Source organism: Suricata suricatta, chromosome 10 (assembly GCF_006229205.1).
Source record: "Suricata suricatta isolate VVHF042 chromosome 10, meerkat_22Aug2017_6uvM2_HiC, whole genome shotgun sequence".
Classification (NCBI taxonomy): domain Eukaryota; kingdom Metazoa; phylum Chordata; class Mammalia; order Carnivora; family Herpestidae; genus Suricata; species Suricata suricatta.
The window spans coordinates 96309732-96381301 of NC_043709.1; the positions used below are offsets into that span (position 1 = coordinate 96309732).

General features: G+C 42.0%; 1 protein-coding gene, 2 long non-coding RNA genes and 1 other non-coding gene across 7 annotated transcripts; 1 reads left to right on the plus strand and 3 right to left on the minus strand.

The window, feature by feature from the left end:
- The first annotated feature begins 5293 nt into the window (after positions 1-5293).
- Positions 5294-8551, plus strand: LOC115305578 (developmental pluripotency-associated protein 3-like). Its single transcript, XM_029955827.1, has 3 exons — positions 5294-5409; positions 7341-7603; positions 8441-8551. Exons 1-3 carry the CDS (start codon positions 5325-5327, stop codon positions 8549-8551), a joined length of 459 nt encoding a protein of 152 aa, XP_029811687.1. The 5' UTR covers positions 5294-5324.
- Positions 8552-24943: 16392 nt separating this feature from the next.
- LOC115304972 lies at positions 24944-31299 on the minus strand. The gene is made up of 2 exons (XR_003914698.1): positions 30965-31299; positions 24944-25093 (listed from the first exon to the last, which is right to left on the minus strand). It is a non-coding gene; the product is annotated as an uncharacterized LOC115304972 (long non-coding RNA).
- A 1205-nt stretch (positions 31300-32504) lies between these two features.
- LOC115304971 lies at positions 32505-48370 on the minus strand. 4 transcript variants are annotated; one of them, XR_003914695.1, is made up of 4 exons: positions 48155-48370; positions 43253-43339; positions 42090-42325; positions 32505-33323 (listed from the first exon to the last, which is right to left on the minus strand). It is a non-coding gene; the product is annotated as an uncharacterized LOC115304971 (long non-coding RNA). The 4 variants fall into 4 exon arrangements; XR_003914697.1 differs by lacking the exon at positions 32505-33323 and adding an exon at positions 39751-40026 and having other exon boundaries at positions 42090-42226; XR_003914694.1 differs by lacking the exon at positions 32505-33323 and adding an exon at positions 39751-40026.
- LOC115305804 lies at positions 34058-34162 on the minus strand. Its single transcript, XR_003915002.1, has one exon. It is a non-coding gene; the product is annotated as a U6 spliceosomal RNA (small nuclear RNA).
- Positions 48371-71570: the final 23200 nt, after the last annotated feature.

Below are 71570 nucleotides of genomic sequence, written 5' to 3' on the forward strand. Positions count from 1 at the left end.
CTCACATGCCATCGCCTACTATGTGGCAAAAATGTAAAACACTGGAGACAGAAGGGAAAGACGATGATGACTGGCTCTGTGTGGACTTTGGCAGCATGGTGATTCACTGGATGCCTCCAGAAAACGGAAACCTGTGAATTAGAGAAATTACAGGCCCTCCGTTCTTAGGATGACCACTTAGCTCGGAGAGCACTTGAGATGTTACCTGAAGGCTTCATTCTTGGGATGAAAGATGATGCTTCATCCCTGGCTCCAGTGGAATTCCAAAGTGAATAAAATCATATGAACTGCTTTAGTAAACAGACAAACAACCCCATGAATTTATGCCTGGGTCTATCAGATTATCTAACTAGCTGATCAGGTGATCCCTGAGTGACTGGGTTAAGATTCCATTTCTAGGAGAGCCAAACTGTAATTAATTCTTGGTTTGGTGATGTGGGGCTTAGCAAAGGGATTCCATCTGGGGACTGTTACTTAGTTTTTAACAATGCAATGTTGACATAGTTTAACAATGTGGCTCCCCCTTACAGATTTTTCCTTTGCCTTCCTGTTTTGCCCCCACAGGGACCCATTAGATTTACTTAATTAGATTTTTCCTTCGAGGCACCTGGGTGGTTCAGTTGGTTAAACCTTCCGCTGTCAGCACAGAGCCTGCTTCAGATCCTCTGTCCCCTCCCTTACCCCCCAACCTATCCCCAGCTTGCACCCTTTCTCTCAAAAGTAAATAAACATTTAAAAAATTATATTCCCCCTTCAAGGGGTGGAAATTAATACATAGAATCTGAAATTTCCTCTTATCAAAGGGGAGTAAAGGGGGTTACTTGGCCAGGCTGTCTTCCTGTTAGTTTTCTTCCCTGATCTTGCATGAATACTCTAGTTCAAGGGAAACTATTACGGTGAGTCCATGGAGCTCTAGCCACAGCTTGAAGTTTCCTTCTAGATCTGAGTCTGAAAAGAAAGGTGACATTCAGGGCTTCCAAATGGCCTTAAGTGGATCTGAATTTCTTTTCATTAGAGCCAGTAAAATGGTAGGTGGAACTGACCTGGAAGGTCAATGCTTACCTCCTTTCAACCTATCAACTAAACCTATCTAGCAGTCCATTTAAAAATAAATGAACCATTGACTGAGAGAATTAGGTGGGTGGGTATTGAAATTGAATTAAAACGGATGTGCTTCCAATTTAACTCTTTCACACAAACTACAGCTTCTTCAATTTTATTGGAAATTTTTAAAAGCCTATCTTATATAGCAGGATCTCTTCGAGATTGCATAAAAATCTCCCTGCTTTGCAAGCTAGGCCTGCGTGTTGTAGGACAGAAGGAAGAATAGTGGCCGTCTTCCCCAACGCACAGAAAAGTTTGAGCTCATTGGGACTGTTTCCTTAAAGGTTTTCCTATCTACCACTTTGTCCACCTCCCGTGTCCCTCCTTTGTCTGCTACTGAGGGTACTGGAGAACAACAGGAAGAGCCAAGTACAAAGCACGAAGGTACTTGAAGAGGAAATCACGTGCCAACTAGTACATAAGTTCTTTAGTTCTGATGCACAAAATAGTGATCATAGCCAATAATACTGTATTATAAACGTCAAAGTTGCTAAGAGACTAGATTTTTTTTAATGTTTAGTTTTGAGAGAGAGCAGGGGAGGAGCAGAGAGAGACATAGAATTCAAAGCTGGCTCCAGGCTCCAAACTGCCAGCACAGAGCCCAACACAGGGCTGGAATTCACAAACGACGAGATCATGACCTGAGCCAGTCAGCACCCAATTTGTCTCCTTATTTCAAAATAGCAAGCGTATAGTGATACTTATTTATTTTTATTTTTTAGTGTTAGGCATTATTACTGAATTCCACACAGATTTAGCTCTTTCTTTTCCCATACCTCACACTCATGTATTTCCAATCTCCTCTTTCTTCTGATTAGGTTATTTTCTGTTTTAGTTAGATCAACATTCCTGTTAAAAGGTACAACATGCATTTGAAGTGTTATTTGACAATATACAAAGCTGCAATCGAGGGAAAGAAGAAGTAGGATGGATGAGGGGTGCCTGGGTATCTCAGTCATTTGAGCATCTGACTTCAGCTCAGGTCATTGTCTCGAGATTTATGGGTTTAGGCCCCACGTTGGGCTCTGTGCTGATGGCTCAGAGCCTAGAACCTGTTTCAGATTCTGTCTGCCCCTCCCCTGCTTGCTCACCCTCTCTCTCTCAAAAATAAAACATTAAAAATAAATTAAAAAAAAGAAATAGGATGGTGACATTTTAGAGAAACTGATTATCTGAAAATATTCCACACTTGCTTAGTCATTTGACTAATGCAGAATTCTAGGTTGGAAAGCATTTTCCTTCAGAATTTGGAAGGGATTTCTCCACTCTCCTCTAGCATTTGGTGTTGCTGAAAAATCTGAAGGCATGATACTTCCTGATTTTAAATTTTCATTTTCTTATATTTCCTCTCCTATTTTACATCTGTTTGTGGCTCTACTTTACTTATTAAGGGAATTTCTTTGATTTTATCTTCAACCCATTTTTTGGGGGGTTTCTAACATCAAATTTCTGACTTCTAGGTATTCTTTTTTTGCTGTTTTCCTTCTTTAAAAAGGGCACCCTTTTTCTGTTATATAACATTATATATTATATGATTTCTTTCTTTTAAAAAATTCATTTTTAAGTCTCTATACCCAGTGTCGGGCTTGATCTCATGACCTAGATATCAAGGGTCACCTGCTCTTCTACGAAGCGAGTCACATGCCCCTGTTATAGGATTTCTTATCTCTGGAGAATTGAGGGATAGTTTCCTTGATATATTCTTTTACAGTCTTTTTTCACCCCAAGTTGCTTTAGTCTGTTTGGCTTTTTACCTCATTTTTCATACTATAAAGAATGTGTCATAATTTTGAAAGACTTTTTAAAAATTTTTTATGTTTTTTTATTATTGAGACAGAAACAGAGCATGAGTGGGGGAGGGGCAGAGACAGAGGGAAACACAGAATCTGAAGCAGGCTCCAGGCTCTGAGCTGTCAGCACAGAACCTGATGTGGGGCTCAAACTCATGAACCATGAGATCATGACTTGAGCTGAAGTTGGCCGCTTAACCAACTGAGCTACCCAGGTGCTGTGAAAGATGTTTTTTTAATGTTTATTTTTGAGAGAGAGAGACAGAGAACGAACAAGGGAGGGGCAGAGAGAGGGAGACACAGAATGCAAAGCAGGCTTCAGGCCCTGAGCTGTCAGCACAGAGTCCCATGTGGGACTCAGAACTTACCAACCTCAAGATCATGACCTGAGCCAGTCAGTTGCTTAACCAACTTAGCCACCCAGGTAACTCCCTGAAAGATTTTTTAAATCTGGGGGTGCCTGGGTGGGTCAGTTGGGTAAGATGTTTTCTTGGTTTTGGCTCAGGTCATGATCTCAGGGTTTGTGAGTTTCAGTCCCATATTAGGTTCAGCACTGACAGTGGGGAGCCTGCTTGGGATTCTCTCTCCTCTCTCCTGCTCACTCAGGCTCATGCTCTCTCTCTCATAAATAAATAAATAAATATGATCTTTTAAAAAATCTAATCATTTAAAGCATATTTTAGGAGTGTTTCCCCAACTATCCAGTCTCTCCATATTTTTACCTTCTGTTGCTTTCATTTCATCTTCTGTCATGTTGAAGCAAACTGAATCTCTACACCCACACCTTCTGGTAGCTATAGCTCTCTCCCCTTTGTCCTAAACCTGGATTTCCTGAGAGTCTCTGCCAGCCTTTTTCATTGTCTCCTTAATCTTATACCTCCTATAATCTGATTTTTGTCCTCACTTCTCCCAACGGAATTTTGAGAGACTGCGGTGGGACAGGGCAAGGGAGCGAATAGCTGAGAATAGACAACAGGAGTGGAGAGTTAAGGATGCCATGAAGCAGAATCACTTGGGAGGCCAGCTACATCGCTGACGGCTGGGCCGCAGACTTTCATTCAGTAGATGTGGGTTGGAGCTCGGGGTTTTCTAATCAGATCTAACAAGTTACCAAGTGCCGTTGATGCTGGCTATCTGGAGGCCACACTCTTCCAGAAAACACTTGAATAAAGTATTGTGACCTACCATGTATTTAGGGCTGTTCCTCATCTCCTATAAAAATATTTCTTGATCAGAACTATGACTTGCTTTTTACTAAAAACAAGCAAGAGTGCGTTTGAGTATTTTTCTCATGATTTCCAGCTATAAGGGAGTTGCGGGGGCTACATACAGAGTAGATGGGGGGAAAGGAGGGCGGGGACTCTCTCCCAGCTCCTGCCGAAAATCAGCAGTTCATATTGGTGTCCTTTGCCAGAGTTTTAGCACAAGTATGGACGCCGGGCCGGGGCGATATTTATAAAGTTCGTTAATTTCAGCTGCTTACAAATGTTAACCGCAATTCAACTAATAGTCTATAAAACAAACAAAAGTTACAGAGGCATCCTTTTTGGGTGGCTCTGTCGGGTGAATGCCTGACTTTGGCTCAAGTCACGACCTGATGGCTCCTGGAGGTCGAGCCCCACGTCGGGCTTGCTGTTGTGTCAGCACAGAGTTCTAGAACCTCTAGTTTCCCCAGCCCCGCCCCTTCTGGCGGCGTGGTGGCACTCGCTTTCTCAAAAATAAATAAACTTTTTTTTTTGTTTATTTTATTAAATAAACATTTTTTAAAAAGTGATCCAAAATACACACCCATAAAAGATCAAGCTATTAAAGTGTTTATAAGACTTTATTTCTCCTCTACTTTCCCTTACCAGCAACCACAGGTTTAAGATATGAGGCAAGAAAAACTTTAAGGAAACTTCCTCAGTTTAATTGGGAATTAATCAGCAGTTGGGAGGAAAGCCACCTTTCATCTCAGCAGGAGAATACCTTAAAGCCCAGTTCACAAACCAGGAGCCATCTCCAGAAGTAGCTTGAAAAAAAAAAAACCATCTGATTTTTAAGGCAACTGTTAGGGAGACACAACCATAGGCTCTTGTAAAAATTTCAAGCCTCCGTGACAGAGTATGATTGTTTTAATGCAGAGCAGATGAAGACTTAACCTGTTAGTCGATTACTAGGACCACGTCCACTCACCTACCCCTTTAACATTAGCATTTACATTAAAATAGGCTCGCTGATTGGCTTAGCAGTCGTTTTAAAAGGAAACCGGACTTAAGCTTTGAGGATTGTTCTTTCTCTAGCCAGAGTTTGTCCAAGTCTCGGTTTTCCTCACTCCTTCTGGGCTATCTTGGTTTTTACGGCTACTTTGCAGCTAGTTGAGTTTTGAGCATCTCCTTCTACTGGAACCCAAAGATCTAGAAGGAGCTTCTGTCTGTGACTAGGCTTCAGATGGATTCACCAACGAAGCTTTACCCATCCTGTGGCCCGGAACCTTCTCAGATGGCCAGTGAAGAAAATTCCCAGGGAGCCTCAGGTAACCCAGATGGTGTCCTTCCTGAAGACAGGAATGTAAAGAAGTAAACCTTCCAGGCAGGAGGGCCACTTGCGTATGTAGGTCCCTCTAGTGAAGAAACCAGCGGGGAAAGCCTAAGAGAAGCTGGGGAGGGGGTGTTGAGAACTGCGGTGCTTGCTTAGTGTGCTCTGGAATAATCTTCGCCCAGTTTCTGGGGAAGAGCAATCCAGAATTTTCCTAGGCGCCGGCTTAAAAAATGTCTGCCCATCAGCAATATGTGTTGGGGATGGTAAAAAGGAAGAAACCATGAAAAGCCTAAACTCCAACTTAACCTAAAGGTTTTCTTAATCTCACCAACATTTTCTGGATTGGTTTTCCAGCTAGATTTACCCTTTAGGAATGTTCTCAACAGGGAAACGGCTTTTCAGAGGAAATTGAAGGAGGGGTGGGGTCCATTGATAAAAGCCAGTGAGTAATGTAAATTAGCAGGATTGCTGTGGAAGGCTTTCTTAGGGACACTGCTCCAGGGATATTGCTAATTAGGTCCTCCTGCTTCTTCCCGTAGCAGAACTTTCTTGGAGCCCCACCCTATCCCAGGTTTGACCTTGGAGAACCTTTCACTTGCATTTGAAACCTTATCACCCTAATGGTGGGGCTCAAGGTGTAGGAAGGTGGTGATAGGTGGGCCCCAGCCATTCCTCCTTGGACAGCTGGGAAGCTGGATGGGAAACTTGACATCTTCTATTCTGCTACTGTCAACATCCCCAGCGAGCACTGCTCTCCCCTCCACCGCCACCAGACCACCACCCCACGCTGCGTCTTTGAGGAAGAAACCTGGGTGAACATTTACAAGAAAAGGGGGAAATTAATGAAGGGGACGTCTGTATGATATATTCAATCAGATCAATCTTTGCTTTTCCTCGAATCTGCTAGTCCCTGATGCTGCACAACTAGGAATCTTTATTTACAAGTACACAAGCCCTTAGAAGTCCAGTGGATCCTGACTTTTTAATGTTTTTCCACACAGGGAAAAATAATGTTAACTGCCTTACATAAGATAGGAGTGCGTATGGTTTGGATGGAAAGAGGCAAGTGAGTGGCTGACTACCCAAAATAAATGAATTGGAGTGGAGAGATTTAATACCATGAAAAGACTGGGTAGGAGTGAAGAGGGGAACAGCCAGTTTGGCTTCCTCGTTCTTCTTAAGGAGAGACTATTAATATTTTAGGTTACTCTATTTCACCAGTGAGTATTTTCACCTACTCACCCTCCCCTAGGAAAATGTTGAGGTTTCTTTATAATTGTTATCAAGCTGACCTGCTGAAAGTTGTTTACTAATTTTGATTTGCGTTAATGGTTGGCTCCCCCTCCCCATCCCGCTTCTGTTAAAACTTCTCACACCTGAAAGTGGGCAAACTGCCAATACCGGATTTCTGTCCCCTATTTTCCCAGTTGGAATCATGTATATAAGATATCTTTTGACACCATGGGGGAGGGGGAGGAAATATAACCTTTAGAGCTGCGAATAAGAGGAAGAAGAGGGGGAAGTTCTTCTGAGAATGTACCGTTTCCCTTCATAGTGGATTCTTAACTTGTTTTTAAACTTTAAGTTCATTTATTTCAAGAGAAGCAGTGAGCGGTGGAGGGGCAGAGAGGGAGAGAGAATCCCAAGCAGGCTCCCCACTGTTAGCACAGAGCCCGATGGGGAGACTCAAACCCCAGGGAACTTGAGTTCATGACCTTAACTAACTGAGCTACCCAGGTGCCCCCTATCCTAAGCATATTTTCAAATGTATGCTCTCACCATGTGATGTGCAGTGTGATTTTTTTCACCCTGAAAACCTCTCGGCCATCCTTAACCTTTTTAAGAGAAGATATTCTTTGAGCAAGAGACCAGTGATTTCTGGATATTGCAGTTCAGCCTAATGGACCTTACCCTTTTTTCTTTCAGCTGCCTCTCGAACTATCTCTGAAATATTAGTGAAGAACCTTCGTGAGTTGACTCTCGACCCTACCATCAAACTCCCTTCCCCTCTCCCAGAATATCCATCCCAAGAGGAGAGGGAGAAGAAGAAACCACAGGGACTTGTGGACCGAATACTCAGCAACAGGAGGAGGACTGGAGTCAGGACGGTATTAAGTGCAAGGAAAGAAAGGATGGAAAGGCTAATGTGGTTGGTTATAAACCATCGATACTTCAAACAGCCTTCCAAGGTTCGTGTGATCTGGGTAGAAAAAGGCACTGCCCGAGTCTGGGCACTTGGCATCCATTAAGATGTTAAGCGTGACAGCAGCAGTCACTCATGAATGCAGGATGTGAATGACATTTGTGTTTAAGATTCTCCAACTTTGGGAGCACCTGGAAGGCTCAGTGGGTAACACATTTTGACTTTTGATTGCAGGTCAGGTCCTGAGATGAGCCCTGCATTGGGCTCTGCTGACCAGCCTGCTTGTGATTCTACTTCTCTCTGCCCCTCAGCAACTCTCAAAAACTGACTTACAGTAGATGTAAAATGTACTCTGGAGTCACGTCACTTGCCCTCTTACTGCAGAGTCCAGGAGGCGTTAACATTGAAGGCATTCACAGCACGATCCTAGAATATATTTTTGACAATCAGTTGTTATCATTACAGAATGACCCACAATTTGGCATTCTTTAGTACCCGTACATTTCAGTCCTGCCTCCTCTTTGCCCCACAAGTGTATTTCAAAAGCTATTCTATTTTTTTATTTTTTATTAAAATGTTTTTCATTGTTTATTATTGAGACAGAGCATGAGTGGAAGAGAGGCAGAGAGAGGTAGACACAGAATCTGAGGCAGGCTCCAGGCTCTGAGCTGTCAGCACAGAGCCAGACTCGAACCCATGAACTGAGATCATGACCTGAGCCAAAGTTGGATGCTTAACTGACTTAGCCACCCAGGCGCCCCTCAAAGACTATTCTAATAACCAGTCCTAGATTTGAGGGTTGTTAGTTAGTTCATCATGGTACAGTTAATCCAAGTTAATCCATTTTATTTAAATTAATACAATTCTTTTTTTTTCCCCCCAGGATGAACCAAGAGTGGAAAGGTTTAGATGTAGATGTCACTATTGCCTGTATCATAAAGATCCTTCTGAAGATACCGAAACGGAGATTGGTTATGACATGGAGTCGTTATGAACATAAACCTTATTCTACTGTTTTTCTTGCTAGTAATTTTAGCATTAGGATGCAAGCAGCTTGGGAGAGCAGTTCTGTTAAGACAAACTGTATAATATTTTGATAATCTAGGATATTAGTTCTGTATTTTCTACCTTGATAGATAGCCATAATTTGTGAGGAATCCTGGAGTTTGCATTTGAATGACTTCAGTTTACTTTAGTTCCGCTTCTTGATATGACCCAAGGAAGCACTAGGAGGTTTTGTGTGTTGAGAAGCCTGAAGTTATTAGGATAGGTTAACCTGACATGGGGATCCTGGGTGGCTCCGTTGGGTTAAGCATCTGATGACAGCTCTGGAGAGTAGGGTTCTGTGCTGGCAGCTGGGAGCCTGGGGCCTACTTAGGATTGGGTATTAGAAGCCAAGTAACTTGTTGTGTAGGAGGAATATATAGAGAGAATTGGGTGGTTGGCTAGAATGTAATTATAATTAGGGCAGGGTACATAGGCTAGATTTTCTGGTTTTCGAAAATCAATTGTAGGGAAAATGTTCTGATGTGGTAGTTCAATTTTCAGTAGCAAATGTGTATGTATGTAGAGGATCTTATTAAAGTTGATACTTATTTGAATACCTTTCAAAGAAGTCCTTTTTTTAAGCCTGGTTTTGCTAGCTGTATGTTCAGTGAATACTTATACTAATGACAGTGCTAGAATGTCCACGTTTGGCATTCTAGTGTGTGATCCTGTCCTACTGGGAAGGAACTTCATACATTTGTGTAAGGTTAGGAAGCAAGAAAGCAGATATTTGTACATACCAACTTCCAGAAGAGATCTCAAATGGGAGGGACCTAGAAGGGAAGTGTGGAGCATGAGTTCAAAATGAATGCTTTGTTCACTTAAGAATTAGGGGGGGCACCTGGGTGGTTCGGTTGATGAAGCATTCACCTTGGCTCGGGTCATGATTTCACAATTCACAGACTTATGAGTTAGAGCCCCCACATCAGGCTCTGTGCTGACAGCTCAAAGCCTGGAGCCTGCTTCAGATTGTTTCCCCCGCTCTCTGACCCTCCCATGCTCATGCTCTGTCTCAGTAATAAACGCTTAAAATTTTTTTTTAGGAATTAGGTGCCTAAGAGATGCTCCTAGAGATGTGGGGTGAAGAAATCTATGCCCTGCAGGGGGTGGGGAAGAGGGTTATGGGGGAGGGCGCTTGTTGGGATGAGCACTGGGTGACAATAAACTAAGTAAAATCTGTGCCATGCTGGTAAGTACAAAGGTAAGGAACAATCTCTTCCTCTTCAGAATGGAGTGGAGGCAGAAACAGCATAAACTTGGGATGATGGTTGTAACATGGCAAGTTAAACAGTGATAAGAGGAATATTAAATATTAACTACTCACTACCAAGTCAGGTTTTCAGAAATTATTCTAACGACTAATCAAACTATCATACCACTGGATAAGTGTGGGGCTGGCTTCAAACATTATCAACCTTGTAACAAAATAGGCGTGTTTTAGTACTATTTGGGGGTACTGTCTGGCTCAGCTAGTTATGCATCCCACTTTTTTGGTTTCTGCTCAGGTCATGATCTCATGAGCTTGATCCTGTGTGTGCTCTTGGAAGTTAATTTTTGAGAGATGAGTGTGGGGAGGGGCAGAAAGGGGGACAGGATTTGAAGGGGTCTCTATGCTGACAGCAGTTGGCCCATTGTGGGGCTTGAACACAAACAGAGCCTGACCTGAGCTAGACCCTTAACTGACTTAGCCACTGATATGCTCCATAGTATTTTTCATTGTAAACTTGTTCAAGGACAAACAATAAGTGGCTTATGTGAGCTGGAGATTTGACTGTCAGCACTTTGAGCAAATTATTAGCTCTTACATCTTTCCTCCTTAGTTCCTTTCTTAGGTGTTCTGACATTTACATTAGATTTCCTAACTGGTTGCAATAGATAGCAGTTTCTACTTGCCTAACTTTGTACATTTTTTGTTTTTAGCTTTAAATTTTTTTTTTGTCAAATTGGTTTCCATACAACACCCAGTGCTCTTCCCCACAAGTGCCCTCCACCATCACCACCACCTCTTTCCCCCCCTCCCCCTTCCCCTTCAACCCTTAGTTCATTTTCAGTATTCAATAGTCTCAAGTTTTGCATCCCTCTCTCTCCCCAACTCTTTGCCTCTTCCCCTCCCCCTGGTCCTCCATTAGGTTTCTCCTGTTAGACCTATGAGTGCAACCATGGTATCTGTCCTCTGCCTGACTTATTTCACTTAGCATGACACCCTCGAGGTCCATCCACTTTCCTACAAATGGCCATATTTCATTCTTTCTCATTGCCATGTAGTACTCCATCGTGTATATATACCACATCTTGATCCACTCATCAGGTGATGGACATTTAGGCTCTTCCCATGTTTTGGCTATTGTTGACAGTGCTGCTATGAACATTGGGGTACATGTGCTCCTATGCATCAGCACTTCGGTATCCCTTGGGTAGATCCCCAGCAAAGCTATTGCTGGGTCATAGGGGAGTTCTATGGATACTTTTTTGAGGAACCTCCACACTGTTCTCCAGAGTGGCTGCACCAGTTTACATTCCCGCCAACAGTGTAGGAGGGTGCCCATCTCTCCACATCCTTGCCAGCATCTATAGTCTCTTGATTTGTTCATTTTAGCCACTCTGACTGGTGTGAGGCAGTATCTCAGTGTGGTTTTGATTTGTATTTCCCTGATGAGTGATGCTGAGCATCATTTCATGTGCCTGTAGGCCATCTGGATGTCCTCTTTGGAGAAGTGTCTGTTCATGCCTCCTGCCCATTTCTTCACTGGATTATTTGTTTTTTTGGGTGTGGAGTTTGAATTTTAGCTTTAAATTCAAATGAAATGTCTAGATGAGACCAACTTAAGTATTCATCTCACTCAGATACACCAATTGTTAATAGCCATGTTTAACACTTTATACTGAGATAATTTGAGAGTAAGATTCAGACAATGCTTCATCCTCATACTTATGTGTGTATCTCGAACAAGAATATTCTTACATAATGACAGAATTAGATTAAAAAATTTTTTTTGTTTTTAAATTTTTTTGTATTAAAAATTTTTTTTAATGTTTTATTTATTTTTGATACAGAGAGAGATAGAGCAGGAGAGGGGAAGGGCCAGAGAGAGGACACAGAACTGGAAGCAGGCTCCAGGCTCTGAGCTAGCTGTCAGCACAGAGCCTGATGCGGGGCTTGAACCCAAGAACGTGAGATCTGACCTGAGCTGAAGTCGGAGGCTTAACCGACTGAGCCACCCAGGCGCCCCTTTTAATTTATTTTTTGAGAGACAGCGTGAGCAGGGGAGGGTCAGAGAGAGGGAGATAATAGAATCTGAAGCGGGCTCCAGGCTCTGAGCTGTGCTGTCAGCACACAGCCAGATGAACCCACGAACTGTGAGATCATGACCTGAGCTGAAGCTGGATGCTTAACCGACTGAGCCACCCAGGCACCTCTGAAAGAATCAGATTTAAGAGATTTAAAATCTTTATTTTTGAGAGAGTAAAGGACGAGCAGGGAGACACAGAATCTGAAGCAGGCACCAGGCTCTGAGTTGTCAGCACAAACTGCAACACAGGGCTCAAACCCACGAACAGCAAGTTGCTGAGCTGAGCTGAGCTGAAGCCAGATGTTTGACTGAGCTACCTAGGTTCCCCAAATTGAAGGGTTTTATCAAGAAATTGTGTGATTTTGCCTATATTCAGCCTATATTACTCTTGTATAACTTCTGTGCAGCAAAGATTTATGTTTTGTCATTGAATGCAACCTGAAAATTTTTCAGTGGGTGATTTTTCATCTTTTTTCATGTCCACTATATTTGTGTATATGCGTACAGTTCAGGAATTTAGTAGGAGTATTCAAGTTTTCTTCCCAGCGGTTGGTTACCCATATAACTTAAACCTCATTCTTTTGTACCTATTTTCCTGATGTAAACAATAATTATACTTTTGCACTCCTGCTTTTCAGTTTTCTCTTCCTCTTAATTTGAGTCAAATTATCTTTTTGTGCTGAGCTTTGTAGTGCTAAAAGTACGAGTGTAATCTATAAGTGTAATTGTCAGGTTTGAATAGTGTTACAACCTCAACTAGGTAGGAGCCAATTCTACCTCTCATGTCCCTTCTTCCTTCCTCTCAACTTTGGCATTGTCATTTCTACATGATTTGATTAACACTGCTTGTTCTGTTACTCCTTTCTGCACACTTTTAAAAGTCTGTTTTCCAGGATGCCTGGGTGGCTCAGTCGGTTGGGTGGCTCAGTTGGTTAAGCGTCCGGTTTTGGCTCAAGTCATGATCTCACGGTTCATGGGTTCGAGTCCTGCATCGGGGTCTGTGAGGACAGCTAACTTGGAGCCTGGAGCCTGCTTCAGATTCTGTATCTCTGTCTCTCTAAGACCCTCCCCTGCTCGCACTGTCTCTCTCTGTCTCTCAAAAATAAATAAACATTACAAAAATTTTTTTAAATAAGTCTTTTTTCCTACAGTTTCATATATGTAATGCTCATTGCTATCTCTTTCCTGTAGTTAATCCAGTTACATCTCACTTGACTTGTTCTGTTCTCTAGTGCTTTCTTCAGAAAGAACTCTATGCCCTGAGTTCTTTCGTGTCCAAAATTGTTATCTTTTTTTCTTGAAAGGCTTGTCTCACTCCTTTGGCTCAAGGATATTACAAGTGTTGTTCTGGGTGCCTGGGTGGCTCAGTCAGTTTAGGGTCTTGACTTTGGCTCAGGTGATGATCTCACAGTTTGTGAGTTTGAGCCCCGCTTCAGCCTCACTACTGCTAGCACAGAGCTGGCTTTGCATCCTCTGCCCGCCTCTCTCTGTCCGTCCTCTGCTTGTACTTTCTCAAAAATTTATAAAGTATTGTTCTACTGCAATTAACATTGCTGAATGTTAATGAGAACTGAGGCTGGCTTGCTCCCCATCCCCCAATCCCTTAACTGTCTTTTTGCCTGACTTTAAAAGGGCCTTTTATCTTTGAAGATAGCTCTTCAAATAGCTCTCTGTTCTGACCATCCTGGATCATTTCCTCTTGAACATCGTGTGTGCTTTCAGTTTCATTTAGTATTCTTGCAGAATTGTTCTGTTCCATTATTTTCGTTTTCCCTGGGGAGTCCAATTCTGTGCATTTCAGATGGCCTTCGCTTATCTTCTCTATTCCTTTCTCTAGACTCTTTTTCAAAGAATTATTTCCAGTGTATATAATTTTTTCCAATCCTATAAATTTTATTTTACATAATTAGTTTTCTTTGTTATTCCACTTTGTATCTTACAGGCATAACTCAGAGATATGTGGGTTCGATTCCAGACCACTGTAATAAAGCAAATATCACAACAAAGGGAGTCAGATGAAATTTTTGGTTTCCCAGTGCCCATTAAAGTTAGGTTTATACTATACTGTAGTGTATTAATATGCAAAACCATTATGTCTAGAAAGTGTAGATGCCTTAATACTTGATTGCTAGAAAATGCTAACTATTGTCTTTTTACTGGTGGAGGGTCTGGCTGCCTTGTTGATGGCTGCTGACTAATGAGGGTGGTGGTTGCTGAAGGCTGGGGCTGGAGGGCAGTCTTTTAAGACAATTCCTGTTTTTGCATCCTTTCGAGAACAATTTCTGTGTAGCATGCATCAGTGCTGTTTGATATTTTACCTACAGTAGAATTTCTTTCAAAACGAGCGAATCCTCTCAAACACTGCTGCTGCTTTATCAGCTAAGATTATGTAATATTCTGGGTTTTTTAATGTTTGTTTTTGAAAGAGAGAAATAGGCATGAGCTGGGAAGGAGCAGAGAGAGAGAGAGGGGACAGAGGACCTGAAGCACGTTCTGTATGGACAGCCCAACACAGGGCCCGAACTCATGATTCCTGAGATGACCAGAGCTTAACCAACTGAACCATCCAGCCACCCCAAGATTACATAAAATTCTAAATCCTTTGTTGTCATTTCAGCAGTCTCCGTGGCATTTTCACCAGCACTGGGTTGCCATGTCAGTACACCACTTTCTTTGCTCTTCTATAAGAAACTCGTCATCCATTAAAATTTTATGGTGAGATGGCAATTCAGTCACATCTTCAGGCTCCCGATCTAATTCTCATTCTCTGGCTTTTTTCAAACACATCTACAGTGACTTTCTCTACTGAAGTCTTTTTTTTTTTTAATGTCTTATTTATTTTTGATAGAGAGACAGAGCATGAGAGGGGGAGAGGCAGAGAGAGAAGGAGACACAGAACCAGAAGCAGTCTCCAGGCTCTGAGCTGTCAGCACAGAGCCTGACTTGGGGCTCGAAGCCTTAAAGTTGGAGGCTTAACCGACTGAGCCACCCTGGCGCCCTCTACTGAAATCTTGAACCCCTAAAAGTCCTTGAGGGTTGGAATCCACTTCTTTCAAACCTCTGTTAATGTTGTTATTTCAGCCTCTTACCTTGAATAATAGATATTCTTAGTGACATCTAGGATAGCAAATTCCTTCCAGAAGGTCTTCAATGTACCTTGCCCAGAATTGTCAGAAATCACAGTAGTTGACAGCTCTAGAGCCTTACAAAAGGCCTTTTTAAATAAGGCTTAAAAACCCTAAAGTAAGGTTAAAATTAGTCCTTGTTCCATGAGCTACTGAATGGATGTCATGTTAACAGGCATGAAAACAGCACGAATCTCATTGGGCATCTCCATCAAAGCTCTTGGGTGACCAGGTACGTTGTCAGTGAAGTCATATTTTGGAACAAATCTTTTCTTCTGAGCAGTAGGTCTCAACAATGAGCTTAAAATATTCAGTAAACTCTGTAAACAGATGTCCTGTCATCCAGGCTTTGCTGTTTCATTTAGAGAGCAGGCAGAGTAGACTTAACAGTTTCTTGGGGACCGCAGGATTTTCAGAACGGTAAATGAGCACTGACTTCAACTTTGTCACCAGCTGCATTAGCCTGTCCTTTGAAGCATGGCTTCCCTCCAGATACTAAAGTCCTTGGTGGCATCTTCCAGTAACGGCCTGTTTCACCTACGTTGAAAATATGTGGAGGGGACCTGCGTCGGTTAAGCATCAATTTCGGCTCAGGTCACGATCTCACAGTTTGTGGTTTCGAGCCCTGTGTGGTGCTTTATGCTGACAGTTCAGAGCCTGGAGTCTGCTTCAGTCAGATTCTGTGTCGCCCCCCCCCCCGCCCCCTCCGCACAACCCCATCTCTCAAAAATAAACATTGAAAAAGAAAAAAAAAATGTGGTTTGCAAGTATTTTTCCCCACTTGTTTGGTTTTTTTATTTCCCTAACAAGGTTTTACGTGGAGTAATAGTTCTTAATTTTGACGAAATCCAGTTTATGGACTTTTCCTTTTATGGATAATGCTTTTAGTGTTAACTCTTTTAAGAATTCTTCGCCTAGACCTAGAGCCTGAAGATTTTTCTTATGTTTAGTTTTCTGTTTTATTTATCACATTTTTTAAATGCTATTTTTGAGAGAGAGAGAGACAGGGTGAGTGGGTGAGGGGCAGAGAGCAAGGGAGACACAGAATTTGGAGCAGACTCCAAGCTCCCAGCTGTCAGCACAGAGCCCAACTCTGGACTCAAACTCAGGAACCATGAGATCATGATCTGAGCGAAGTAGGGCGTTTAACAAACTGAGCCACACAGGTGCCCCTAGTTTTCTCTTTTAAATTGAAGTCCATGATTCATTTTCAGTTAATTTTTGTATAAGGTCTGAAACTTAGGTAAAGGCTCATTTTTTATTCAGTAGAAAGCTGCTCTAGCAGCATTTATTGAAAAGGCTATCTTTCTTCCATTGAATTCCATACCTTAGTCAAAAATCCACCCCACTTTTTCCTGTTTTATTACTGTGGTCAAAATACAATGATATTTACTATTTTTAACCATTTTTAATTACACAGTTCACTGCCATAAAGTAAATTCACACTGCTGTGCAGAAGTCACCATATTCTACCTACATGAGTAAATGTAATCATACAAAGGCAAAAAAAAAAAAAGTATTTTTGTTCAAGATGAAGCTGAATTGTCTAAATGAGACAGGCTTATGTGTGCAAAGCAGAGAACACAGTGACTCCTGGTGGCAAAGCAAACAACACAGAATAATTTGGGAAAGGTAACTGATGCCCAAAGAAACAGCGGCAAAGGGTCATGCCTAATTCCTTCAAAGGCCATTGGACACAGAATCCACATGATGTACCTCTCAAGGCTTTAAACATTTAAAAAATAAGTAAATTAACGGTATAGATTTGTCAAAGAAAACAATGAGATAGCTATATGATAAAAAAATTATTTCTTAATAATAACTTCCTGTTTTAATTTGCTACCAGAAAAAATTTTAATTTTCTTGAGAAACTATTACATTCTCTTATGAAACAACCTAATGAATAAGCAACTGTTTCTCTTTTTGCCCTGCAAACAGGGAGGATTGGTGCTGAAATTTTAAAGATTTTTTAATGATTTTTATTTATTTTTGAGAGACAGCGACTGTGCGAGCAGGGGAGGGTCAGAGAGAGAAGGAGATACAGAATCTGAAGTAGGCTCCAGGCTAGCTGTCAGCACAGAGCCCGAGGTGGGACTCGAACCCATGAACCGTGAGATCATGACCTGAGCCGAAGTTGGACGCTTAACCAACTGAGCAAACCAGGCACCCCATGTTTTTCTCTGTTTTTGAGGTAGAGAGAGACAGAGCAGGAGCCAGGGAAGGGTAGAGAGAGAGGGACACAGAATCCAAAGCAGACTCCAGGTTCTGAGCTGTCAGCACAGAGCCTAAGGCGGGGCTCAAACTCCTGAACCACAAGACCATGACCTGAGCTGAAGTCAGAAGCTTAACCTATTGAGCCACCCTGGAACCTCATCCCCCCCCCCCCCCCCAAGCTGATTCTAGCATGTGATCAAATTTAGGAACGGCTGCCCCTGAGTCTGCCAGCATCTCTAAAGACCTCCCTACCTGGGGGGCCTCGGTGGCTCAGTTGGTTAAGCATCCGACTTTGGATTCTGTGTCTCCCTCTCTCTCTGACCCTCCCCTATTCATGCTTTCTCTCTCTCTCTCCCTCCCTAAATAAATAAAAAACAGTAAAAAAAAAAAAAAAAAAAAAGACCTCCCTACTGGAGGTTTCTGAGGTTTCCCATCTGTATTTCCTTATCAGGAGAGGAAAAGCACTTCAAGGGAAAACCTTGTATGTAGTATCTCAATCCCTCAGACCTTCTTATAAACTTTAAGCTCTTTTTACTCCCCAGATCTCTCAGACTGAGAAGGTAGAATCAGTATGATGTTGAGGGCAGCAGCACTAAAGCTCAGACCGATGATAAACACAGTAATTCTCAAATGGGGGCTCCCCTCCCCCCACCCATTTGGCAACGTCTATAGAGTGTTCAGAGGATTTTACTGGATGTCACCAAGGAAGGGAGTGCTACTGACATCTAGTGGGTAAAGGTTGTAGTTGCTGCTAAACATCTGCAATGCAGAGGGTAGCTCCCTAAAGCAAAGAATCATCTAATATGTCAGTAATGATTATATTTTTCAGCATCCTGAGTCCAGAATTTTTCACTCCATGTTCCTTGGAGAAATGAAGCCTAACACTTCCCATACTCTATTTTTACACATTTAATGGTACGATTAGAAAGTGAATAATCACTACGGATTAAATTTAGGAAAGATAAGTGCAAAAAAAAAAGCATGTTTATGTTGAGGGAGGAAGGGATGGGAATACTGAGGGATGCCGATGCACTGCTGAGCTCTTGTATACTCCAGAGTTGCTTTTACATATTTACTGTGAGTTTACAGTAGCGGAGAAATAGAAATCTCCTCAATAAAAAAGCAGAGGAATAGGACTTACCATGTTTATGCCCTGATTTTTTCACTCATTTAGGGAAAAGAGTATGATTTCAAAAACTTAAAGGGGGCGGCTGGGTGACTCAGTTCGTTAAACATCTGACTTCGGCTCAGGTCATGATCTCACGGTTCGTGAGTTCAAGGTCCACACTGGGCTCTGTGCTGACAGCTCAGAGCCTGGAGCTTGCTTCAGATTCTGTGTCTCCCTCTCTCTGTGCCCCTCTCCCTCTTGGGCTCTGTCTCTTTCAAGAATAAATAAACATTAAAAAATTAGGAAGAAAGAAAGGAAGGAAGGAAGGAAGAAAGAAAAGCAAGCAAGCAAGCAAGCAAGCAAGCAAGCAAGCATGGCTCCTCTCTAGTCTCAGATCTCCAAAAAAAAAAAAAAGAAAGAAAGAAAGAAATTCTTTTCTTCTGCCGCAGTTGGATCTGGCCTCAGACAGAGGGTAGGCTATAAAGTACCTCAAACTCACATAAAAATCTCTATCTTCCTACACCATGTCCTTCCTCCACATCTCAGTGTCATCTGGTTGTGGGAAAGGGATAGGATTAAGCTTGTTCTGCTTCTGTACTTTTTTCAAACCTCTTCCATCTTATACTAGGGCTGTGCAGTAACAAAAGACTGGAATCCAAACATTTGCATTCTCCGGTTTTGCCATGACTGCACTCTAAGGGAGGTACTTCTGAAGTGAGGAAGGGGTTCAAAAGGGAAATGATGCCCCTATAAATACCTCACCTAGACCCTACCACAATGGGCAGAGGATGTGGCCTCCTTGGTCTCAAGCTCAGATGACTCCTGGTCAATAGCATCACAGTTGACAGAGAGATCCTTTAAGATAAAGGCTAAAAGGTATCCATGGGGTTTCATGATATGATGATGACCATTGGTGATGTGAAGTTGAGCAGTTTCTATGAAGTTGCAGGAAAATTGAATATTACTTTTGAGAATTATGGATGATAGGAAGATGCAAGGTATTTGTCAAGTTTTGGATTTTGGTTGCAGGTATTGTTCTGATAGAAGGAACTGGAGCGCATTACTAGAAAAAAGGAACTCACAATGCCTGGGTGGCTCAGTTGGTTAAGACTCCGACGTCAGCTCAGGACATGATCTCACCATTCACGGGGTTGAGTTCCACATTAGGCTCAGTGCTGTCAGCCTGTCAGCGCAGAGCCTGTGTCTCCATCTCTTTTTGCCCCTCCCCTACTCATACTCTGTCTCCCTCTGTCCTCTCAAAAATGAATAAACATTAAACAAAATTAAAAAAAAAAGAAAAGAAAAAGGAATTCACAAGTCTTTGTTATTTATTTATTTTTTTCTTTAGAAAGAGGGCATGAGCAGGGGAGAGGGGCAGAGAGAGAATCTCAAGCTGGCTCCACTATCTGTGTGGAGCCCAAAGCAGGGCTCGATCCCACCATCCTGGGATCATGACCTGAGCCAAAATCAAGAGTCGATTGCTCAACCAACTGAGCCACCCAGGTGATGCAGGAATTCGTTTACAAGTCTTTGGACCATGGGGGGAAGAGGAACATCAGAGCTGTGGTGAATGCTTGGCCCCAAAGGAAAAGGAGAAAAGGTAGAGGGTCTCAGCCTTGAGATTTGAGAGCAGGAGATGGGATAACGGGGGCAGAGATGACCTTATTACCAAGAGGAAAATACATTACGTGGAATCACACAATGGCCCGTTCCTCGGTGAAGTGCAAGAAAGGTCCTCTGCTGAGAGTGAGGGAAACAGAATTCTATGGCTGACATTAGAATCAGTGGATTGGGGTGCTGGGTGGCTCAGTCAGTTAACCGTCTGGCTTCGGCTCAGGTCATGATCTCACAGTTCGTGGGTTCAAGCCCCGCATCGGGGTCTGTGCGGACAGCTAGCTCAGAGCCTGGAGCTTGCTTCAGATTCTGCGTCTCCCTCTCTCTCTGACCCTCCCCTGCTCACTCTGTCTCTCTCTGTCTCTCAAAGATAAATAAAAAACATAAAAATTTAAAAAAAAGAATTGGTGGATAATCACAGTAATAATCCTTGCAAATATTTATACAATGTTACTAGGAGCCAAGCCCTATGCTGAGTGCTATATACACATTTTGACATTTACCCATCACAACAGACCTGTGCAGTAGAAACTCTTGTTATTCCCATTATATCTAGGAGGATGTGAGACAAGTCGCTTGCCTAAGTTCGCACAGCTGGCCCATGTGCGAGAGAACCAAGGCTGTTTGACTCCGAATAGAAAAAGGATAATTCAGGGACTGACAGTGTCTAACAGAAATAGGATGTGAGCTACATACACCCTTTAAATTGTTTGTAGGCATATTGAAAAAGTAAAGGGAATTGATTCTAAAAATTAATATACAGCACGAATACCCAATATATCCAAAATATTATCATTATAAATAATACACAAATTATTAATCAGCAATTTTGTATGCATTTTTTGGACTGAGTCTTTGACATTTGATGCTATTTTATACTTATGACACATTTTGATGTTTCATTTGGGATAGTTTCTATTTCTATGTCTTTGAGTTCATGAATCATTTTTCTCCAATGTATAATCTGCCTTTTTTAAAAGGTTATTTATTCATTTATTTAAGAGACAGAGAAAGGCAGGGAGGGGAAGAGAGAGAGAGAGAGAGAGAGAGAGAGAGAAAATCCTAAGCAAAGATGTCAGCATAGAGCCCAATGTGGGGCTTGGTCTCGTGAACCACGAGATCATGAACCTGAGTGGAAATCGAAGTCGAGTCAGATGCTTAACTGACTGAGCCACCCACGTGTCCCTAATCTGCTTTCAACTCCTCATGTGTTTTTCATCTCAGACATAGTTTTCATCTCTGTAACTTCCGTGCCCCAACTTAACATGCTCAATCTTTTTGCTAGCTTCTCACACATATGGAATATAATAATATGGAATTATGACAATTAATTAAGGTCTTTGTCTACTAAGTCTATCATCGGTGTCATTGTGGGTTGGTTGTGATTGATTTTTCTCCTCATTATGGCCCCCTTGTTCCTTCTTCTTTGCATATCTGGTAATTTTTGGTTGAATGCCAGATATTGTGAATTTTGCTTTGTTGGGTGAGAAATATTTTTGTTATTCTTGAAAATATTTTTGAGATTTGTTCTAGGCCCCAGGTAAGTTATTTGAAAAGAATCAATCCTTTCGGCTTGTTTTAGGTGGGATCAGAGCAGCTTTTTGTCTCGGGCTGGATATTCCCCACACCTGGGACAAAGCCCTTCCAAGTATTCTACCTAATATCCATGGGTCACGGGGTTTTTCATTCGGGCTCACGGACACAGGCACAATTCCCGGCTTTGTGTGTGAGAGCTCTGTACTGTTCCATGTTATGCTGAGCTAGGCTAGCCCGTTCACTGGGGTTTGATAGTTTCCTCATACACATGCCCTGACCACACAGTTGAAGACTGAAGGGGGACCCTCCTCAGGTTTCCAGAACTCTTTCTCTCTGTGTGCCTCCCTCTGCTCTGGCCTTCTGTCCTCCAGAGTCTATATCTGGCCTCCTAAGACTCCCAACAGCATTCCCCATCTCAGAGAAACTTCTGGGCTCTGCTGGTTTCTCTTCTCTATGCTGTGGTTTGGGACATTTGCAAGGCTCACCTCATTTGATTCCCATGTGGCAGGAATCACTGTCCTTCACTGCCTGATAATCCAGTGTGTTGAAAACTGTTTTTCCATATATCTTGTGCTGTTTTTTCATTGTTTCAGGTCAGAGAATAAATTTGGTCCCTGTTACTTCATTTTGGCCAGAAGACTTTATAGTATGTCTGAAATTGTCTTGTTTTTTTAATTTTTAATGTTTGTTTTTTGAGAGAGACAGACACAGAGACAGTGTGAGCAGGGGAGGGGCAGAGAGAGATGGAGACACAGAATCTGAAGCAGGCTCCAGGCTCTGAGCTGTCAGCAGAGAGCCCCATGAAGGGCTCAAACTCACAAACTGTGATATGACCTGAGCTGAAGTTAGATGCTTAGCTGACTGACCCAGGTGCCCCCCAGTATATCTTAATTTGAGTGAGCATATTTCAAGTACCCAGTAGCAATCTGTGGCTAGTGGCTATCATGGTGGACACTGTGACACTAGAAGGAGTGAGAATCTAGATGAAGTCGAAAGCCATGAACTGATAGTAAAATAATTCTTTAGTGTGACGTGACCCTATCAGTTCTAAACTGAACAGAGTGAGGTTTGCTAGACAAGCGGGATGGAAAGACTGAGATGCATGGTAAACAATGCTGCAAGTGAAAGGTTCAGAAGTACAGCTCTGGGATCCAGACCAGTAAGGAAGTAAGAGAGACTAGAGGATCCTATAGTCTGGAAGACATGAGGTGATAAGGAAGTAAGGATGGAGTGAGGTTGAGGAGGATCAGGCCCTATCCTGAATTTGGGGGTGGCTCCCTTCAAGGGTTCAGCTCTAGGACGCTGAGATTCATGAAGCACAGCATTTCTGTGTCCATCTATGCAGATATTCAAGGATAACAACCATCGCATGTGAAATAGAAAAATAGACGGTCTAGTGAGAGTCTTAGAAGAAATACATAAACAGGGGCGCCTGAGTAGTTCTCTCAGTTGAGGATCTGACTCTTTTTTTTTTTTTTTAATGTTTATTTAGTCTTGAGACAAAGACAGAGCATGAGCAGGGGAGGGGCAGAGAGAGAGGGAGACACAGAATCGGAAGCAGGCTCCAGGCTCCCAGCTGTCAGCACAGAGCCTGACGTAGGCCTTGAACCCACAAACTGAGATCATGACCTGAGCCAAAGTTAGGCATTCAACTGACTGAGCCACCCAGGTGCTTCTTGAGCATCTGACTATTGATTTCAGCTCAGGTCATGATCCCAGGGTCACAGGATACAAGCTCTGCTCACTGCAAAACCTGCTTAAGATTGTCTCTCTCGGGGCGCCTGGGTGGCTCAGTCGGTTAAGCCTCCGACTTCGGCTCAGGTCAGATCTCACGTTTGTGGGTTCGAGCCCCGCATCAGGCTCTGTGCTGACAGCCAGCTCAGAGACTGGAGCCTGCTTCCGGTTCTGTGTCTCCTCCTCTCTCTGCCCCTCCCCCTCTCATGCTCTGTCTCTCTCTGTATAAAAAATAAATAGAAAATTTAAAAAAATTATTTAAGATTGTCTCTCTCTCCTGCTCGAGTCCTCGCTCTCTCTCTCTCTCAAAAAAATTAAAGAAAATGGAGCAAGTAATAAACAATTTTTAGAACACTCATCAGCAATATAGAAAATAGGTGTCTCTGAATCTTTTCTAATCAAAGGAAAATCTTATCAAAATGCTAATACCCAATTTTCTGAATTTTCTCAGAAACACATTGATCTCGAGAATTAATCTGCTCAATACCAGTCTAATAAGTGTATCAGGTTAGTGGGTAGACATAGAGGTTTTTTGGCATTTTTCCCTTCCTTTGTCTTTCTTTTAGTAGAAAAGACAATATAAACCCAAAAAACAAATAATCCAGTGAAGAAATGGGCAAAAGACATATATTCATGTCTTTGGACACTCTCCAAAGAAGACATCCAGATGGCCAATTGACACATGAAAAAATGCTCAACATCACTCATCATCAGGGAAATACAAATCAAAACCACAAATGAGATATCACCTCACACCTGTCAGAATGGCTAATATTAACAACTCGGTCAACAACGATGTTAGTGAGGATGCGGAGAAAGAAGTTCTCTTTTGCACTGCTGGTGGGAATGTAAACTGGTGCAGCCTCTCTGGAAAACAGTGTGGAGGGTCCTCAAAAAATTAAAAATAGAACTACCCTACAACCCAGCAATTGCACTACTGGGTATCTATCCAAGGGATACAGGTGTGCTATTTTGAAGGGGCACATGCACCCCAATGTTTATAGCAGCACTATTGACAATAGCCAAAGTATGGAAAGAGCCCAAATGTCCATAAAGGGATGAATGGATAGAATGAAATCTTGCCATTTGAACTATGTTGATGGAACTAGAGGGTATTATGCTAAGTGAAATTAGTCAGTCAGAGGAAGACAAATATCATACGACTTCACTCAAGTGAGGACTTTAAGATACAAAACAGATGAATATAAGGTAAGGGAAGCAAAAATAATATAAAAACAGGAAGGGAGACAAAACATAAGAGACTCTCAAATATGGAAAACAGAGGGTCGCTGGAGGGGTTGTGGGAAGGGGGATGGGCTAAATGGGTAAGGGGCATTAAGGAATCTACTCCTGAAATCATTGCTGCACTATATGTTAACTTGGATATAAATTAAAAAATAAATTACATTTTTAAAAGACAATATAATAAGGGAATAGACTTAATAGCATGCCATCTAGTAATACCTATCTTTCCAAGCCTGCTTCTCCACACTACATCCCAATAGAGGTTATGTACACGGATAGGCTGTGTAGGGTGAGTCGTGCTTGGTTGAGAAGGCTCTAGGTAGGACAGCGACCTGCCGCTCCTAACCAGGAGTCACAGAGAGCTCATCTGCACCTTGGGCGCAATAGAACCGCGTCTTCAGGAGCGACGATGAGCGAACAGAATGCAAGGATAGCTGGGACTGTGCTAACGTGAATTTTCAGTGTTTATACAATTTAGGTTTCAATGATTTATTTAATAGATATTTACGGAGCACTTATCATGTGTCAGGCATTGTTGTGGGAGCTTATGATACAAGCAAAATACGAGGTCCTCAAATCCCCACATTCCGGTGACCATCGGGGTTTTCCTGCATTTGAAAGTTCTGAAACAAACAAACATAGCACTTTGTTAGAATTAGACAGACCTAGGGGCACCCGCTGCCTCAGCCGGTGGGGCATGTGACTCTTGATCTCAGGGTTGAGGTTTTGAGCCCCACAGGGTGTGGAGTGGAGATTACTGAAAAATAAAATGTTAGTTTTCCATGCTAATAGTGTTCCCACAGCCATGGTGAACGTTCCTAAAACCCGTCCGACTTTCTGGCAAGCGCCAATCCCACAAAGTGACACAGTGCTAGAAAGGCAAAGATTCTCTTTGTGCCCGGGGAGAGCGGTGTAACGCGAGGAAACAGAGTGGCTATGGTGGGCAAATTAAGCTGATTTTCCGGAAAAAGGCTAAAACAACAAAGAGGATCGTGCTGAGGTTTGAATGTGTTGAGCCCAAATGCAGATCTAAGTGAATGCTGGCAATTAAGAGATGCAAGCATCTTGTGGGCGCCTGGGTGGCTTAGGTGGTTAAGTATCTGACTTCAGTTCAGGTCATGATCTCGCGATTCATGAGTTTGAGCCCCACGTTGGACGCTGTGCTGACAGCTCAAAGCCAGGAGCCTGTCTTTGGATCCTGTGTCTCCCTCTCTCTCTGACCCTCCCCTGCTCACCCACTGTCTCTCTCTCTCAAAACTAAATAACAACATTAAAATTTTTTATTTTAAATAAAATAAAATAAAATAAAAGTAATCTCTATGCCCAAAATGGGTTCGATCTCATAACCGGGAGATCAAGAGTCGCATGCTCTACTGAACTGAGCCAGCCAGGTGTGCCCGCTGAGACCATTCTATAGAGAGACTACTCCAGTGGTTTGATGACCATTGGCCATTCCCAGTGGAGAAGACAAGTTTTGTAAAAGCTCCAAGCCAAGGTCTGAATGAGAAAAGAAAAAAGTCTTTCAAGAACTTATTCACTGCTGAAATTTCCTCATGTAGTTTCCTGAGAAACCTCTCTGTTTTAATAATGGGAGAGACTAGGGGCACTTGGGTGGCTCAGTCGGCTAAGTGTCCAACTTCGGCTCAGGTCATGATCTCTCAGTTTGTGGGTTCGAGCCCCGCATCAGGTTCTGTGCTGACAGCTCAGAGCCTGGAACCTGCTTCAGATTCTGCGTCTCCCTCTCTCTCTGCCCCTCTCCCACTCATGCTCTGTTTCTCTCTGTCTCAAAAATAAATAAACATAAAAAAATTTTTTTAATAATGGGAGAGACTAGACTGAATGCAAATTGCATGGCTCTACTAACACATGCATAATGCTCCTTGACTCTGGAACACATCCTTTTTTAAAAACAAGTTTATTTATTTTTGAGGAGAGGGGAGGGGGAAGGGCAGAGAGAAAGGGAGACAGAATCCCAAGCAGGTTCTACGCTGTCAGTGCAAAGCCTGATGAGGGACTTGAGTTCATAAACCGTGAGATCATGACCCGAGCCAAAATCAGGAGTCAGATGCTTAACCTATTGAGTCACCCAGGTGCCCCTGGACACATCTGTTTTGGTTAGAACTGGATGGTGCGACTCAGGGGTTCTGAAGGTGGTCCAGTACCAGAAAGCATCAGTTCCATGGGACCCAGTCAGATGGGCAAATTCCCAGGCCTCATGCCAAGCTGAGCACTATGGGCGTGGGAGTGGAACCCAGCAATCTGCAGTTTACCAAGCCCCCTAGGCGATTCTGATGCACTCGGAAGTTGGGAGCCACTGGTACAAAGCAGATGTTTCAGGTGCCCCTGACAGATGATCAGCTATTTCTCTACGGCTCCCAAGACGATCCCAAAATGCATGAGGCCATGCAAGCATTATTTACATATATTAAGAGAAAATGTTTGTGCTTTGTTAATAAGAAACTTTTTTGTTTTACTTGGTCCAGTCCAAGAATTTACCCTCTAGTGGTGCATCACCAAGGGCCCCAGTCACCCCTCTTAAAAAATCATGGTCTCAGTTCTGAAAGCCAACACAAGGGAACTATAGTTCCGTGCCACTATTTCTAGCTGTGGTATTCAGGTGGCTCCGGTCTGCTTTGAATTACTCTTATTTTTTTTCTCTCTAAAGCAAATGCTTTAGCCCCAGGGACCGTCCACTAGGAGCATGGAGAGGGCACCGGGAGGCAGGGGGCTGGCGGGCAGTGGCTTCCCTCTGCCTCACCGCAACAGCCTATCTGCTCCTGAGACCGAGGGCTGAGCTTTTAACCGAAGCAGCTTTCAGTATCCTCCATTAGGACTAGGATTGCTGTGGCCGGTGGCACCAGGCCTTCCTCCCTGACAGCCTCATTAAAGGACTTCCAGTGGAGTCATTCCAATGACAAGACCTTGAAGACTACTGTATTGGGGTATCAGTCACTACCAGTCCTGGTCAGGAGTGGGTCATCTGCACACCTGCTTGCCTTCCTTGGATGTGGCCACTCTTTGTCAGACTCCCTCCCCTGGAAGGAGCTCTGCTTCCCCATCACCTGCGGTCACATGGTAGGAGAGGGGATTAAAAGTTTTTTTTAACTTTTTAAATAAATATTTTGAGAGAGACAGAGAGAACAAGTGGGGGAGGGGCAGGGAGAAGGAGAGACAGAATCCTAAGTAGCCTCCATGCCATGTACACAGAGCCTGATACAGGGGCTCGAACTCACAAACCACGAGGCAGTGACCTGAGCAGAGGTCAAGAGTCAGACGCTCAAACGACTGAGCCACCCAGGTGCTCCTACAAGTTTACTGCACTTCTGCATGGGGCCACGAGGTGGCAGCATTATCTCCACAATCATTACATTTCTGGAGGGGTTTTTTTTTTGTTTGTTTGTTTGTTTGTTTTTGCTTTCCAGTGAGAGTATATTTAAAAACAAGGCAGGGGCGTCTGACTGGCTCAGTCCATGGAATGTGCGGCTCTTGATATCGGGGCTGTAGGTTCGAGCCCCAGGCTGGGTGTAGAAATTACTTTAAAAAAGTCTTTATAAAAACAAAACCATGGGAATGTTGTTACCAGAATAAAAACAAATACCTCACAAATTCAGGAAAAACACATAAATGTGATTTTTCCGTATCCATGGACTCACTGATTCACATCAGTGTAATAATTGCTCAGTCATCCTGTAAATCAATGAACTTACATTTTTGTAAAGATTCTGTTGACCTAGTGAGGACCCTGCAAAGGCAGCGTGGAAGTAAGAATATATCCCAGGTGCCTGCTTTGATATTAGGGTTAAAAATAGGTTGGAATCACAACAATGTGAACATACTTAACACCTCTGAACTGAACACTTAAAAGTATTGTAAATGGTAACTTTTGTCTTATTTTTAATCACAAACACAATTTTAAAATTTTTTAAATGTTTTATTTATTTTTGATACAGAAGAGACAGAGCATGAGAGGGGGAGGGTCAGAGAGAGAGAGACACAGAATCTGAAACAGGCTCCAGGCTCTGAGCTAGCTGTCAGCACAGAGCCTGATGCAGGGCTCGAACCCACGAACGTAGATCTGACCTGAGCCGAAGTCGGAGGCTTAACCAACTGAGCCACCCAGGCGCCCCCACAAACACAATTTTAAAAAATTTAGAAAAGGGATGCCTGGGTGGCTCTGTCGGCTGAGTGTCTGACTTTCACTCAGGTCATGATCTCATGGTTTGTGGGTTCAAGCCTCACGTCAGGCTCTGTGCTGACAGCTCAGAGCCTTCTTTGTATTCTTTGTTTCTCTCTTTCTCGCTGCCCCTCCTGGGTTCATGTTCTCTCTCTCTCTCTCTCTCTCTCTCTCTCTCTCTCTCTCTCTCTCTCTCAAAGAAATAAACATTAAAAAGAAATAAATTCGGGGGCACCTGGGTGGCTCAGTTGGTTAAATTTCCAACTTTGGCTCAGGTCATAATCTCACAGTTCGTGAGTTCAAGCCCCATTTTGGGCTCTGTGCTGACAGCTCAGAGCCTGAAGCCTGCTTCAGGTTCTGCATCTTTGTCTCTCTCTGACCCTTCCCTATTCATGCTCTCTCTCTCTCTCTTAAAAATAAATATTTTTTTAATTAATTAATTAATTAAATAAAATAAATTTGGGGTGCCTGGGTAGCTCAGTGGTTAAGCATCCCACCTCAGCCCAGGTCATGATCTCATGGGTTCCAGCTCCGCGTTGGGCTCTGTGCTGACAGTTCAGAGCCTGGAGCCTGCTTCAGATTCTGTGCCTCCCTCTCTTTCTGTTCCTCCCTCGTTTGCACTCTGTCTCTCTGTTTCTCTGTCTCTCTGTCACTCTCTCAAAAATAAATAAATATTTAAAAATTTTTTAAAAAAGATCTTATTTTTAAAGTAATCTCTACACCCAACATGGGGCTCAGACTTACAACCCCAAGACCAAGAATCAGCGTACTCAACCGCCTGAGCCAGCCAGGTGGCTATGAGATCATGACCTGAGCTAAAGTCAGATGTTTAACCAATTGAACCACACAGGCACCCCCAAAAATAAAATCTTTTAAATAAATTATAAAACTCTGGAAAGACTTAATTATTTTAAAAAGATAAGGCACACATTCTGATTCTCAGAATGAAAACAGGCGACATTCTTATTTATTTCGAAAGCTCTAAAAGTGTAAGAGAACCTCGCACCTGTTAGAATGACTACTATCAAAAAGACAAGACATAACAAGTGTTGGTGAGGATGTGGAGAAAGGGGAGCCCTCATGCCCTGTTGGCGGGAATGTACATTGGTGCAGCCACTGTGGAAAACAGTATTGAAGGTTCCTCAAAAATTTGAATAAAGAACTGCTATATGATGCAGCACTTGCATAGTTATATGTCGGAAGGAAACAAAGTTACTATTTCCAAGAAAGATCTGCACCCCTGTGATCACTGCAGCACTATTCATGACAGCAAAGACATGGCAACAATGTAAGTGTTCCCAGATGGGTGAATGGATAACGAAAACGTGACGCGTGTGTGGATGTGTGTGTATAATGTCATAATATTCAGCCATAAAAAAGGAAGAAATCTTGTCATTTACAACAACATAGATGGACCTTGAGGGCATTATGCCAAATGAAATAAATCAGAGAAAGACAAATACTGTATGTTCTCATGTGTGGAACCTAAAAAATCAAACTTGTAGAAACAGAGTAGAAATGGTGTTTGCCAGGGGCTGGGGGTGGGGAGAAAATTGGGGAGATGTTGGTCAAAGGGCACAAACTTTCAGTCATAAGATGAGTAAGTTCAGGGATCTAACGTATGACATGGTGAGTTGTGCAATACTGTATTGTAACCTTAAAATACATTATTGCTGTATTGAAATCCTTGCTCTAGGAGTAGAATTTTATGTTCCCACCATAGCAACAACAATGAAACAGTAATTATGTGAAAGATGTAACTAATCTCATTGTCATAAACATTTTGCAATATATACAGTGTAGCAAATCATTACATTGTGTACCTTAAACTTACATGATGTTGTATGGCAGTTATGAAATAAAGCTGAAAAAAGTAAAAGATTATGTGAATCCTACCCTGATAAATTTGAAACATATGAAAATGAAAGATTTCCTACAAAGCCACAACATACCAATATATCTGAAGAAGGAACAAAATATGAAAAGTTTTATATGTATTTTTAGTCGGCTCAAAGTAAAACCTTGTCACAAAGGAAAAACAGATTGGAGTAATATTTTTTTAATGTTTATTTTTGAGAGAGAGAAAGACAGAGCATGAGTGGGAGAGGGGCAGAGAGAGAGGGAGACAGAATCCAAAGCAGGCTCCAGGCTCTGAGCTGTTAGCCCAGAGCCCCCATGCAGGGCTTGAACCCACAAACCACAGATCATGACCAGAGCCGAAGTCCCCCCTGAGCCACCTAGGGGCCCCTGGAGTACTATTAATATAACAGCAGTTGTGGACTTAAAATATAAACAACACTGATCCATGAATGCTACTCACTCAGTCCTCAATCCAGGATAATTCTGATAAAACAGATGCAGAAGGAGGCACAAGACTCCAATCGCCACAGACTGCTCTATCCCAATGCTTAAAATACAAAGGATGAAGTAATGTTCCTCTTTCTGACAGCTGGAGCCAGTGAGACACTTACAACCTACCAGCGGCAAACAGCTAAACGCACTGTAGACATTCTCCTATGATTTAAGAGACAAATGCAAGAGGTTTTTCTTGATTGAAAGTGGCAGAGTTCCTGCATCTAATGTGTCAAACCTGGTAGGGATTTGCAATCTTGGTAACTCCAGCTCCCAGGCACACGAATGCTGGGGTGCATTGCACATACTGCAGAGAAGCAAGAAGTTTTATTTAGGTTTTTAAACAAGAGAGAACTTGGGGCACCTGGGTAGCTCAGTGGCTCAGATCATGGTCTCATGGTTCGTGGGTTCGTGGGTTCTGTGCTGACACCTCGGAGCCTGGAGCCTGCTTCAGATTCTGTGTCTCCCTCTCTCTCTGTTCCTCCCCGGCTCGCACTCTGCTTCTCTTTCTCTCAAAAATTATAAATAAAGATTTAAAAAATTAAATGAAAGAGAACTTAAAGGTGAAGCCGCCTTCATGCCTGTGACATCTGTAACTGGGGACTAGATGTCCCTGCTCTCTGGGAGAAACATGAACATGATGTTCACCAGGGAGCCTGTTCAGGCACCCAAAAGGAGTCAGCCGAGAGACTAAAATGGCCAGGTGAAAATGCAACGTTTTAATTAAAGAAAAATGTTCCCACCACGCCCCTCACCAGTACTACAAATCATCCGAGGGCTACATTGTTCAGATGAGAGCGAAAATATCTGCTTTAACAGAAGAAAAATCACCTCTGATCAAAAGAGCTTGTGTCGCAGTTGGTCAGATTTCAAGATATATGTTCTAAAGGACACATTCAGATTTTATTTTGTTTTGTTCTTGTTTTCCTTTTTATAATCCATCCTATCTCTTTATTCATTATTAACAGAATAATGGTTTGTGATCTGATTTTAGGAATACCCTTACCCAACACACACACACACTGTTGGTAAACATTAAACATTACCTTACAATGATGTCATAGTTCTCTGGTACTGACTGGAACCACAATATCCATAGCTTTTTTTTTTTTTTTTGTAATTATTTTTTCTTTTTACAAGAGTCATTTGACGTTGAACACTTTCTAGAGGTGAGTCTAGAAAAGTTTTTAAAAATTAGATCACCTTCTCATATGCAATACTTTGTGCAGTAAATATCACCACGCTCATTATACAGATGTGCATTTGAAGATTAAGTCTTAGAAAACCTAAATGTTTGGGGCACCTGAGTGGCTCAGGCTGTTAAATGTCTGACTTGTTTTCTGCTCAGGTCATGATTTCACAGTTACATTCATGAGATCAAGCCAGGAGTCAGGCTCCACAATGACAGCACAGAGCCTGTTTGGGATTCTCTCTCTCCTCTCTCTGCCCCTCCCTAGCTTATACTCTCCCTCTGTCTCTCTCTCAAAATAAATAAATAAACTAAAAAGAAGAAGAAGAAGAAGAAGAAGAAGGAGAAGGAGAAGAAGAAGAAAAGAAAACCTGAACATTTGACTTAAGTCACATAACTAAATCCATATCTGACTATTAAAAGTTAATGCTACACAAATCCATTCTCTGAAACAACCTTTAAAATGTGTGTTTGGAAGTCAGGAAATGGGTCATGCAGATGCGCTCTTGTCTAGATTGGGGACACGATACCACACAATCTCATCTCAGCTGCTTCTGTGATTAGTAGGCTCTGCCACGAATTCTCCTTCTTAGAAACTAAAAAGGGTTTGTCCATTCTTCAGATACCATCTTCCAGCCGCTGAAAAATGTATCCCCCTTTTCTAATCCTGGGACCAAATCGAGAAGCAGTTTGTAGTGATAAAAACCTGGTTGATCTGGATGAAAGGGAGGCGTAGAGGGAACTGCTGGGGGAATCAGAATTCCAGAGAGAGGCTCGGATACAGCGTGTGCCAGGAAAGTGCTATCTAACACCATTAGTGAGCGCTTCTCAGCCCTGGCGTTCCCCTCCCGGCCCCTGGCCTTTGGCTGATGTCTGGAGACACTTAGGGGAACATATGGGAGTGGGTGTGACCAGGTGGTCTTGCCACCTCTGAAATGGGTTCTGAATCCAAAAACAAAGACGGCATCTGGTGTGGTCTTGTACATTTTGGCTAGTTTTTCCCGAATTTCTGTCTTAGGTACTGTTGCCTTTCCAGGGTGAAGGACTTCAATGACCATCTGTTTCTGCTGAAGTAGTCAGTTAATCATGAACTTCCTGCTCAGGTTGGTTACGGTGTCGTTCATGATGGCGGTTGAGCCTCAAGCAGTCAGGGAGGAAAAGAGCGAAACACGTAATATTAAAATTACTTTAACTTCTGTTGGTATAATATTACTGATCAACTTTATAATCAGGTGATTGTGACTCTACTTCTAACAATACATAAAGCAGGGGCACCTGGGTTGCTTAGTCAGTTAAGTGTCTGACTTCGGCTCAGGTCATGATCTCACAGTCTAAGGGTTCAAACCCCACGTCAGGCTCTGTGCTGAGAGCTCAGAGCCTGGAACCTGCTTCAGATTCTGTGTGTCCCCTTCTCTCTGCCCCTTCCCCACTCATGCTCTGTTTCTGTCTCAATAATAAATAAACATTAAAAAAAAACAATACATAAAGCAATTGAGTTAGTTCAATGTATCAGATTCTAGAAAGCTGATTAACTTGGGGGGAAATTTAATTTGTGGTAGCACAACTTCATAATTTATTAGTGCTATAGTTTATAAATCTTTAGAGAAATATACTCAAACTGTCCCAATTGTGCCCAGTGAGAGCCAGTTCAACCTTCTTTGACCTGTGGTTCCTACCTTTCTGCTACCACTCCATGTCCCAGGCTCATGTTTTGACCTATAATTTCTGGAATTACAGAAAGTAAATGCATCCGAGTTAGTTCTTGTTTCAGTCCTTTGTTTTCCTGCTGGCACAGTTAGAAAGCTAGATCACAATGGGATATGCCAGAGGGAATTTATCAGAATAATAGACCAGATACCAGCACTTGTGTTTTTAAACGTGGAACACTTCACAAATTTGCATAACCTCCTTGAGGAGGGACCTTGCTAATCTTCTCTGTATCTTTCCAATTTTAGTGTCTGTCCTGCCAAAGCAAGCAGTTTTACCTTTCCAGAAGGTGATTTTAGTCACATCACTTGGCTTTTTCCTATTTTGCTTTCTAACTTTATTCCCTAATTAGTTCTTTTTAATTTTTTTAATGGTTACTTATTTTTGAGAGACAAAGAGAGACAGACCATGAGCAGGGGAGAGGCAGAGAGACAAGAAGACAGAATCTGAAACAGGCTCTAGGCTCTGAGCTGTCACCAGGGAGCCAGACATGGGACTTGAACACATGAACCTGTGAGTTCATGACCTGAGCTGACGTCGGATGCTTAACTGACTAAGCCACGAAAGTGACCCATTCCCTAATTAGTTCTTAATCATTTCCAGCATCTATGTAATTTTTTAAATCTCACTGATACTTAAAATACTTTTTACTGGGATGCTTGGGTGGGTCACTCAACTAAGCATCTGATTTCATGATCTTATGGTTTGTGGTTTTGAGCCCTGCATTGGGCTCTCTGCTGTCAGCGTGGAGCCTGCTTCAGATCTTCTGTCCCCTTCTCTCTCTGCTCCTTCCCCACTCACTCTCTCTCTCTCAAAAATAAATAAACTTAAAAAATTGATAATAATAAATAAAATGCTTTTAACCAAATTACCAGCTGGCACAAAGAAGAAGTACCAGGGCTCATGGAAAACAGGAGTGTTTCAGTATTTTGGAATTAATGAGGAAATGAAACGCAATCTAAAAAACGAGACGCAGAAACTTCCAGTTTTGACTGTGGCTGAATAGTCTTGTGTGAGGTCAACTGTCTGCTGAGAACCTGGGAAGCTGGGTAAACATAAAAACAAATACCTGAAAGTAACAGAGAGCTTTCTTTTTTATTCTTTATAAGACTAAAAAAATTATTTTTGTCATTTTAGAGAGAGAGAGAGCACGCATCCTGGGGAGGAACAGAGAGAGAGGAAGAGAGAGACTCTTAAGCAGGCACTGAGCTCAGCGCAGAGCACCACGCAGATGACCCTGAGGTCATGACCTGAGCTGAAATCAAGAGTCAGTCCCTTAGCCGACTCAGTCACCCGGCCTCCACATCAGAGAGCTTTCAGTTCAGTAACCAATGTAAGGGGCCAACACCTCAGAGAGAAGGGAAGCTTGGACACATTTTCTGACTCTTGGCAGTGCCTGGAAGACTGGGTGTCTGCTCAGAAAGTGGCAGTTGGTGGCTGGTAAGCTTGATAGTTTCAGGAATCTCACAGGGCAAGAGGGGGAAACTGGAGTGTAGGACCCATCCAGGACAGACCTAAGAATGTTGGAGGGCGGCCACTGTTTTGTTTTGTTTTGTTTGATTCATATGGGTGTGACGAATGTCTTGACTCTGGGCCTTGATGTCATTCCTCAGTTTTGGAAAATCTTGGCTCATCCCTTGTTACGTAGTCCAATATGTTGCTCCAGCAAATTCTCCCCTCTCTCCTCCTTCATCAGGATTTCTTCCAGTGTGTGGATTACATCCATATCCATGAGCATCAAAATTATTGTTCTTTCTCCAAGAAACCTTCTCTTACAACGACTTCCATCATTAGTCATTGCCCTATGTCTTTGCTCTTCTTTGCAGCAAATTCCTCAACAAAGTATTTCTTGCTCATATTCTACCAACATTCTTGGTTAGGGGACTTTCCACAGGATCTTTACCTTCTATCATATGTGATTACATTTTCTAGGTCTTTTTTTTTTTTTAAGTTTATTTACTTATTGAGAGAGAGAGAACATGAGCAGGGGAAGGGGCAGAGAGAAGGGGAAAGAGAGAATCCCAAGAAGTCTCCACACTCAGCCCAGAGCTCAGCCCAATTCAGGGCTCAATGCCACAACCATGAGACCATGACCTGAGCCGAAATCAAGAGTTGGATGCTCAACAGACTAAGCCACAGAGGCACACCACACATTAATTATTTTATATTGTTGCTGGTAATATCACTTTACATTATGACCAAGATTACTTAACTTCCCATTTATAGTAGATTTAGGGAACATATGAGAAAGTTACGTGACATCAGGAGGAAGTAAATCAGAAAAATCCAAAATATGAGACATTCTAGAGGATCTAGTCTCTTCAGCATTTCAGTGTCATGAAAAAAAGACTGTTCTAGATTAAAAGAGTATTAAGGGGTGTTACAAACAAATGCAATGCATGTTTTTAGATTGGATACTGGGTAGGCTGGTGGAGCTGCTGAACCAAGGATTCTAAGCAAGACCAAGCTCTAAGAAACAACCAATCTTCTTCAACATTGAAGAGTTCCTGACTCATTAAAACTAGTATTTCAAATGAGTTAAAAGCAATAACTAGAGGGGCACCTGGGTGGCTCAGTCAGTGAGGTGTCCAACTTCAGCTCAGGGTATGATCTCATGGTTCGTGGGTTTGAGCCCTGAATCGGGCCCTGTGCTGACAGCTCAGAGCCTGAAGCTTGTTTTGGATTCTGTGTTTCCTTCTCTCTCTTCCCCTTCCCTGCTCATCCATATGCTCTCTCTCTCTCTCAAAAATGAATACATTTTCTAAAAATTAAAAAAAAAAAGAAGCAGTAACTAGGATAGTTATTAAAATATCATTGGTATCCTGCAGCTTCAGTGACACACTCCATTTCTTGGGCAACTGAACCAGACATAGGCAGAACGGTCATCTCTTAACCTTTGCAAACCACCCTAGGAGGTAGGTATTTATCTCCTCTGCAGCCCCACTGGCCATCAGCGACTCTGAGATCTTTTTTTTTTTTTTCCCCCACTCTCATCTGGTCATCTGTTTCCCTGAATAGATCTTTCTTATGGTATACTTGGGTTTTATGACAGTATATAGCAGTTCAGTTTGTTTAGTTTTTCAGCTTCTCATTTTTGAAATTGAATCTTGTTGGCCCTCCTCTGGCCCAATTTCAAGAAATATCATTTAATATATCAACAAAGGTCTCTATCTTTTCCTGGAATTATCATGACTTCAATCCTCTTTCTCTAAAAGACATTGCACTGACAGTCCACCACACAAGAAAAAGAAAATGCTGTCTACTCCAGTGGTTCTCATATTTGACTACACATTGGTGTCACTGGACAGAGCTTTAAAAAATATTGACTCCTTGGGGCTTCTAGCTGGCTCAGTTGGTAGAGCATGCAACTCTTGATCTCAGAGTTGTGAGTTCAAGCCCCACATTGGGCATAGAGACTACTTAAAAAATGTATTGACCCATGAACTCCATCCACTTCCACAGAGATTTTGATTTAATTGGTTTGGGGTGTGCCTTGGACATCTTAAGGATTTCTTAAAGCCCCCAAGTGAATCCAATGCTGAGAGCCACTGGTCTAGTTTGGGGCTTTTCAAACTTTTCTTAAAAATATTTTTTTAATGTTTATTTTATTTTTTGTGGGGGGAGAGAGACAGAGTGTGAATGGGGCAGGGACAGAGAGAGAGGGAGACAAAGAATCTGAGGCAGGCTCCAGGCTCTAAACTGTCAGCCCAGAGCTGGACTCCGGGCTTGAACTCATAAACCACGGGATCATGACCTGAGCTGGAATTGGACACTTAACCAACTAAGCCAACCAGGTGCCCATGGGCTTTTTAAACTTTTATGGGGCACATAGTGATCTTGGTAAAATGCAGATTCTGCTTCAGTAGCTATTGGATGGGACCCAATTTTGAGACTGTGTCTCTTATGAACACCGTTACATCAAAATTTCAATTCTTGGGGTGCCTGGGTGGCTCAATCGGTTAAGCATGTGACTCTTGGTTTCAACTTAGGTCATGATCTCCCAGTCTGTGGGTTCTAGCCCCACATTAGGCTATGCTCTGGCAATGCAGAGCCTGCTTGGGATTCTGTCTCCCTTTCTCTCTGCCCCTTGCTCATACTCCCTCTCAAAAATAAATAAATAGGGGCACCTGGGTGGCTCAGTCAGTTAAGCGTCCAGCTTCGGCTCAGGTCATGATCTCACGGTTTGTGGGTTCGAGCCCCGCGTCAGGCTCTATACTGACTACTAGCTCAGAGCCTGGAACCTCCTTTGGATTCTGTGTCTCCTTCTCTCTCTGACCCTCCCCTGATCGCACTCTCTCTCTCTCTCCTTCTCTCAAAGATAAATAAAAAGCATTTAAAATTTTTTTAAATAAATAAATAAACAACAACAAAAAGAATTTCAATTCTCTTGTTTTCTAGAGCCAGTTGGGATGTTCTTTAAAAATAGATTAAGAAGTTTTAATGATCTCTCAGACATCCCCAGATGGGGCCTAGAATTCTGCATCGATAGTATGTTTGCATGCCTGACGGGAAAGAAAGTACTAAGAGAAAGAGTGGTGATGCAATAGTGAGCAGTAAGAATTCCCGGAGTAATAGCTGTGAGCGGTCCAAGATGTTGAAATCAAGCCCAAAACAGGAGGCACTGGCCTTAGAAAGGAGGAGGGATATTTCAAGCAAGGACCGTTTTATGATGTCAAACTGTAGTGTCAGGGGAAGAAGAATATTTTCTTTTATTTCCAAGATGCTTTTCACTGACAAGTTTTTGTTAGGAAGACCTGCAGTCTCCAAGCTGAACACCAGAAAACAAAGTGTTCTGAGATACTCAAGATGGACTATATGAAAAAATTAAAATCAAAGAGAGTTTTCAAACAACCAGAATTGAGAAAGAAAATGTTTGTCCTTGGACTGAGAAACAAGCAAATGGTGGTTCTGCATTCTATACTAAGTGCTGACATGATTTGTAGAGGATTGTTTGAGGGAAAAAAAGAAGATTCTGGACTCTGTGAACAGAATTCTCCTTGGCAGTGGGTGGCGTCTCTGCTAAAAGAAGCACCTGGGCAGGAGATCAAACCGTCTTCTACTTGGAACTGACAAATACCCACAGATCAATTTGCTTGAGGCTTGCTTCTGAGATACATTACTGATTATTTCTGTTAGTGGTATTTCTCGGAAGATAGCTCCAACTTGTGTTCTAAATTTAATTCATGTCAAGTAATAAAAACATGACATTTTTATGATTATAGAAAATAACACAGCAGCAGTCAATAATAATCTGGACATAGTAGGGAAGTGTATAAACCTTCTTATTTCCCAAATCACCGCAAATGGGTATAGTCTGTTATCTCCTTGTGAGATTCCTCACAAAGGAGTAAATACACTTTGACAGCTGCACAAGTAAAATACGTCTGAGAAATTTTGCATTAAAAGGAATATAAGTGGGGCGCCTGGGGGGCTCAGTGGGTTGAGCATCAGACTTTGGCTCAGGTCATGATCTCGCAGTTTGTGGGTTCAAGCCCCGCGTCGGGCTCTGTGCTGACAGCTCAGAGCCTGGAGCCTGCTTCAGATTCTGTGTTTCCCTCTTCTCTCTGCCCTTCCCCGACTCAGGCTTTGTTTCTCTGTCTCTCTCAAAAACAAATAAACATTTTTTTAAAAAAGGAACATAAGCCATTAAATAGTCTGCTTTTACATGTTTTACCTGGCCAGATAAAATAAACAAAGGTGAGTATTTTTGTGTATAAGCAAAATATATAGTTTTTTTAAATCAAATGTGCATGTCTATAAAAAGTCACAACTACAACTATTAACATTTTTATACTAAATAAAAAGTTTATTCTAAATCCTAACTGTATCTAAGGCCATAAATAGAAATAACATTGAAATAATACAACTAATGAGTTTAATAAGCTCTTTTACTTTAGATATAATATTGTTTCAGTAAGGTCGGCCTTTGTAACTGTGATTGAAAGAATATGGTCTTATGTTTAGATTCTTCCCAAGCTTCAAAGCATGGTGGTAAAAAAAGAGTTGGGGATGTGGTTTAGGAGGTGTAGGTCAGCTTGGGATCTAGGGTCCTGGTCCTGTCTTCTGTGACTTCAAAGCTGAGAAAGACAAGAGAGACAGCTCCCCAGTCTTCCTGCCTTTTTTTTTTTTTTAACCTACAAGTGAAACAAGTGAAGAGAGTGTTAATTAAGGAAGGAAATCTATCAAAATCAAGGAGGCAAACTTACTTTCTACAAATTAAAAAAAAAGTAGGGATAAGGGCACTTGGGTGGCTCAGTCAGTAGAACATCTGACTTTTTTTTTCTGTTTTTCATTTATTTTTGAGAGACAGAGACAGTACAAACAGGGGAGGGTCAGAGAGAGAGGGAGACAGAATCTGAAACAGGCTCCTGGCTCTGAGCTAGCTGTCAGCACAGAGCCCGACGCGGGGCTCAAACTCAGGAACCGCAAGATTATGACCTGAGCCGAAGTTGGACACTTAACCGACTGAGCCACCCAGGTGCCCTGGAACATCTCACTCTTAAACTCAGGGTGGTGAGTTCAAGCCCCACGTTGGGCATGGAGCCTAATTAATTAATTTAAAGAAGATGTGCAGTGATTTTCACCTCTATCTGGCCTCCATTCTTGACTAACTTGTCAATCCCTTCTATCTCCTGGTCTCAATAAAGCCTCAGTACCTCAGTAATACCCTCTATCTGATCTTATTCAGATCAGGAGTTTCTTTGCTTTTAACCCAAATCCCTAACTCGCCTTCTTAAATTGAATTGTATCTCCTGATCCTAATAACATCTGTATCTGATTCTCAACCTGGTCTTGATATTCTAATTGGATTGACATTTGCCTTTCTAGAGATGTCTCACGTACTGTTTTCACCTTAATAGTATATCTTCACTTATATTTATTGAACAAAGATTGAGAACATGTGATAGAGGCTGAAAAAGGGGGACGTGGAAACCACTTCAAGGACCTGGGCATTACAAGGAGAAAGTGCTACAGTGCTTAGAGGGAGATACGTGTTTAAGATAGAATTCTTTTTTTTTTTAACATGACTTTTGAACATGTTCAAATACTTATGGCAATAAGCCATTTTCTTACTAGTTCCATAGAATATCGCAACCCTGACCCAACCCTAATAGCTACATTAGAACAAATGATGGGCACCTGGCTGGTCAGTCAGTAGAGAGTGTGACTCTTGGTATCTGTCATGAGTTCGAACTCCATGTTGGGCATAGAGATTACTTTTTAAAAAATGGGGGACCTCAGTCTGTTAGGCATCTGACTTCAGCTTAGGTCATGATCTCATGGTTCATGAGTTTGAGCCCCACATCAAGCTCTGTGCTGACAGCTCAGAGCCTGGAGCCTGCTTCAGATTCTGTTTCCCTCTCTCTCTGACCATCCTCCACTCACACTCTGTCTCTGTCTCTCTCTCAAAAATAAATAAATGTAAAAAAAATTTTTTTAAAGAATAAAAGGACGGAAGAGGGAAGAAGGAAATTTTTTAGAAGTACTTGAGCACTAGAGCAACTAAAGTCAAAACACCAGTTTCTTGAAAATAGCACTATCTAAACAAATTTGTTCTCAAGACATAAGTCTTAAATACATGCCTCTGTTATTCACACATGACCACAGTGAAGGTGTGTGATAACTATAAGCAAGAAATAAGCATGGAAAATGGAAAAGAGACATAAATGTTTTCATGATTTCACATTTAAAATGGAGAAATTTATTTTTCTTTTAAAGTTTATTTATTTATTTGGGAGAAAGAGAGAGAGAGAAAGCACAAGTGGGAGAGGGGCACAGAGACAGGGAGAGGAAGAATCCCAAGCAGGGTCGCACTGTCAGCACAGAGCCCCTTTGTGGGGCTCAAATTCACAAACCTTGAGATCATGACCTGAGCTGAAGTCGGATGCTTAACTGACTAAGCCACTCAGGCATCCCCGGTGCTAGTTTTCTAGAAAAAGAAAAAAAATCCCACCTATTAATTTAAAATTTTTTTAGAAATTTCTCAGGTTGCCTGGTGGCTCAGCCAGGTAAGCATTGAACCTTGATAATGGTTCAGGTCGTGACCTCTCAGTCACGAGATCAAGCCTGCATTGGGTTCTGTGCTGAGCATGGAGCCCACTTGTGACTCCTCCCACCCTTGCTCCTTCCCAGCTCATGCTCTTTCTCAAAATAAATAAATAAATAGTTTTTAAAAAATTACTTAGAAATTCCTCACCAATGTCTAAGGTTAACTGTGTTGCTAGGCTTGCCATTTCCTGGAGAAAATCTCATAGTCTTGCAAACACTTCCCTTTTCTCAATACAATGTAAGCTCCTCTGTTCCTCATCTGCTTCCTTCATGCACCACGAAGACCTAGAAGACCAGGGAGCACACAACAGGCCCTCCGGAAGGACTTGATGAATGAATTCATCAACAGCGACTTCCGATGCAGTCTCGCTGCCGTCTTGCCACCTTTAGAAATTTGCAAAAGTGGCACCATCAACCACTAGGTTTTTCCTGGGACTTTCCTTCACTTTTCAGTGTCAAAATCATGTACATAAAAGCTCTCTTCTTCCTTTTACTTCTCCTTTTCAGGCCTGGGGAGTCCAGACTAGCTCATCAATTGGCCTAGTCCCAATTGAGCTTGGACTGGCAGGTATGCTACACTGAAGAATGGGTGAGGGGCACCTGCCTGGGTGGCTCAGTCAGTTGAGCATCTGACTTCAGCTCAGCTCATGATCTCGTGGTTCGTGAGTTCCAGCCCAGCATCAGGCTCTCTGGGCTGACAGCTCAGAGCATGGAGCCTGCTTAAGATTCTGTGTCTCCCTATCTCTCTGCCCTTCCCTGCTTATGCTCTATCTTTTGAAAACAAATAAATGTTAAAAAATTTTTAAAAATAAAGGAAAGAAAAATAAGCGAGCTTCCCAGCACAGCAAAGTCCTACGTGTGTGTTGTTCAGAAGCCCAACGCCACACACATGTCCATTCATCTGCTCAGTATTAGCTGTGTCCATCTCCTACTCTGTGATTTCTTAGGAGAGTGAACCTTACCATCCAGAGAGACTCCCCAGCCCCACTCACTGCTCCGGTTATCAAATGTACTCTAACATAAAGTCTTTCAGCCAACATTTCAGAATGGTAGCCAGACTTGCTGGTGCTTTCCTGGCCTGCACCTGCAGGAGGGGCTGGGAGGACTGATATAGCTCTTGAAATCCCCAGAATTTCACTACTCTAATGGCAGCCTAGTACTTCCTGACAGCCTACGCGTTTATCCTCTCTGATAGTCTGTTTCCCTCACTAGTTCTCCCACCCCTTCTGTTGGTTTCAGCTGAGTTTTCACTCGGCAACTTGCTTCCTGCCCATCCCTTCTAGTTAGGTTAGAGGAAAATAATTTTGTCACCTTTGCATAGACTCCGTGACACTAAAATGGTGAATTAGTAGCAGTCCTAACACACAGGAGCTTGTTAGAAATGCAGATTCTTGGTTTCTGAAAAAGAAACAGTTTGGCAGGCTGATGAGTAAGATCTACGTTGTCCAGCTACAGAAACAGCAAGATGCTAGATGACACTTGTGATTTTTTAAAAATGCAATAAAAGCTGTATTGATTTGGGGCAAAAAAAAAAAAAAAGAAATGCAGATTCTTGGTTCCCCCTCAATGCCTACTGGTACAACATCTGCATCTTTTTTTTAATGTTTATTTTTGAGAGAGAGAGAGGGAGAGTGAGACAGAACATGAGCAGAGAGGAGACAGAACCTGAAGCAGGCTCCAGTCTCTGAGCTGTCAGCACAGAGCCCGATGTGGGGCTTGAACTCACACACTGTGAGATCATGATCTGAACTAAAGTCTGATGCTTAACTGACTGAGCCACCCAGGTGTCCCAAATCAACATCTGCATTTTCACAGAACCCTAGGGGTCACAGAAAAGTTTGAAAAGCAACCAAATCGGATCAGTGGCTCTCAACACTGTTATCACTGAGTAACTCTAAGAAATCCTGTCTGTCGAGGACATACCCCAAACGAATTACATCCGAATCCTGGGGGAAGGAGTCCAGGGTCAGTATTTCTAAAGCTTCTTCCAGTGGCACCAGTATGTAGCCAAGTTTGAGCCACTGGAGCAAAGCTTTTTCTTTCTTCTGTGGTTGACTATTCGTGTAATCTCTTTGGACAAAAAGATGGTTGAAGTCATGATAACTCCAGGAAAACATAGAGACTTTCCTGGAGTTCTGATATCTTATCAGTCACATGCTTTGGCTAGAGAAGACATAGTCCTGACTACCAAAGCGTACTTCCGGAGGCTGGACCTGGAGGCGGCAGTGTGGAGGAATGGTTAGGTCTGCACCGGCTCCATGACCTCATCAGCGCAGTTCCCACCTCTGCAAACCAGTCATCACAGTATGACCGTCACAAGCCCTTGAGCCTGAGCGATCATCTGATTCGTTTTTCTCCAGTTTAGAACTCAGCATCACAAGTTCATCTAATTTTCTTAAATAAAAAAGGTATGAAAACAAGAAGGACCAGAGGAGAAATAAATGAAATAGCAGAAAAACAAAAATGATTAACAAAACTGAAAGCTGTTTTTTTCAAACAGATAAATAAAATTGATAAACCTTTAGCTAGACTAAGAAAATACGAGAAGGGTGCCTGGCTGACTCAGTCAGTAGAGCATGTGACTCTTTTTTTTCAATGTTTATTTATTTATTTTGAGTGAGAGAGAGAGAACAATTAGGGGAGGAGCAGAGAGAGAGGGAGAGAGAGAATCCCAAGTAGGCTCCACACTGTCAGCACAGAGCCCAGTGTGGGGCTCAATCTCATGAACCCTGAGATCACAACCTGAGCTGAAATCAAGAGTTGGATGCTTAACCAACTAAGCCACTGAGGCATCCCTAGAGCAAGTGACTCTTGATTTCAGGGTTATGGGTTTGAGCCCCATGTTGGGTGTAGAGCTTACTTAAAAATAAAATCTTTTTTTTACATTTATTTATTTTTTGAGAGATAGAGTGAGACAAAGCATGAGGGGGAGGGTCAGAGAGAAGTAGGCATAGAATCTGAAGCAGGCTCCAGCAAGCATTCAGCACAGAGCCTGATGTAGGGTTTGAACCCACCATCGTGACCTGAGCTGAAGTAGGACACTTAACTGACTGAGACCTAAGGCACCCTAAAAATAAAATCTTTTTTTAAAAAAGGGAGACAATGCAAATATATGTCACAAATAAAAGAGGAGATACTAAAATTGGAATAAATGATCTATAATTACTCCCCCCCACAAAAAGCTGTGGGGATTACATTTTCAAGATAAGCAGTGGGTTGGGGAGCAACTGAATGGCTGAGTCAGTTAAGCACATGACTCTTGATTTCAGTTCAGGCCATAGTCTAATGAACTGTGAGAGACCCTCTTTCTCACTCTGCCCCTCTGCCATTCTTCTGCGCATGCTCTCTCTCTCTCTCTCCAAATAAATGAATACACTTTTTTAAAAAGGTAGGCCGTACTGAGGAGGTGTCTGGCTAACCCCACACCTCATTCACATAAGTTGTACACTGCATGTCTGTCAGGTGAGGACATTTCTCTAACTATAAAGGATTGAAAATACGCTTTTATTTCATAAAGAGTTTATAGACATTATAAACTGTCTGTCCTTGTTTTTAAAGAAACACCTTACATTTTTTTCTCTACACTAAATAAGTGTGCTCTGATCAGCTGAACTGGCTACAGTAAGTCCGTAGGAGAGTGATTTTCCTCTAGGGATAGCATTTATTTCATTTTCCTTCTATATCACCCACCTAAGGATGTGTATGTGTGAAAGTGGTTGCTGTGAAGACATCTCTTCTTTATGTTGTGTGTGTGGGGGGGGGGGGTGTGTGTGTGTAGTGTTCAGACTCCTGAACCTTTCTGCTAACTCCTTTCCTGCTTGTAGAGAGCTAAATATTCCCTGTGAAAAAATTTTCTCGGGTGCCTAGTGGGCTCAGTTGGTGAAGTGAGCAGGTGACTCTTCATTTTGGAATCATAGGTTCAGGTCCCATGTTAGATGTAGAGATTACCTAAAACATAAAGTCTTAAAAAATTCTACATTTTTGGGTGAATGGATAAAGGGTGTCTATAAGTCACTGGATTTAAGGAACAGAAGGTTTCCTTGCTTCTTTCCTCTCTGGGCCCCACTTTTTCTTTCTTTCTTTCTTTCTATTTTTTTTTTTAAAGATTTTATTGTTAAGTAATTTCTACAATCAATGTGGGACTTGAGCTTACAACCTCAAGATGAACAGTCGCATGCTCTACTGACTAAGCCAGCCAGGCTCCCACAGACCCCATTTTGTAACAGACTTCTAGCTCTCGTGTGCCATTCACAAAAGGTCCCAGTTCATGTGTGCCTGTGAGGTAGAACTACACACAAGACCCATCAGGTCAGATTTTTTTTAATGTCTATTTATTTTGAGAGAGAAAAAGAGCAAGAGCAGGGGAGGGGCAGAGAGAGGAAGAGAGAGAATCCCAAGCAGGCTCCACACTATCAGCACAGAGCCTGACTTGGGGCTCAATCCCACAAACTGTGAGGTCATGACCTGAGCCCAGGTCAAGAGTCGGATGCTTAACCAACTGAGTCACCCAGGTACCCCGAATCAGATCTCTTGGTAATTTTAATTTTTTTAAATGTTTATTTATTTTTGAGAGAGACAGAGAGAGACAGAGCATGAGCAGGGGAGGGGCAGAAAGACAGGGAGACACAGAATCCGAAGCAGGCTCCAGGCTCTGAGCTGTCAGCACAAGCCCAACGCAGGGCTTGAACCCACAAAATGTGAGATCATGACCTGAGCTGAAGCCCGATGCTTAACCGACTGAGCCACCCAGGCGCCCTGAATTTTTTAAAACCACAGTACTTTTACCAGAATTGGACTTAATGACGGAACGCATGAAACAAATTTCCATCAGAAGCATCAGAGGCAGAACCCTGCAGTGTTTTCCTCTGATTATCTCACTGTATAAAGCTCTGAATTGCCCTGAAACTTGTTTTGTAGAAAATACCTAAACAGCAGCTCTTTATGATTCTTAAAGACATTACTGTTCTGATACAAGAGGATATTGTGGCAAAAACCTGATGCTTTTAGTTAAAATTTAAACGAGCTCGGTTCTCAGCTATCCATGTCATCCCCTAATGTTTCAGCTGCTAGGACTCCAGAAGTTATCATTTCTTGCTCTCTGTTCTCCAAAGCAAACTAGAGGTAGTCCCTTGTGGCCAGTGGAGGGTCAGCTGTCGCTCAGGCATTAGCTTGTGGACCAGGACTTCCAATCTAACCCAAGAATCTACCCTTTGTAATATTTCAGATAAGCCTGTCATGTGAAGCAAGCCAGAGCAGTGATTGTCCCAGTGGGCTCCCCAGATGAGCCGCTTGGCACCACCTGTGAGTTTGTCAAACATGCAGACATTTGAGCCTCTCCTCTGAGCTACAGAATCCGAAACTCTGGGGGTGGACCCCAGGAGCCCCTGTTTCAACAAAGACTCCTGGGGATCATTATGCATGCAAAAGTTTGAAAGCCACTGAGGGGTAGAAGTGGAGGGGTAGGGGACACCTGGGTGACTCAGTGGGCTGAGCCTCTGGCTTCGGCTCAGGTCAGATCTCACATTCGTAGGTTCGAGCCCTGCATCAGGCTCTGTGCTGACAGCTAGCTCAGAGCCTGGAAGCTGCTTCTGGTTCTGTGTCTCCTTCTCTCTCTGCCCCTCCCGCTCTCATGCTCTGTCTCTCTCTTGTATCAAAAATAAATAAAACATTAAAAACAAAAAAAAAGATGTGGAGGGGTAGGCTGGGGGGTGGGGTGCAGGTAGAGGGTGGTAGGGAATTTTTCCAAAGGGGTTTTGCTAATCTCATTTCATGTGTTCCTCTCTAACAGAAAAGCTAAAAGGAGCATTTGTAAGAAGTAAAAAGTACTAGAACTTCTGCACAAAACCTCTGCCTGCACCACCCTTTAACCAGGTTGTTGCGAAGCAGATTTGTCCTATCAATATATGTGCCCTACAGAGGGACGCCTGGGTGGCTCCGTCAGCTAAGCTCAGGTCATGATCTCATGGCTCATGGGTTTGAGCCCTGCGTCAGGCTCCGTGCTGACAGCTCAGAGCCTGAAGCTGTCTTTGGATTCTCTGTCTCCCTCTCTCTCTGACCCTCCCCTACTCATGCTGTCTCTCTCTCTCTCAAAAAACAAATAAATAAAAATCATTAAAAGAAATTTTTAGAAATGTGCCCTACAGAGATTTCAGAAGGTTTGTTTGTCTGCATTTTGTCTGGAAAGGTTCTGGCACATCTCTTCTTATCACTTACCTGCACTGTTCTTTTTCACTCTGGAAATGCAAGCCTTCTGTTAATGTGTTAGGTAGAGATGGTTATTATTCTCAAGCAGCGAGGTAGACCGGACACAAATACCACACACCATTGTTCTCAGATCCTGTCCTGGATGGCAGTCTTACTTCTGCAATTTGGAGTCAGATAGCCCTTCTTCCTCTGCAGGCTTTGCCACTTCCTACACTGGGACTGAAGACAAGCTACTGACGTGCTGTAGGCCTAAAGCTTCCTCATTCATAAAATTAGGATTTTTGTAGTTTCTCTCTCATAGGGTTGTTCAAAGTGTTAAATAAAACTATGTAGTATTCTTATTTTAGTAGCATATTATTAAATAGCAAACATTCAGGGGCGCCTGGGTGGCTCAGTCAGTTAAGCATCTGACTGGCTCAGGTCATGATCTCGCGGTGTGTGAGTTCAAGCCCCCCATCGGGCTCTGTGCTGATAGCTCAGAGACTGGAGCCTGCTTCAGGTTCTGTGTGTCCCTCTGTCTCTGCCCCTCCCCAGCTCATGCTCTGTCTCTCTCTCTCTCTCAAAAATAAACATTTAAAAAAATAAAAATAAGTAGCAAACATTCAATAAACAGTTAATATTGTTGTTATTCATTAATCCTTGTGTCACCCATGGAAACTTGTCCCCCTTTCTACAAGTACATATCCTCTCTCCTTGCTCATTGACAAAAACTAGGCCATTAAATATGACTTTCCTTGGGGTGCCCGAGTGGCTCAGTTGGCCGGGCATCTGTCTTTGGCTCAGGTGGTGATCTCACAGTTCATGAGTTCCAGCCCTGCATCAGGCTCTGGGCTGACTGACTTGGAGTCTGGAGCCTGTTTCTCTCTCTCCCTCTCTCTCTCTCTTAAAAATAAATAAACAATAAAAAAAAAATTTTTAAGTATGACTTTCTTCAATTTCCACCCCCCCTGGCATCTGTCATTTCTGGGGTCTAATATAAAGGCTGAAGGACTCCTCCTTTTCTTCCTTCTGTTCAAAGCCAACCATTTACCTGAGCCCTTAACCTTTTTTTTCTTTTTTGCCTAGTCCAAAGACAATTTGTGCCTTTTTCTATTTCTTTTAAACTTAATCTAATTTGCTCTAACAATAGCTTCATCCATCTCTTTCCTTTTTTCTATCCAAACTTCTGGCAAGAGTTATCCACGTAAAATACTTATGTTAAGATTGTCAGAGGGATTGGAGCACCTGAGTGGCTCAGTCAGTTAAGTGTCCGACTTAGGCTCAGGTCATGACCTTACTGTTCGTGAGTTTAAGCCCCACATCAGGCTCTGTGCTAGCAGCTCAGAGCCTGGAGCCTGGAGGCGGTTTCAGATTCTGTGTCTCCCTCTCTTTCTCTTTCTTCCCCCGCTGCCCCGCTTACGGTCTGTCTCTGTCTCTGTCAAAAATAAAAATAAACACTAAAAAAAATTCCTAGATAGGAGGAAAAAAAAGAAAAAAAAAAAAGAAGACGTTCACTAGTTGAGATGCAGACAGTGATGGATTATTACCTTTTTCACCCTGAAGTATCTCCTGTTTAAAACAGCAAATGGCTGTGTCTAATACAAACAAGTCATTTCAGTACCATGATGATGGCTCTCAAGTTCATTGTCTAGCTCCAACCTTTCCTAAGGTCTTTAAAGTCTCATCTTCAATTGGCAGTGATAGGTCTTCATTTGTAATGTTTTAAATATTTTTTTAATATTTATTTATTTTTGAGAGACAGAGAGAGACAGATCATGTGCAGGGGAGGGGCAGAGAGAGAGGGACACACAGAATGGGAAGCAGGCTCCAGGCTCTGAGCTAGCTGTCAGCACAGAGCCTGACGTGGGGCTCGAACCCATGAACCGTGAGATCATGACCTGAGCTGAAGTCGGACGCTTAACCGACTGAGTCACCCAGGCGCTCCTGATAGGTCTTCATTTGTATCTGCAGACTTATAATGTCTGAAACGAATTCATACACCCACCTATTTCTCTCCAAAATTTTTTGTTTCTGCTGGTGGAACCATCCTTTATCAAGCTAGAAAACAAAGAATTTCAACATTAGCTCTACCACAGTAGGATGATAGGCAAAGAATCAACAGATGTGTCCCTTCTGCATGTCCCCTCAGTGCCAATACATTTAATTATTCTGGCATGGGAAAATCAGGCAACAAACATGTCAAAGTTCTTGGCTTTACATCCACAATGTGCAGTCTGGTTTAAGCTTCAAAGGATTATAGAGAAAATGCAACTAAACAGAACTAGCTTTCTTCCCTTTACTGCATGTGGCTCAAAGACTCTTTCAAGTACTGGAAGGGGCTTGCAGTCTGATTTAGAGAGTTTAGGGGAGGAAAAAGTTCTCCTTAACTCCCGTGGGGTCCCTGGCTGGGTCTGAAGATTAACCTAACAAAGACAGATGAAGGGGTGGGGGGGGGAAGCAAAAAAACTTACATGACACTGGAGATTCCCTAAGAGTGTGAAGACCCAAAGAAATGGTTAAACCTGTGTATTTTTATGCCTGGTGGGAAGAAAGGCAGAAAGCTGAGAAGAAATACCATATGTCAAGGGTTATGAGGTAATTGTAATAAACTGGGAGAAACTCAGCCAGGCCTGTTTGTTAGGATTCTTCTTGGTGCCTTGTTGTCTTCAGAGATAAGGATTTTTTTTTTCTCTCCCCCTTTGGGTATAGGGAGGGCACCTTTTCCATGAGGGTTTTTTTTTTTTTGGCATATTTCTGGAAAGAAGGAAAGTTGGGGAGGTCAGAGTAACCTTTCTGCTTTTGTAGTTTTCCCAAACTAGTTCAGCTTAGAATATTCAATATACCAACATGTCATATTTTGGAGTATAATGTGACTGACGGAAACCTTGCATCTATGCTCTGCCTTCAACAAAGTCCAAGACTTGGTACTAGGAGTGAATACTCTGTTTTAAGAGATATGGAGAATAGAGACAGCCCCATGTCCTGCTCTCTAAGTACGTTCTCCCATATGACAAACCATTAAAAGTGCTGGATTATTCAGTGTCTGTCCCCGAGAGACACAGTTTCCCTACCAGATAACAATAGATATTTTAACTGAAATGCATAAAAAAGAACCCTCATGATACTGCTTCAGACTGCCTGATGCTCCCCCTCAACACAGGTCAGGGAAAAATAAACGTTAGTTGCTTGCAAACCTCCATTCTATAATTTAACTATGCCTCTAGGATGCCTAGGAGTTCCAAGGGTCTCTAAGCCAACTTTCATACTTCCATCACAACAGTTTAGTCTTTACCAGGTTTTCATGGGGGATTGGAGGGACTGAGGTTTGTTTGTTTGTTTTTGGTTTTGTTTTGTTTTGTTTTTTAAAATAAGCTTTGTGCCCAATGTGGGGGTTGAACTTATCACCCTGAGACTGAAAGACACATGTCCCGCCTACTGAGCCAGCCAGGTGTTTTGGAAGGACAAGTGTGGTCTTGAAAATATAATTTGAGGGGCACCTGGGTGGCTAAGTTGGTTGAGTGTCTCTCTCTCTCAGGTTTTTTTTTTTTTAATGTTTATTTATTTTTGAGAGAGAGACAGACAGAGTGTGAGCAGGGGAGGGGCAGAGAGAGAGGGAAACACAGAATCCAAAACAGGTTCCAGGCTGCGAGCTCTCTGCACAGAGCTCAACACAGGGCTTGAACCACCAAACTGTGAGATCATGACCTGAGCTAAACAGACTGAGCCACCGAGGCACCCCGAGTGTCTGACTCTTGATTTTGACTCAGCTCATATCTCACTGTTTGTGAGTTTGAGCCTTGTGTTGGGCTTCTTACCGATTGTGAGGAGATTTCTTGGGATGCTCTCTCTCCCTTTCTCTCTGACCCTCCCCTACTCTCTCTTTCTCTCTCTCAAATATATATATATGTATATATACATATATATAAACTTTATATATATGTATATATACGTATATATATATACGTATATATATGTATAATTTGAAAAAAAAAACAACTGCTTAAATAGGAAGGGAGAAAAGAAGCCATTGGCTAGTTGAGGTAGAGATGGTGATGATTCATTCCTTTTTTCACCCAGAAGTAACTCCTGAAAATCCAGAATTTCCATTGGCTTTTACAGGTTTGTCACGACACAACTTTAGCATAATTAGTAAAGGGCAAAATTTGTGAATTTAGTTGATTCCTTAATCTTACCATGCAGCATAGATGGCTTTTGAAAGATTGCAAGCATATGGACAGGACTAGAAAAGGAAACAATGTCTAAATATGTTATCTAATTGTTTCCTCAAAGATTTTGGACCTCAAAGTTTGTACTTTTAAGGAACTGCCATTTATTTTTTTAAGTTTAATTATTTATTTTGAGAGAGACAGAGATAGTGTAAGCAGGGGAGAGACAGAGAGAGAGATTGAGAGACAGAATCCCAAGCAGGCTCTGTACTGTCAGCACAGAGCCCGGACATGGGGCTAGAACCCACAAAACTGTGAGACCATGACCTGAGCTGAAACCAAGAGGCAGATGCTTAACCAACTGAGCCACCTAGGTGATCCAAGAAACTGCCATTTAAATTAGTGGCTTAAGATTGTCAGAAGAGTTATTTGTCTAGGATTTAACATGTTCTTCAAATAATAGACCTCTCAGCCGTGGAATGAAGCTCCTTTTCTAATCAAAAGCAATTTCAAATATCTCAGTGGAATTGTTCACAACCTTATGAGAGTGCTTGCCTGTCTCCAGCCTGAGAGGGCCTAACTCAGCTAGGTGACAGGCAGATTAAAGAAAAAGGACAAAGCCCTACGTTACTGGTATGACAGCAACAGTGGCCAAGGTGCCTTCCAGGCAACGCAGAGATCTTGCTTCTGGATTGTTTTTCTCAAGACATTTTCTGGGGTTTTATTTTTTTTTCAATGTTTATTTTTGAAAGAATGAGCGAGCACAAGCGAGGGAGTGGCAGAGAGGGGGCAGGGGGAGGCGGGTTCTGCACTGACAGCAGAGAGCCTGAATTCACAAACCATGAGATCATGAGCTGAACCACCCAAACACCCCTCTGTTGGCTTTTATATCTCTTCCTGAGGGCCTTTTCCATGATTTTTCTTTATTAGGGCTACACTTCTTATACTTGTCCTGTGGGACTCCCTCCTCCACACCGGCCTTCTAATAGTCAGTGTCCCTTTCAAGACTGCTAGGATATATGATCTGGGAAGCCACAAAAAGTGATGCTGTCATGATGGGCCAAATCCAGACTCTGTCAGATGTTATTTTTATGGTTTACATACTCCTGATCTGCTTGTTAGTGAAGTCTCTACTCTAAGACCTTCGACCACCATGGACAGTTCCCAATTGTGCCTCTCACATTTAGACATTCCTAAGCTGGAGTCAAGGGTCAGTCCCTGTGTATTGACAAAAGTCAAGCTCTGTGAGTGACACTGAGAAACTCTCTTTGCTTGCCTGAGATTGACAAATTGACAACCATTCCTTCCACCAGACTATGAGGCTAGAGTGTGGGACAGGGAAGGCTAGCACAGCCAACCACCAACTCTCTTTAGAGAAATTTGATTATCTCTCTTTTTTTTTAATATTTTCTTTATTTTTGATAGAGAGAGAGAGACAGAGCATGAGAGGGGGAGGGGCAGAGAGAGAAGGAGACACAGAACCGGAAGCAGGCTCCAGGCTCTGAGCTAGCTGTCAGCACAGAGCCTGATGCAGGGCTCGAACCCACGAACATGAGATCTGACCCGAGCCGAAGTTGGAGGCTTAACCGACTGAGCCACCCAGGCGCCCCTGATTATCTCTCTTGATCACTCTCCTTGCCTCAGAAATACTTCAGCTGGGTGATAAGTCACTAAGAGCAAAATCTGTTCCATAATCTCTTAGCATGTTTTACACAGAGCATCCTGTTCATAGCTTTGGGGGCCTCTAATAAAACTCAGAGGGGGAGAGAGAGAGAAAGAGAGGAAAATCAAATTTGTATCTGATTACAATGTATTTAAGTGTTATACCTTTAAATTTGACATTGAAGGGCACCTGGGTGGCTCAGTCAGTTGAGCATCGGAGTCATGATTTTGGCTCAGGTCATGATCCCAGGGTCGTGGGATCAAGCTCTGTGTTGGGCTCCATGCTGAGCGTGGAGTTTGTTTCAGATTCTTCCTCTCTTGGGGCACCTGGGTGGCTCAGTTGGTCAAGCAACTGACTTCATTCCAGGTCATGATCTCGCTGTTAGTGGGCTCCAGCCCCGCACTGGGCTTTCTTCTATTGGTGCAGTGCCCACTTCAGACCCCCCCCTCCCTGCCGCTTCTCCATGTGCTCTCTCTCTCTCAAAAATAAACAATAAAAAAATGTGAAAAACAAAATTCTCTCCTTCCCCCTCTCCCACTCATGTTCTCTCTCCCTCTCTCTCTAAAACAAAAATATAAGTTTAAAATAAAATTTTTAAAAAATTTTAAACTTGCCACCTGACAATGTTCTCACAAAATCTATCATACAGTTCTCAAGTTTAAATTCCCTCTGATTTCATGTGTGCAATGAGTACCCAGAATTAACATTAAACATGAAAAATGCCTACATAGTACAATTCTGACTCCAGTTCTGATGGGTGAGGTTTTTTTCCCCACACCAAGCAATTCTCTGAACAGCGGCTCGTTGTCCTATAATTCAACTCAGTTCATTTTCTAAATTTTTTAATATTTATTTATTTTTGAGAGAGAGACAGAGTTGGAGTGGGAGAGGAAGAAAGAGAGCAAGACACAGAACTGGAAGCAGTCTCCAAGCTCTGTGCTCTCAGCACAGAGTCCAATGTGGAGCTCGAACTCATGAACTGTGAGATCATGACCTGAGCTAAAGTCAGATGCTTCACCGACTGAGCCACCCAGGTGCTCCTCAACTCAGTTCTGATAGCAACTACCCAGACATAGCATCTGATTCCACAAGTTAAGGACTCAGTCCCATAAGACTGCCCCTCTTTCCAATACCAATCACCAATCCAGGTTGTTACTTGTGCTTCTGACCCGCTGGCTACAAATAAGAGGTTCCCATGACCTCCTTTTTGGGTTCAATTAATTTGATAGAGCAGCTCACAAAACTCAGACAACCATCTTATTCATTAGATTACCAATTTCTTACAAAGGATATTAAAGGATTCAAATCAACAGCCAGATGAAGAGGTACATATGGTGAGGCCGCAAAGGGGCCATTACATGCATCATACTGGAAATAATAATTTTCATATTTATATATAAGTCTCATTATTTAAGATTTTATTTCTTTGCATCTTGATCAAATTGAACATTTTTCATATACTTACTGGAAACGGATCCTTTCTTTAACTTGTTTACATGCTTTGCCTCTCTGTCCCAGTGGGTTTGGAGCCCCACAGACTGGCACATGTTGGGCCGCTGGTTCTGGGTCACCATCCCGGCAGCTCTCCAAACCCTGTCCTTTAAGGCTTCGATGGAGGCTTCATCACATAGGCATGACTTATTAAATCATTGGCTGTTGATAACTGAACTGATTCTCCAGCCCCTCTCTCTTCCCTGGAGGTCAGTCAAGGATGGGACTGGTAGTTCCTTTTTTTTTTTTTAATGTTTTTTATTTATTTTTGAGAGAGAGAGAGAGAGAGAGAGAGAGAGACAGCGTCAGCAGGGGAGGGTCAGAGAGAGAGGGAGACACACAATCTGAAGACAAGCTCCAGGCTCTGAGCTGTCAGCACAGAGCCTGGAGGGGGCTCAAACCCACAAACTGCAAGATCATGACCTGAGCTGAAGTCAGAGGCTTAACCGACTGAGCCCCCCAGGCATCCAGGGACTGATAGTTTTAACCATTTAAAGCACGTGGTAGCGTCCCCTGGCAACCAGCCCCATCCTCTGGGTCCTTAGAGACATTCCAAATCACCTCTTTAACATTACAAAAGACATCTTTAAATCTCTCACCACTTAGGAAATTACAAGATTTTTAGGAGCTCCAGGCCTGGAATAGGATGAAGACCAAATATATATATTTTATGAATATCACAATATCACACGTTTTCTGTTTGTCCAGAGCATCAGGTCACAGAAGTGTCTGGCTCCTTCCAGCAGACGCAAGTGAAAGCCAGTTGTCCAGTAGGGCTGGCGGCAGCCATGCCAGAAGGGCCTTCTTGGAAGATTGCCCACAGAAATATTCAGATGTTTTGCTTTAGCTCATAGGCTGTGTCTCTCTAATACCGTCAGGAGTAAAAGAAAGAAATGCATTTGGGAAATCTACAGGCCTGTTCTACCAGTCTCCTCTTTAAGCAATTTGCCATGCAAGGGGGTAGCTTTTTCTAAATTATTTTTCTACAGAAGTGTGCCACTTGCCTTCTGTTTTCCAAATGGTGACACAGGTGAAATAAGACGCAAAGAAAGGTTTCATATCTTCAGTGGTGTACATGACCTTATTACGAGTAGGCAGTTTTTGCTTACTGAAACATCCCTGCAAAGACCCACCTGAATTGGCTGTACTCTTGTCTGACTTGGAAACTCATAATTATTACCAAAGTTTATGCTAGAAATTCTCAGACTCACTTTGGAAAGACTAGCCACCAGGTGACATATTGCTGCCATTGTGGGTAAAATTGATCAATGCCTACTATTTTGGTTGACACTGCCTTAATTTAGTTTCCAAATTTTCTTTTTTTATATATGTTTATATATTTATTTTGAAATAGTGTGTGAGCACTTGCATGCGAGCTAGGGAGGGGCAGGGAGAGAGAGAGAGAGAGAGACAGGGTCCCCAGCAGTCTCTGTGCTGTCAGCGCACAGCCTAACACGGGGCTCCATCTCACCGACTGTGAGATCACAACCTGAGCTGAAATCAAGAGTCAATCACTTAACCGACTGAGCCAGAGATCAAATCATAGACGATTTCAATACCACTCAAAAAACCTTAACTATATCCTTTGTTTGCTGGAAAACTACTTAGCTAAAAAAAAAAAAATTAAAAAAAATCTAATCCTAGATATTATTTTCATTCCTTCCCTTAAAATTCTTTCAGATTGGACAAGTGGGTACAATGAATGCCCTAAATGCATAGTCAATTATTTTTTATTTATTTTATTATACCAGTGGTCCTGCACATTACAGAAATTTTATTTCTTTTTATTGTTCTTAAGTTTATTTTTTTGAGAGAGACAGAAAAAGAGAAAGAGAGAGAGAGAGAGTGAGCAGAAAAGGGGCAGAGGGAAAGAGAGAGAGAGAATCCCAAGTATGCTGAAAGCATAAAGCCTGATGCAGGGTTCAACCTTGCAAACGGTGAGATCATGACTTAAGCCATAATCAAGAGCTGGAAGCTTGGGGCACCTGAGTGGCTCAGTTGGTTGGATGGCTGACTTCGGCTCAGGTCATGATCTCATGGCCCGTGAGTTTGAGCCCCGCATCGCTCTCAGCTCAGAGCCTAGAGCCTGCTTCAGATTCTGTGTCTCCCTCTCTCTCTCTCTCTGACCCTCCCCTCCTCATGCTCTGTCTCTCTCAAAAATAAATAAATGTTAAAAAAGTAAAAAAAAAAAAAAAGTCAGAAGCTTAACTGAGTAGCTACCCATGCATCCCACAGAAATTTTAATAAATAAAAACAAGCAAAACAATAAAAATATTAAAAGAATCACTTCTGTTCTCATCTGCCAGGGGAAAAAACTACTTTAACATTCTTAACATTTTAACATTTAAGACAGCTCCAGGCTCTGAGCTAGCTGTTAGCACAGAGCCCAACTCGGGGCTCGAACCCATGAACGGCAAGATCACGACCTGAGCTGAAGCCGGACACTCAATGGAATGAGCCACCCAGGTGCCCCTCAATTTGTTAATTTAAACTTTACCTGATCACAACCCAGATTAAAACTCCCGAGTAGTTTCCATTTACCCTCAGAGCCTAATCCAAAAACCCAAAGTGTCTCATCAAATATGGACTCATATCTCATTTGTCACTACATCCCCCAATAAATATACTTGGCACGCAAACTGAAGGGAAGAGAACAAGTTGTGCTTTTATCTGGAGAAATACCTTTCTAGGCAGAGGAAATAGCACATTCGAAGGCCTAAACTAGGGCTGTTCTTGGCTTGTTCACTAAAAAGCATGGCAACCCGATGGAATGGAGCAAAGTAAGTGAAGGGAAGGGTTAGTAGAAATCTAAAAGGTAGCAAGGGATCAAATCCTGTAGGATTTTATAAGTCATTAATAAAGTCTTTGACTTTCACTCTGAAAGAAATAGAAAGGTATTGTCAAGTTTTGAGTAATGGAATGCTATTATCTAATTTACATTTTACTCTTCTTTAATTGTTTATTTTGAGAAAGAGAGGGTCGGAGAGCACAGGAGTGCAAGCATGCTGGAGGGAGGGGCACAGAGAGGGAGAGAGAATTCCAAGCAGGATCCATGCTACCAGCACAGAGCCTGAACCGGGGCCCCAACTCATGAATTGTGAGATCCTGACCCGAACAGAAACCGAGAGTCAGATGCATAACCAACTGAGCCACACAAGTGCCCCTCTAATTTATATTTTAAAAGGACTACTCTGCTATGTTGGAAGCAGACTACAGGGTGGGAGAGGCAAGACAAAAGCAGAGAAAGTTATGAACTATATCTAGTTTAGAGATAATGGTAGTTAAGAAGTGGTAATATTCTGAGAATCTTGAAGAAAGAAAAGCAAGATTTCCGAGAGATTGAGTTTGGGCTCAGAGAAAAGGAGGAGAGTCAAAGATGCCACCAAGGTTTTTAACTCAATCAGCTGGACCCGTGGAGATGGCACTGCTCAAGTGGGGGGCTGAGAGTAGATCATGTTTCCATGGATGTGACTGAGTCTGGGAATTTCACGTTTGACTTAAGTTACCTAGTAGACATCAGGGCGGAAATACTGAATCGAGAGTTGGATATATGAGCCTAGAGATAAAGATCTGGCAGTAATTAGCATTTGGGTAATTAGCATTTGGGTGGATACTCCTTGAGATTGGATTACCGAGGCTAGGATCCTGTATATAGAGAGAGGAGAGAAGAGACTGAGGGATTTAATCATGAGTGACTCTGCAGGACTAAGGCTGGGGAGAGGTGAGAGGAAAGAGAAGGAACAAAGAAAACTCTGAAGGAGCAGCCACTGATATAAAAGGAACCTCAGGAAAGGATGGTGTCCTGGAAACCATGAGAAGAAAGCTTTCTCCAGGTGGAGAGGACTCCTGACACTTCAAAAGCTCCTGATACTTCAAGTAAGATGGGGATTGGGAGTTGATCATAGCGTTCTGCAATGTTAGCATTATTAACTTGTGACTAACAAGGGGAATATCTGTGGCGGTTGGATGTGAAAGCCTGACCGGATTAAATTCAAGAAAAGAGGAGGAAATTAAAAGAGTTTTGCTATAGGTGTACCTGGATGGCTCGGTCGGTTAAGCTCAGGTCATGATCTCACAGTTTGTGGGTTTGAGCCCCACGTCAGTCTCTGTGCTGACAGCTCAGAGCCTGGAGCATCTCCCTCTCTCTCTCCCCTCCTCCACTCCCACTCTGTCTCTCTCTCTGTTTCAAAAATAAATAAACATTTTAAAAACTTTAAAAAAAAGAAAATACAGAAATGGTGTGGAAGCAATAGAGGGATATGTGATTCAAGAGAGACGTGTTTTTGTTTTCCTAACCTGATATTAGGTACAGTATGTTCATATTGTGGTTAGAAATGATAAGGGAAGATGATGTAACTAATGGTTTGAATCCCACAAATTTGAAGTGGCAAATTTTAAAAGAGTTAGCATTTTGAATTTCAATTTCAATTATTTTTTAATGCATCTAAGCAATTTAACTGTAGTGTGGTCTAAAATCCTAGGCTATGTGAATGTTTTTAAAAATTGAGATATAACTTATAAGCCATAGAATTATTTCTTTTAAAGTGCAGAACTCAGTGGTTCTTTAGTACACTCATGATGTTGTACAACCATCACCACTATTTAATTTCAGAACATTTTCATCACCTTAAAAAGAAGCCTATTAGAGGCGCCTGGGTGGTTCGGTCAGTTAAGCATCTGGCTCTTGCTTTTGGCTCAAGTCATGATCTCATGGATCGTGAATTTGAGCCCCATGTCGGGCTCTGCGCTGATACTCTAGGGTCTGCTTTGGATTTTCTGTCTCCCTCTCCCTCTGACCACCCCCCCACCCCCAGGCTGTCTCTGTCTTTCTCAAAATAAACAAAGTTTAAAAAAAAAAAAAAAAGAAAGAAAAAGAAGCCTATAATCAGACATTCCCCATTCTGCCCTACTTTAGTTCCTGACAACCACTAATCTATTTTCTGCAGATTTGCCTCTACTTGACATTTCATATACACAGAATCCTATAGTATATGACCTTTTTTGTCTGGCTTCTTTCAGTTAGCATATTTTCAAGTTTCATTTACACTGAGCTTGAATTAATAGTTTGTTTTGTTTGTGGCTAGATAATATTCCATTGTATAGATACACTATATTTCATCTATTCATCAGTTGGTGGCCATTTCAATTGTTTCTACTTATTGGCTATTATGAACATTGTTGCTATGATCATTCAAGTAACAAATTTTTGTGTGGGCGTATGTTTGCATATCTCTTGCATATAGTACCTAAGAGAAAAATTGCTGGGTCATCTGGTATCTGTATGTTTCACTTTTAGAGAAAGTTTGTTCTGCCTCTATTTAGATGTTCATGTGGGTTTTTTTTACCTCTATTCTACTGACACATTACACTGATGGATTTTCATAATATCAAACCAACCTCACGTTTCTGCGATAAATCCCACTTGGTCACAGGGTATAATCCTTTTTATACATTGCTGGCTTTGAATTGCCAGCATTTTGTTGAAGATTTTTTACTCTTGATATTCATGAAGTTTGTTAATCAAGAGTTTCTTGAAATATCGCCGTCTGGTTTTGGCATCAGGGTAATCTCTATCAGTTGACTTAAAGTAGGTAAGATTATCCTACCATAATCTTAAGCCTGAGTAAATCTAATTCAGCTTAATTCAATCAATTAAGGGTTGTTTTGGGGTTTTTTTTAGTGTTTATAGAGGAGGGGGAGCAGAAAGAGACAGAATCAACACATGGCTCAATCTCACCAACTGGCCGATCACTTCCTGAGCCCAAATCAAGAGTTGGATGCTCAACCAACCGAGCTATCTGGAGGCCCCAATCAATTAAGGCTTTAAGAATACAGGCAACCGGGTGCCAGGGTGGCTCAGTCGGCTAAGTGTCCGGCTTTGGCTCAGGTCATGATCTCACAGTTTATGGGTTGGAGCCCTGCGTCGGGCTCTGTGCTGACAGCTCAGAGCCTGGAGCCTGCTTCAGATTCTGTGTCTCCCTCTCTCTCTCTGACACTCTCCTGCTCACACTGTCTCTCTCTCTCTCTCTCTCTCTCTCTCTCTCTCTCTCAAAAATAAATAAACATTAAAAAAAAGAGAGAGATTAAGTACAGACTGAGGTTCCCTGAAGGGAACAAATTCTGCCTGTGGAGAGCTGCTTCTGATGACTGTTCTGACAGCTGTCCTAAGGATTTCAGACTTGCCTGGACAGTTCCCACCACCGTGCAAGCCAACTCCTTGTAATAAATCTCTTAATACAGATCTCCTACTGTAACAAAGGGTAATTAATACTGGCCTCGTAGACCTCAAAGAATGAGTTGGGAAGGGTTCCTTTCTCTTTTGTTTTTTGGGGAAGTTTGTGAAGTATTTAATTATTATTTAAATGTTGGTATTTCCCTGGTGAAACCATTTGATTATGTGAACATGTATAAGATCTGTTCTTTTATCCAAGAAATCTGTTCTACTTTATGTGTTAATTTGAAGTAGTTCTTTTATTTCAAATATACCTGGAACATCTTTCCATGTTAGTATTTTTTTTTATCTACTTGTTATTTTTTCGTTGCTGCATTATATTCCATAGTATAATACATGAGTACTTTATTGTTGTTGTTTTGGTTTTGGTTTTTTTTTAGTTTGGCAGATCAGAGTTTAAATCCTAACCAGCAGTGCAAGTTTGGACTGCTCCTATCAGCTATCTATCGATCAATTGATCAATCATCTATCTATTGGTATATTGATCTATCATTTATCTATTGATATATCATCTGTCAGTCAATCATCTATCTATTGATCTACCTATCCATTGATCTATCATCTATGTATGTATCTATAGATCTATTGATTTATCATCTAGGTATCTATCATTTATTGATCTACTGATCTATCAATCTATCTATCATCTATCTGCGGGACTACAATAGAACTGTGGATAAAAGTTGGGATTTATGTGCTTGTGTTCTTTCAGTGGTGCTCACCTGATCCACATGCCCTTGCATGATATCAGGTCTTCTGTTTTTGTTTTCTTTGTTCCATCTCCCCTTAGATAAACCTTGATTTTGGAATTTTGTTGAGGAAAAGCAAATGAAAACACAACAACACACAAATCTCCATGATTTTACTAGCCTGGCCATAGCATTCCCTATTGCAGCCATTTGTAGTCAGGAATCCTCAGTGAAAAGTAAAATTTTTCTAACAGTTATGGATTTTAGGGGCTCCTGGCTGGCTCAGTCAGTAGAGCATGTGACTCTTAATCTCAGGATCATGAGTTCAAGCCCCACCTTGGGCATGGAGCCTACTTAAAAATTAAAATGGATTAATTATTATGATTTTAGCAATAACAGAGTATAAGTTTGACCACAGCAGAGCTGAAGTTAAATGGGAAGAGAGGCTTTATTATATAAAGAACATATTATCTTCTGAATCAGAAACAGAGAATGAGTGTGCGCCTGTTATTTTTTTTTTCCTGCCTACCAGTGGCTGGCAGTTGAAATTAAGCAGGCTGTGTACTCTACTTAATTAGAGAAGGCAGAGACCATCTAAAGATAACAAGTCAGTTAAGAGTCCGACTTCGGCTCAGGTCAGGATCTCACAGTTTGTGGGTTGAGCCCTGTGTCAGACTCTGTGCTGACAGCTAGCTCAGAGCCTGGAGGCTGTCTTCGGATTCTGTGTCTCCCTCTCTCTCTGACTCTCCCCTGCTCATGCTGTCTCTCTCTCAAAACTAAATAAAACATTAAAAAATTGTTTTTTAAAGAGGACAAGATCCAGCCAATTGTAGATTACAAGAGAATTTAGGGCCACTGATTTCAGATTTGTTTTAATCTAGAAATTTGAATTTTGAGGTTGAATCTCTTGGTTGTTTTTTTTTTTTTTTAAGATTTTATTTTTAAGTAATCACTATACCCAACATGGGGCTCAAACTCACAACCTCAAGATCAAGAGTCATATGTTCTACAACTAAGCCAGCCAGGCACCCCGAATCTTAATTTTTTGAATCGTGACCACACAGTCAAAATTTTATTTAAAAAAATACTTCACAGGGTGCCTGGCCAACTGAGTTGGTACAGCGTACAACATTTGATCTTGAGGTCATGAGTCTGGGCTCCACATTGGGGACAGAGTTTACTTAAAAGAATAAACAAAGAGGGCATTAAAAAAATAACAGAGTAGTCATCTGAATCAGATTTTATAAGATCATCTGATCCAGTAGATTTGGCATAGGGCTTAGGACACCTAAAATCATTGTTTCTTTATATGTAAGAGTTACCTAAAAATCCTCAATTTAAAAAAATATGTGAACCAGTAAGACTATTGCATAAATGAGGGGCACCTGGGTGGCTCAGTCGGCTAAGCATCTGACTTTTTAACTTTATTTATTTTGGGAGAGAGAGAAAAAAGGGCAGAGAAAGAGGGGGTGAAAGAATCCCAGGCAGGCTCTGCACCGTGAGCACAGAGCCCAATGTGGGGCTCAAACCCATGAACCGTGAGATCATGACCTGAGCCAAAACCAAGAGTCAGACACTCAAATGACTGAACCACCCAGGCGCACCCTGCACATTTCTTTTCTTAATATAAAGTAATTAAGTTTCCATATATGAAAGCTGGTGTTTGGGAAGTAAAAGGGCAAAGGGTAGCCCAGGATACCAGCAATGGAAGATGTCGAGAGCAGAAATGATCCAGGATATGCAACAACGGCTGTACCACCAAGTACACATACCTCATCCATATCACCCAAGCATAGAGACCTGTAAATATCTATCACTTTCAACAATAAAAGCAAATGTTTATTGAATTCTTAGCCTTGGTACTGTGTTTAGCACTCTTGGACCTCACAACAATCATGAGGGGTCTATTTTCAGCCAAGGAGATGAAATACAGAGAGGAATAGTCGATTGTTCACAGTCACAAGATCATTAATTGCAAAACTAAAGCCAAGTAAACTCTGAGTTGAATAGTGCCCTCCAGGATGGATATGGGGTTGTTTGGAAATTGGAGGCCTGGAGGAATGGGAAACACAAGTGTTGAAACCAGTGTTAGGGGCTTCTGGGAGAAAAACGATAAAAGTTTTGTTTGCTAAATTATAATGCATAAATTAAAACGGCCTCCTAAATCTTCAAGGAAATGTTTACTGTCTCTTGTGAATTAACAAAGGATAAAATTGTATATCACTGTGTTTGCTTGAGAGATCAAACTGTGGGAAAACCACACATTCAAATACGTTGAAATCGGGAGCGAATGCAACCAATCCTGTACTAGTGATTGCTGAAATTTTAGTCATAAAAAAAGTCTTTGTATTTTATTTATTGGTCTGTTTTTGTAGCAAGCATGTTACTTGGAAACATTTTTATTATCTACTAATTTCTTTTTATTGTCTATATTTTAAGCAAAAACAGAGCAATGAGGTTAAGTTGTGAATTCTGTAAGTTTAATGGTATTTTTTTTTCAAATTAAAAACATTCTGGGGGTGCCTGGGTGGCTCAATTGGTTAAGCATCCAACTTTGGCTCTCGTGGTTTGTGAGTTCAAGCCCCACGTTGGGCTCTGTGCTGACACCTCAGAGCCTGGAGCCTATGTCTCCCTCTCTCTCTGCCCCTCCCCACTTCATGCTTTATGTCTCTCTCTTTCTCTCTCAAGAATGAACAAGCATTTTTTTAATTTTTAAAGAAATATTCTGAAAAATAGCAAGTGCAGTCATTTACATACAAGAGCTTTTGCGTGATTCCTACAATATGCTTTTTATCTCTTTCAGGACTTCTCTTAGATAAAACTGTCTGGTGCTGAGAATTGTTTTATCTCTAAACCTCAAGCAAAGCATCTAGGAGAGAAAACAGTCATGGACCTACATCAGCAAGCTCATGACAACTTCACAAAATCAACAAGTTGGAGTAAGTGCACATTAAGTAGAAATCAAATAATAAGCAAATTTGTTATTCCTTATCATTTATTCCATTCCTAATCATTCTTGTTCCTAGAAGTAAATCATAGAAAGTCATTACTGGAGTGCCTGGATGGCTCAGTCGGTTAGGCGTCAGACTCTTGATTCAGCTCAGGTTCCCACGGTACGTGTGTTCGAGCCCCATAGCAGGCTCTGTGCTGACAGTGAGGAGCCTCCTGGGGATTCTCTCTCTCCTCTGCCCCTTCCCCACTGGCTGGAGCATGCACTCTCACTAAATAAAATAAGTAAGGCCACACAGTCACATCTAGTTCACAGAATCCCTGGATTGGCTTGAACTGCAATGTGATTCATCTGTGGAGGAGGATGATATTCATGGCAGGAGCTTCAAAGACAATGTGAGTTTAATACTACAATCTTTAGCCCAACATGCACAATATATGGATGACCTGCAATATCTCTGGGGCACAAAGACACACGCAAAAGACTTCCATAACCCAGATGCTCCTCAGTGTGCGGTGTTCCATGGAATTATTAACATGGTAGTTGCACTAATTCATTTAAACATACATTCCTTTTGCACGAGGGAATATACGGCATAAAACGCAAAAGTCCCCCATTCACTGGATGTTTTCTTTATTCCTCTTTGTTTCTTTGTTTTTAATTTCTTTTTAATTTAATTTTAAGTAAAACTCTATGTCAAATGTGGGGCTCAAACTCACAACCCCGAAATCAAGAGTCCCCTGCTTGGAGCACCTGGGTGGCTTGATCAGTTACGCTTCCGACTTCAGCTAAGGGCATATCTCACTGTTTGTGGGCTCTGTGCGGCAGCTCAGAGCCTGGAGCCTACTTCAGATTCTGTGTCTTCTTTGCTCTCTGTCCCTCCCCCACTCGTACTCTGTCTCTCCCTCATCAAAAATAAGTAAACATTAAATGCGGGGGACCAGCCCACGCACCACTGTCTAAGGGTAGGGGGTTGGTGTCAGCGCAGTATCTATAAGAAAGAACACAGACAAAGTGAATGGCAGCAAGATTGCACTTTACTGCGATGCTTAGTGTCTTATATGCCAGAGGTGATTATATCATTCTTCTACTGATTACATTGTTTATAATTTTAAGGTTTTGGGTGAGAATCACATGTTCCAGAAAAGATTATTATTTTCACGGAAGAGAAAACAGAAAATCAAAAACAGGAACGAAGTACAATACAGAAGATCAAAAAACATAATTCATCACTCAAAATACATCAGCGGGGGTCTTGTTCTACGTATATAGTATAGTATTAACCGAAGCTTAAGAAAAGGTCATTTTTCTTTAAAGGTTTGAACAATAGTCTGTGGGTAAGGTGCCCCTGACCAGGAAGGGAGTTTCAAAGAATCTTGCTCATATACCGAGACCATACTTAACAAAGTACTTGTGTAATAGGGAAACTCTTCCAGTCTCTGACCCATTCTGATCAAGAGGTCAAGCGCACATTTTCTTGAAAAAAGGAAAGCAGGGTCCCACGAGCCATGTGGCACTGTACACTCAGTCTCCCAGGAGAGTGACTCAATCCCGATCCTCAGCTGAGGGACCCCACTGCACCAGGGGCGCACTTTCCAGACAAGCTGGAGATACGTGCCTTCCTCTTGGTGACTTGCAGCGGGACAGGCCTTTGGGCTGGATGCGCCCCTGCAATTAAAAATTTTAAGAGTCCCATGCTCTACCAACTGAGCCAGCCAGGTGCCCTCATTCCTCTTTAAATTATATGGATAGTTCCTGTTAAATTATATGGATATCATTCAAATTCTCCTTCCATACCTGTACAGTCATGTATGTACATAATTTTACATACATGGGAATATACTAAAAAATGTATAATTTGCATAGTATTTCATATATAAAATAGAGGTATAACATATAGGCATATATACAAAATATAGGTATAAAATGCTTCAGCATTCATGGGACGCCTGCGTGGCTCAGTTGGTTAAGCATCAACTCTCAGTTCTGAGTCAGGTCATGACTGCACGGTTCTTGAGTTCAAGCCCCACATCAGGCTGGGCGCTGACAGCATGGAGCCTGCTTGGGCTTCTCTCTCTCTGTCCCTCCCCTGTTTGTGCTCTCTCTCTCTCTTTCTCTCTCTCAAAATAAATAAAAAATACTTCACCGTTTTTCCATTGATGAACCTTAGTTTAAAAAAAATTCCATTACTGGGGTGTCCAGCTGGCTCAGACAGCAGAGAATGTGACTCTTGATCTTGGGATTGTGAATTTGATCCCTACTTTGGGTGGAAAGATTACTCAAAAATTTAAACATCTTAAAAAAAAATAACATTGCCTCTAATAAACAATCCTTTTACAATAAGGATGTTACAATAAACATCCTTTTATATACAAATTTGTGCTAAGGAGCAAGTATTTCTTGAATTTGCTGGATCAAAGTCTGTACCTTTTACACCTTGTCAGGTACTTCCAAATTACCTTCAGAAAGGTTTGTACTGGCTTGGACTCTCACAAATAGGGTGTAACAGAGGTCATTTGAATATATGTTTTTCTCAAGTAGTTTTAGGAATAACTTAATTCCAATCAAAGTAAAAAAGATGAGCAAATGATTAATAGTTGATTTAGGTTTTTAACTATTACCATATAAAAAGGGAGGCCAGGGGCACCTGGGTGGCTCAGTTGATTGAGTGTCCAACTTCAGCTCAGGTCATGATCTTGCAATTCATGAGTTTGAGCTCTGCATCAGGCTCACTGACTGGAGCCTGCTTTGGATTTTCTGTCTCCCTCTTTCTTTGTCCCTCCCCCACTGTGCTCTCTCTCTCTCAAAAATAAATAAAACATTAAAAAATATGTAGTGCTTGAAATATGCAAAAACATATTTGATACACACTTAATTTATAAGGAAATCAATGACATGAACATGCAAATAAAAACATCTTATAAGATATAAAACTTTATATTAATATACACCATGTATTAAATAATGTAGTAACATAGCATTTACCAGTATAAGTATAGCATCATCCATACATTTCATCTACTTATATGTATGCTGCCTCTATCCTATGCTGTTTTTCCAACCATCTTCCTGAATTACATACACTATTGCCTTAGTTTTATAAATTACTGTGTACTTTGGGACTCGTTGTTTTTACACAAAATATGTTTGTAAAATTAACTGTAGTTTAGGGGCGCCTGGGTGGCTCAGTCGGTTAACCGTCCAGCTTTGGCTTAGGTCATGATCTCACGGTTCATGGGTTCGAACCCCGCATCAGGCTCTGCGCTGACAGCTCGGAGCCTAGAGCCTGCTTCAGATTCTGTGTCTCCCTCTCTCTCTAACCCTCCCTTGTTCGTGCTGTCTCTCTGTCTCTCAAAAATAAATAAAATTAACTGTAGTTTAATGTAGCTTTAATGCATTAACTTCATTTTGACAATGGACATTGGATTATTTCTACTTCTGTTTTTTCAGCCAATGCTATTCCACTTTTTTTTTTTTTTAAGATTTTATTTTTAAGTAATCTCTACGCCCACCATGGGCTCGAACCACAAAATCAAGAGTCCCAGGTTCTACTGACTGAGCCAGCCAGGTGCCCCTGTTACATTCTTATTCACATTTCCTGATGCACATCTGCAAGTGATTCTCTATGTAGATACCAAGGAAAAGAGAATGTATAATTTTCTTTCTTTTTTTTTTTAAATGTTTTAGTTTTGAGAGAGAGAGACAGAACATGATCAGGGAAGGGGGCAGAGACCACAGAATCTAAAGCAGGCTCTAGGCTCTGAGCTGTCAGAACAGAGCCCTTTGTGGGGCTTGAACTCCCAAACTGCAAGATCATGACCTGAGCTGAAGTTGGACACTCAACTGACTGAGCCACCCAGGCACCCTGAGAATGTATAATTTTCTAAGAATGTGTTAACTTGTTTTCTAAACAACTTGAATTGATTTACACACTTCCACCAAAAATATAAAAATGTTCTTTTAAAAAAGTTTTCAGGGGGCGCCTGTGTGGCTCAGTCAGTAGAGCGTCCTGATTCAGCTCAGATCATGATCTCATAGTTCGTGGATTTGAGCCCTGCATCGGGCTCTGTGCTGACAGCTAGCTCAGAGCCTGGAGCCTGTCTTCAGTGTCTGTGTTTCCCTTCTCCCTCTTTCTCTGACCCTTCCCTGCTCATGCTGTCTCTCTCTCTCTCTCTCAAAAGTAATAAAAATGTAAAAAAAAAAAAAAGTCTTCAGGGGTACCTGGGTGGCCCAGTTGGTTAAGCACCAACTTCACAGTTCATGTAATGATCTTGCGGGTCATGAGTTCGAGCCCCACGTTGGGCTCTGTGCTGACAGCTCAGAGCCTGGAGCCTGCTTCAGATTCTGTGTCTCCCTCCCTCTGCCCCTCCCTCATTTGCTCTCTGTTTCTCTCTCTCTGTCTCAAAAATGCATAAACATTAAGGAAAATTTTTTAAGTTTTTGTCAACCTACCACTAACACTTGGTATTATTAGATATCTTCCTTTCTGTGTCTCCTGCAGGAACAAAATGACATTTCATTTTTATCTTCATCTTAATTACTACTGAGGTTAAAGTTCTTTCTAAAATATTGGCCACTGAGAGCTATTCTCACTCTTGTCCCCACTCCACTTTTTTTTTTTTTGGATTGTTTTTCTTTTATTTATTGATTAATGGGAATTCTCAGTATATTATAGATACCAATAATTTATCAGTATCCTGTCCCAGACATTTTCCCTTGATTTCTGGCTTTCTCTTCACTTTACTTATGGGATCTTTGGTAACTAGCAGTTTCAATTTTAATATAAATTTTATCAACCCTTTCTAGCAGTATTTATTAAATAGCTTATTATGATCTATAATTCTCCTCTATCATGAATCAACTTTTCATTATATCCATGGATCTGTTTCTAGACTCTCTTTCAGTTCCTGTAGTTAATTGGTCCAACTGTACAACACTACTTTATTGTCTTCATTACTACTGCTTTACAGGCTGCCTGGGTGGCTCAGTCAGTGGAGCATGTGACTCTTGACCTTGGGGTTGTGAGTTCAAGCCCCACGTTGGTCATGGACCCTACTTAAAATTAATTACTACTTCTTTCTATTAAGTTCTTAATTATGTTCCTTTTCTTATATGCCTTGGTTATTTTTTTAAATCAACAAAATAAAAATAAATATATTTATTTATCTGAGAGGGTGTACAAGTGAAGGAGCAGCAGAGAGAGAGAGGAGAGAGAGAACCCCAAGCAGGCTCCATACTACCAGCACAGAGACCAATCTAGGGCTGAAACTCATGAACCATGAGATCATGACCTGAGCCAAAAATCAGGCACTTCTAGAACATGTAACTTTTTTTTTTTTTTTATGTCTTTTATTTGTTTTTGAGAGACAGAGACAGTGCGAGCAAGGGAGGGTCAGAGAGAGGGAGACCCAGAATCTGAAGCAGGCTCCAGACTCTGAGCTAGCCATCAGCACAGAGCCCAACGCAGGGCTTGAACCCACAAACCGTGAGATCATGACCTGAGCCAAAGCCAGCCGTTCAACCAACTGAGCCACCCAGGTGCCCCTAGAACATGCAACTCTTGATCACAAGGTCATGAGTTCAAGCCCCACATTGAATGTAGAGCTTACTTAAAATAATCATAATCATTGGGGCACCTGGGTGGGCTAAGTGTCCAACTTTGGCTCACATCATGATCTCATGGTTGGTGGGTTTGAGCCCCGTGTCCGGCTCTGTGCTGACAGCTCAGAGCCTGGAGCCTGCTTCAGATTCTGTCTCCTTCTGTCTCTGCCCCTCTCCACTCATGCTCTGTCTCACTCTATCTCTCAAAAATAAGTAAATGTAAAAAAAAAAGGTTTTTAGGGGCGCCTGGTGGCTCAGTCGGTTGGGTGTCCGGCTTCGGCTCAGGTCATGATCTCACAGTTCGTGGGATCGAGCCCCGCATCGGGCTCTGTGCTGACAGCTCAGAGCCTGGAGCCTGATTCAGATTCTGTGTCTCCCTCTCTCTCTCTGATCCTCCCCTGCTAGCGCTATCTCTCTCTGCCTCTCAAAAATAAATAAAAAACATTTAAAAAAAAAGTTTTTTAATCATAATCATGATCATTATCAATAATAACAATCCTAGGAAAACCAAACCATATGACCATATTTCTAAAAACTATATTTTACCAAAATTCTCATAAGAGGAAATAAAAAAAACTGAATAGTCCTTTAAGTAAGGTAATTCATAACTTATTTATATCATGATAACTTACTTTTTAACGTAAAAATGGGAGG

What these genes read in the sequence shown, in the direction of transcription:
- LOC115305578 (XM_029955827.1), top strand. Translation starts at nt 5,325, where the DNA reads ATGGATTCACCAACGAAGCTTTACCCATCCTGTGGCCCGGAACCTTCT. An exon ending in AAATTCCCAGGGAGCCTCAG is followed by an intron (nt 5,410 to 7,340) that starts GTAACCCAGATG and finishes TTTTTCTTTCAG; the next exon opens with CTGCCTCTCGAACTATCTCT. An exon ending in ACTTCAAACAGCCTTCCAAG is followed by an intron (nt 7,604 to 8,440) that starts GTTCGTGTGATC and finishes TTTTCCCCCCAG; the next exon opens with GATGAACCAAGAGTGGAAAG.